The following is a 72,089-nucleotide window of genomic DNA, read 5'->3' on the forward strand; positions in this document are numbered from 1 at the left end:
ACCCAATCACTACAAACATACAGGCTTCATTCCTAACTCAGTTGCTGGAGAGGAAGGAAACTGCTCAAGGATTTCACCATGAGGCCAATGGTGATTTTAAACCAGTTACAGAGTTTAATGGTTGTCATATAAGAAAATTGAGGAAGGATCAACAACTTTGTAGTTTCTCTACAATACTAACCTAAATGACAGAGTGAATAGAAGGAAGCCTGTACAGAATACAAATATTCCAAAACAGGCATCCTGTTTGCAACAAGGAACTAAAGTAATACTGCAAAAACAAATTGCAAAGAAATTCATATTTTTGTACTGAATAAAGTGTTATGTTTGGGGTAAATGCAACTCAACACGTCAGTACCACTCTTCATATTTTCAAGCATGTTATGGGTAAGCTTGTCAATGGCAAGGGAGTTTTTTAGGATAAACATTTACAGAATAGAGCTCAGCACAGGCAAAATCCTAAAGGAAAACCTGGTTCAGTCTTATTTCCAACAGACACTAGGAGATAAATTTACCTTTCAGCAGGACAATAATTTAAAACAAGGCCAAATCTACACCGGAGTTGCTTACCAAGATGACATTGAATGTTCCTGAGTGGCCTAGTTACAGCTATGACTTAAATCGGCTTGAAAATCTATGGCAGGACTTGAAAATGGCTGTCTAACAATGATCAACAATCAACTTGACAGAGCTTGACACATTTTTTAATATTGTACAATCCAGGTGTGCAAAAACCTTAGACTTACCCAAAAAGACTCACAGTTGTAATCGCTGTCGAAGGTGATTCTAACATGTATTGACTCAGGGGTGTGAATACTTACAGTATCAGTCAAAAGTTTAGACACCTACTCAGGGGTTTTCTTTATTTTTACTATTTTATACAATGTAGAATAATAGACGACATCACAACTATGGAATCATATAGTAACCAACAAAAAAAAGTGTTAAATGCAAATAGATTTTATATTTGAGATTCTTCAAAGTAGCCAACCTTTGCCTTGATGACAGCTTTGCATACTCTTGGCATTCCCTCAACCAGCTTCATCTGAAAGGCTTTTCCAACAGTCTTGAAGGAGTTCCCACATATACTGAGCACTTGTTGGCTGCTTTTCCTTCACTCTGCGGTCCAACTCATCCCAAACCATCTCAATTGGGTTGAGGTCGGGTGATTGTGGAGGCCAGGTTATCTAATGAAGCACATCACTCTCCTTCCTGGTCAAATAGCACTTACACAGCCTGGAGGTCTGTTGGGTCATTGTCCTGTTCAAAAACAAATGATAGTCCCACTAAGCGCAAACCAGATGGGATGGAGTATCGCTGCAGAATGCTGTGGTAGCGCCATGCTGGTTAAGTGTGCCTTGAGTTCTATATAAAATCACTAACAGAGTCACCAGCAAAGCACCCCCACACCTCCTCCTCCATGCTTCCATGGTGGGAACCACACATGCGGAGATCATCCGTTCACCTAATCTGAGTCTCACAAAGACACAGCGATTGGAACGAAAAATCACACATTTGGACTCATCAGACCAAAGCACAGATTTTCACCGGTCTAATGTCAATCAATCAATCAAATGTATTAATAAAGCCCTTCTTACATCAGCTGATGTCACAAAGTGATGTACAGAAACCCAGCCTAAAACCACAAAAAGCAAGAAATGCAGGTGTAGAAGCACGGTGGCTAGGAAAAACTCCATAGAAAGGCCGGAACCTAGGAAGAAACCTAGAGAGGAACCAGGCTATGAGGGGTGGCCAGTCCTCTTCTGGCTGTGCCGGGTGGAGATTATAACAGAACATGGACAAGATGTTCAAATGTTCATAGATGACCAGCATGGTCAAATAATAATAATAACAGTGGTTGTAGAGGGCGCAACAGGTCAGCACCTCAGGAGTAAATGTCAGTTGGCTTTTCAAAGCTGATCATTCAGAGTATCTCAACCGCTCCTGCTGTCTCTAAAGAGTTGAAAACAGCAGGTCTGGGACAGGTAGGACGTCTGGTGAACAGGTCAGAGTTCCATAGCCACACGCAGAAGTTGAAACTGGAGCAGCAGCACGACCAGGTGGACTGGGGACAGCAAGGAGTCATCAGGCCAAGTAGTCCTGAGGCATGGTCCTAGGGCTCAGGTCCTCAGAGAGAGAATTAGAGCGAGCATACTTAAATTCACACAGGACACCGGATAAGCCAGGAGAAATACTCCAGATAAATACAGACTGACCCTAGCCCCCCGACACACAAACTACTGCAGCATAAATACTGGAGGCTGAGACAGGAGGGGGTCGGGAGACACAATGGCCCTGTCCGACGATACCCCCAGACAGGGCCAAACAGCCATTGCTTGTGTTCCTTGGCCCAAGCAAGTCTCTTATCGGTGTCCTTAGTAGTGGTTTCTTTGCAGCAATTTGACCATGAAGGCCTGATTCACAGTCTCTGAACAGTAGATGTTGAGATGTGTCTGTTACTTGAACTCTGTGAAGCATTTATTTGTGCTGCAATTTCTGAGGCTGGTTAAGCTAATGAACTTATCCTCTGCAGCAAAGGTAACTCTGGGTCTTCCTTCCTGTGGCGGTCCTCATGAACGCCAGTTTCATCATAGCGCTTGGTCTTTGCGATTGCACTTGAAGAAACTTTCAAAATTCTTGAAATGTTCCGTATTGACTGACCATGTCTTAAAGTAATGGACGGTCCTTACTCTTTGCTTATTTGAGCCGTTCTTGACATTATATGGACTTGGTCTTTTACCAAATAGGGGTGGTATACAGAATATAGCCCTATCTTGTCACAACATAACGGCTTGGCTCAAACGCATTAAGGAAGAAAGAAATTCCACAAATTAACTTAAAGCACACCTGTTAATTGAAATGCATTCCAGGTGACTACCTCATGAAGCTGGTTGAGAGAATGCCAAGTGTGCAAAACTATCAAAGCAAAGGGTTGCTAGTTTGAAGAATAGCAAATATATATTGATTTATTTAACACTTTTTTGGTTACTACATGTTTCCATTTGTGTTATTTCATAGTTCTGATGTCTTTACTATTAATCTACAATGTAGAAAATAGTACAAAATAAAGAAAACCCTTGAATGGCGCGGTGTCCGAACTTTTGACTGGTACTGTATGCAATGAGATATCTGTATTTCATTTTCAAGAAATTCACAAAAATGTCTAAAAACATATTTTCATTTGTCATTATGGATGGGGTATTGTGTGTAGACGGGTGAGAGAAAAAAAACATTTAATCAATTTTGAATTCAGGCTGCAATACAAAATGGGGGTATGAAAACATTTAAGGCACATTGCCATAACTAACTTTTCTGTATGGGTCTCCCTTGTGTGGCAACTTTCGTTCAATGATTTATGCACGTCTAGGACTATACTGGGGGTGATACTGAGTACAACTTTGTTTTTTTCAATTGGTTTAGTACTTACCATCAATCCTCCATGGTCTTCGGTGTCTATAAATTATAGAGCAAGATGAATGAAAAATATTACATTTGCTGCTTTAAACCTGACAATGCATAAATATGCCGAATACCACCCCCTTGTGCTAGACAGGAATCATTGGGGGGGGTATACAAGAGGGGACAAACAGTGTAAATGATAATCATAACAAAACAACCCAAGGGTCATTTATTGCTGAGAGAATTTCCTCAATTACAAAAGCGCCATTTCACCAACCTTGGCTGCAACACAGAGCTAAGTACTCTAGATGTTGGTTCAATTATCCGTTAATAAATCTCAGAATCAGAATGGAGAACCTTAATGCCACGACAAAACAGACTTCACATGAAGGATAAGACAGAGCGATGAATGGTGTGTTCAAGACAACTGGAAAGTTCGAGCTCCAGAAAGTTGGTTGACCGTTCATTATTTTTCTTCTTCCCTCAGTCCAAATGTTTCTTATTTCCCAGTTGTCTTGAACACAGCAGAAGCCATCCATTCTAAACTGTTTCTGGCAACTATGACGGTGGAAGAGGGAACTGTGAGGCATTGGAAGAGATGAGGTTGGTGGGAGGTTAATGTAGCAGACAAATGACCCTATAAAATTTGGATTGAGATGAACAGCACCAACCAAAGACCAAATTAGATAAGACCAAGTATAAAACCCACATGCCCACCCATAGCAAAACAAACCACTCTCTATGCTTACACTGACATCTGAAGTAGGACTATACCTAGTGTTGATAAAAAAAAATACATTTTAATCGTCAGTTTAAACATCATGAAAGAGGACATCCAAAGCCATATGGAGATTCTGGACAGATAGAAAGCAAGAGTACCCATCCATTTCAAAGGACTTCCTGTGATCTGAAAAAACCCCCACATATTTTGGTGTAAACATTTATTGGTTTCAAAATGAAATAAAAATGACTTGCACCAGCATTGAACAGCCTTTCAGAATCCACACATTTGTTTTATCTTTGAGAGAAATTAAAGGAAAAATAGATCATTTTTATATATTCAGTTGTATAAATGTGCAAACTGTTTTTTCTTCCAGTGACCCAGTAAGTATATCATTTAAAAAGACCTAATGAAAGATTTGACACTGTAGGCCTTGTAGAAGAGGAGAGGGAGGACAGTGTGGTGGAGAGAGAGGAGGCCATCCAAGCAGATGATTGCTAAAATATGCCGTTGCGGTGGAGGAGTGTCATTTTAAATGAAGTTAAAAACCAGGGGTTTCAAACAAGCCTTTTTCCCCCGCTGCTCTCATCTGTGCCTGCCTGTGAACAACACACATACAGAACGTTCACTGTGAAAAAGAGAACTGATTGAATTATTTAGCTACTATATAAATTATTTACAAGGTGCAGGTCTTTTCATTTAACAATAGACTCTGACTGGGGTGTCTTCATTTTGAGTTTCTTGGAGAATAAAGCAGTAGACTTGAGAGAAAGGCACAACTAGAGACCATTGTGTAGCCGAGGGCAACTTCATCATGTACCGGCCACAATATGGGGCAAGTGGGTGGTGGCAGGCTGGCCGATAGTAAGCTACCCTGGGGTTTGGTTGAGTTAAACTGAACCAGGCCAGACACTGCAACTGGGCTGGGTGAGTAATAATGGAGAGCTGAGCTTTGGGTCTGACTCAAGATTTCAACAACTATAAAACAAATGAACAAATAAAATAAAAACACAGGCTTTTGATATGTTCCGGCCTGTTCTCAAAACAGAGAGCAGACAGGTTATTAATATTTGGAACTTCAATAATTGTGGTTTTTGGATGTTCAGTTACATTTTGTTCTTTTTCGTCAAACCGCTAGTAAGAACATAACAAAGTACAACACATTCCCCCCAAACAAGTCTCTACAAATCAAGTGGAAAAACAACCCTTTACATCAAGCCAACTTAGTGAGTGAAGAGGGAGGGGGAAAGGAGGGGCTGGGGGGAGTGATGGCAACAGGAAGTGACTGGCGGTGCTGGTGAGGGGTCAGGGTTTAAAAGGCGAGCCAGGGGTCCTTAACGCCCTCTACTGTGAGCTGGCCCTCTCGGGGAGTGTCTGTGGCCGTAACCTCGGGCCGTGGCACCTGTTCGTGGTAAGTCTGATGGAGGCTCGTGGGCCATTGTGGCAGAGGAGGGCATCTGCACAGCGTATCTGAAGGGGAACGTGGCCAGGATGGTTTAGGTGGAGGCTGGGTTGACAGGGGTTTGACCGTGGGGGTGGGTGGGGGGGTTTGGCATGGTGGTGGTGGTCACCGTTAGCCATTGACTGCCAGACCCCGCGGCTGTGATGGTAGTGGTGCTCTCGGAGCCATCAGACCACGGCCCTGGCTCTGGAGAGCTCACCTAGCAGAGAGTCCGCCTCGGTCCGGCTGATCCCCTCCGGCAGCTCAGTCACCTCCAGGACCCGCCCACTCACTGCCTCCGAGAGAGGAGAGAGAGAACTGTCAGACCCAACTTGAAGACAGCCTTTAGCCTATGACCTCATTAGTTAAAGCAGTACAGACTAACCCTATGCTTCCTTTGTCATAATCCTACTAAATACCTACCCGGACTATCTACTGTCTAGTATCCATCCTGTTGTGTAGTCACTTTACCCCTACCTACAGTATAGTGCTGCTACTGTCTAGTATCTATCCTGTTGTGCAGTCACTTTACCCCTACCTACAGTATAGTGCTGCTACTGTCTAGTATCTATCCTGTTGTGCAGTCACTTTACCCCTACCCTCAGTATACTGCTGCTACTGTCTAGTATCTATCCTGTTGTGCAGTCACTTTACCCCTACCTACAGTATACTGCTGCTACTGTCTATTATCTATCCTGTTGTCTAGTCACTTTACCCCTACCTACAGTATAGTGCTGCTACTGTCTAGTATCTATCCTGTTGTGCAGTCACTTTACCCCTATCTATATGTACATATCCATCTCAATTACCTCATACCCATGCACAGACTTGGTACCAGTACCCCATGGCCAAGTTATCGTTAGTCATTGTGGATTTATTCATCGTGTTATACTTGTTTCTAAATTTTAATTTCTAAATTATTAGGAAGGGTCCATAAGTAAGCATTTCACTGTTGTTTACGAAGCATGTGAAAATAAGATATTGATCTAAAAACAAAATATATCATGGATAAATGTTGTATTTAAGATATATCTAAGAGTAAGATATTTATTGATTAGAGGTCCACATCTCTGTCTACTAACAGACGGAGGTGTTCTCTACCATTACCTGGTTGACCTACACTGAGATCTGTAGACAGAGCTTTCCTCGGCTGCTTCCTCCCTCTGCCTACTCCACCGCTGTGCCGTATCCCCATAGGTACCTGGGAGCAGAAAGGAGGACGAGAGAACATTCCGTTTACCAGCTCGTAGTCTGCTGTTGCACTTTGTGGACTCCAGCTCAAGGTATCTCAATGCTTGATATGGATTACATTGGAAGAGAAATGAGGAACAGAAGAAGAAGCGGGGACCATTGTTTGACTTGATCTTTTGTTTTATTTGCACAGTACTAAAGAGAAGATGTCGCTAAGCATTTCTAAATGGTACATAGATATCCACACAGATATTTCCTCCTCTGTCTTGTGTAGACTCACCTGATGGTTGGGGGCCATGGGGGGAAAGTGGAGGAGAGGAGGACGGCTCTGGGGGTTGTACTGGAGGGATTGCCCTAGCAACGGGTACCGAGCATCTCCTGGGAAACACAAATGATGAGACACTAAATTGGGCTACATTTCTTTAGGGTTACCATTTGCCATAAAGATGGAGCAGCTGAGTAGCCTCAGGGACCCTCAGCATTCCACATATTTCTTTGAATTTAGTATTAGCACACCTAATTCAACTAATCAGCAAGCTATTGGAATATCATATATATAATTGGAATAGATTAAGTATGTGAAATGGCTGGTTGAAGTTCCCCCAGGACTGGGTAAAGGAACACTGGGTGTCTCCCTCACCTTGCCCTGGCACGAAGGGTCTGGAGAACTGTGGCATCATGGGTACGGGGGTGAGGCCAGGACGGTTGCTCTTCACATTGGTCAGGTGGGAGGGGGTTGGCGACTGGGCGGGGGAGGTGGAGGGACTGCCCAGCTGGGGACTGCTCTGTATGGACAGATAGAGGACAGGGTTAGATAGAGGACAGGGGAGGGTTAGTGGGTGAACACACCCGACACCAGGAAAACCACTGGTTCAAAAAAAAAAAAAAAAAAGTATATTCTCAAGGCTACTCTCTTACAACATTACAGACCACAACACCAAACCCAAATACGATATTTACACCAAGTGTGATACTTTAGAAATACTTGCAAAACATTTTTTCTTCAAATCTGTATGTTCTCTTTAGGCTGTATGGGGAGCGGAGCAAGGGACTCTCACCTGTGAGGTGTCTATAACTGAGAGCTCTGTGGACTTCTGTCCTCTGGTGTGATCCAGACTGTAGTACTTGCTGTGTTTCCACTGCGAGGGCGTGTGAGGCCTCGGCTGCTGGCCAGGGGACAACATCAGCTGCATCATCACCATTCCACCACCTGGAGGAGGGGCACAGAGGCAACAAGGACAGACATTACAATATTACATCAAATTCAATGAGAGTTTATATGCATCTCTTCAGGGGCAATGAAAGATGTGTAAAGATTTAGTCTTACATTTCAGATGCTAGAACCTGTTCCAATTAAGAATCACAGTATGTTTATTGTGTGTGTGAGAGACATTTGCCTTTTAAAAATATATGAATCACGTTTAATAGGATAAGTATGTCAGTTTGACTGTTTCGCATTTCATTAGTGTATTATGTAGGAAAACTAAATCATGTTCACTGACTTGCCGTTAAAATCCTTTGCCATCTAATTACATGTGATGTTAACCTCCACTTATTTGATATGTAATATGTTATTAGTAATTTAAAGTTCATTTTATTCTAGTCTAGTTGGGACCTTCTTCCAAGACAGCTCAGATCATTAATACTTTTAATTGTATCATCTCAAATGTTTTGCCGTCAAACATCCAATTAAATGTGTTTGCCCAACAAAGGGTTCGAGAACTTTCTGGGCCTGAACTTGACCTTATTAAAAGAAGACTTCTGACTGCCCTTAGCCTGTCTGTAATTATTTCTGCTGAGGAAGACTTCTGACTGCCCTTAGCCTGTCTGTAATTATTTCTGCTGAGGAAGACTTCTGACTGCCCTTAGCCTGTCTGTAATTATTTCTGCTGGGGGAGACTTCTGACTGCCCTTAGCCTGTCTGTAATTATTTCTGCTGGGGGAGACTTCTGACTGCCCTTAGCCTGTCTGTAATTATTTCTGCTGGGGGAGACTTCTGACTGCCCTTAGCCTGTCTGTAATTATTTCTGCTGAGGAAGACTTCTGACTGCCCTTAGCCTGTCTGTAATTATTTCTGCTGAGGAAGACTTCTGACTGCCCTTAGCCTGTCTGTAATTATTTCTGCTGGGGGAGACTTCTGACTGCCCTTAGCCTGTCTGTAATTATTTCTGCTGGGGGAGACTTCTGACTGCCCTTAGCCTGTCTGTAATTATTTCTGCTGGGGGAGACTTCTGACTGCCCTTAGCCTGTCTGTAATTATTTCTGCTGGGGGAGACTTCTGACTGCCCTTAGCCTGTCTGTAATTATTTCTGCTGAGGAAGACTTCTGACTGCCCTTAGCCTGTCTGTAATTATTTCTGCTGGGTGAGACTTCTGACTGCCCTTAGCCTGTCTGTAATTATTTCTGCTGAGGAAGACTTCTGACTGCCCTTAGCCTGTCTGTAATTATTTCTGCTGGGGGAGACTTCTGACTGCCCTTAGCCTGTCTGTAATTATTTCTGCTGAGGAAGACTTCTGACTGCCCTTAGCCTGTCTGTAATTATTTATTCTGGGTGAGACTTCTGACTGCCCTTAGCCTGTCTGTAATTATTTATTCTGGGGATAAAAGTAACGAGCATCTATAACGCTCTTATCCTGACAGCCACATAATTCCCACCCTATCTCAAGGATGAAAACCTCCATTTATATTTTGTTTTCCATCTATTTTATTGTGACAATAAAAGGGAGGTCTACAAACAAAAGATAACCTGGACTCTATAGTACTACCAACCTTGGATTAAATCCATCACTAGCCTTGTCTTGGTGTAATACGCAGCAGTCTATTTGTATTTCATTGTGAATTAAAAAAGGTCACACAGAAAGGAAGTTGACCAAAGAACAGCATAATAACCAAAACACATTTCCCCCCCCAAAAAAAAATATTTACATTTGTTTTCATTTGCTACAAAAGTGGTTTAAATGAAGGGAATGTATTTTTTTTACGTGGTAATCCTTGCATGAAATGAAAACATTTCAACCACCTCAGTTCTGAAGAGAGAGAGAGAGAAATCTAATTTCAGGATTTGAAATAAGATTACCTTTTCCTCTAATTAGTTATTTAAAGAGAAAATAAAAGATGAGAGCGAGCGCGACAGAGAGACAAAGAACTTCTGTGAGTGTAATGTTTACTGAAAATGTTTCACTTTTGCTTATTATCTACTTCACTTGTTAACATATGATTCCCATGCCAATACAGCCCTTAAATTGAAATGTAATTGTAAATTGAGAGACCGACCGAGATACGGGGAGACCGACGGCGGCTATACTGATCAAAGGAGCTTCACCACAGAGGAAAATCACATTAACTAAAGCCACCTAAAACGTTTCAAATTAGAATTAGATTGCCCATAAAGGCACTTTTTTAATAAGATGACCATAACCGGGAACAAAGCAGCAGAGGAATTACTTCTTAATTACCAGTCCATATCTGTTCAATAATGACATCGTTAAGACTTGGAGTGCAATTTCAATTAGCACCTTAAAGCCTCAAAGCTAACTGAATAGAGGAGGAGATGGGGGGTGTCAGGAGAAAGACGTTAAGGCGTCTACATCACATTTATTTTGTTGTTGCCACGTTGTATTATTATAGCTTTGGACCTGGGAGATCGGGAGATGAGAATGCTGCCTGTCTGCGCCCCCTCCCCAAGAAGACCCTTTAGAATCGATTCAATCCATTTTGATTTGCCGGAGAATTCGGTTGGAAGTCATTTTTCCTGATGACGCCTTTGTTTAGTTGGGCTCTAATTAAAATGTTCTTACGGCTCTTCCACTCCAGTGTTCAGAACAGAGGGGATTGGGCTGTCTACATTGTGACGGTTGGATTAGAGAGCGTGTTAAAGAACTAAAAAAGGTAGAGGTAGGAGAAAAAAGGAGAAAAAAAAGGTGGTACAGCGAAGCTCACATCTGTGGGTTTTGTTCCAGAGACAACCCATACAGCAGCTCATTTGAAGAACTAACTCATTAGCAGCAACATTTTATATTTCACATTTACAGTTGAAAAGAGAAAATGTGCTCTTGCTCTTTCAGCGATCCAACAGAAAGTGATAAAGCAGTCTTGTAGCCAGCTACTGATGACCAGCTGGTTGCCAGACTACTTTATTTATAAATAGTGATTTATACTTTCTAGTTGAGACCTGGTTATAATGCATACTGTGGCTCAGACTGGCTCTCTGCTGTATACCTGAGCACTGCAGTGTGTCGGACTGTGTGTGTGTTTCTGTGTGTACCTGAGCACTGATGTGTCTGATGGAGGGGCTGCTGGGAGCTGCAGGGGGAGGACGGTCGAGGGAACAACATCTGCTCTGATCCGGAGGGAGGCAGGAACTCTACAGAGGAGCTGCAGTGAGAGAAACACAACACACACTAAAGCCGAGTAGCAGAGAGGCCAAGCTCTGGCACAGATTCATTCATGTAATCAGAATTCGGCACATCGGTTTTAAAAATGGGCTAAATTACTGAAGTGGAACACTGTATACACAGGAGATCAATAACCCTGTATTGCATTAGAACTACCATAAATATCCTCAATCTGAAACTGGTGACGGCTGGGAGTAGGCTAGAAATCTCTACAGGCTCATTTTCTACCAAATCAAAACAAATCAAGGGAAAACAGCATAAATCACTGCGTCTCCGTTACTGAATTGCGGTTGCGGAGTGCCGCTGGGGTTTCTTCTTTCCAGGCTCCTCTTTCACTCGCCTGCATTTTGATTTTATAACAATATAAGCAAAAAGAAGACAGGCAGGGTTACGCGTCAGCCCAAAGCAGAGGCAGGCAGCTGCTGCAGCAGACATTCGGCTCTCTGCGCCACTCGCCACCCTGAAGAATAATGTGCGTCTGCACAGTGGACCAGAGGGCTGGCATGAAGGATGGTGTAGAGAGCAGCTCGCCACACCGGACCAGCGCTGTTATATTAAGACTCAGTAGATATCCGGCCTTATAAATCATCTTGAACATGGCCTATTAAAGAAGAGGACCCAGGAGGAGGGGTTTCCACAGCTCAGTGTGAAGCATCAGAGAAGGGCTAGTTATATGTTCAACCTAAAAACTGCTTACTGTAAAACTGGGAATAATACAGTATTACTGTTCTGTAGTAATGTTATTGGTCTATAATCGGAGTATGTCCACATTAAAACTGTGCGATGTCCTACCACATGCTGTTCAACTGGGAATGCATTTATATGTACTCAACAATTTATTGGTATTATAATGGGTCTACACTAAGTGGAATGGGTCCACACTAAGTATAGGTATTTTTATGTTAAAACTGTGTGGTGATGTCCTACCTCTGTTGATTGGGTGTGATAACACTGTAGTAAACCTGGACACCAGAGCCAGGCATGTGCCCCTGGTTGGACTGGTTGTGGATGACGATAGGCTGCTGATACGTTTGCTGTGGTACAACCTGGGAGCCTTGGGGCTGCATGGATACCTGCCATGGATGACATGGGATGCCAAAAAATATTCACGGTTACATAAGACTTTATGGAAAAAGAGAATGGTTCTGAATGACTTAGCTAAACAAAGGTTTAAATAAATATGCTTTACATTTCTTAATGTTCATCATTGTTAATTGTGTGTTTTTACATTATAAAGTGACATTGAGTTATTAGATATTGAAATGCTGAGTACCCACCTGATAAGATGACATAGAGGGATACTGGACCATCATGCCTTGCATCTGATGTCCCATATTGCTATGCTGGCCACTGACCGTGTTCTGCTGGCCACTGACCGGGTTCTGCTGGCCACTGACCGGGTTTTGACTCTGTGGCTGTTGCACTACTATCATACTCTGATAGCTCTGTGGATGATTGAGCATCACAGTTTGGTAACCTGGAGAAATAGAGAGGGAGGGAGGGGGAGCGAGTAAGAAATGAGTGAGGGGGGAGCGAGAGAGAAACAGACAGAGCAAGATAAAGAGATGGGAGCGAGAGATGAAGTTGATTTAATCAAAAAGTGGATACAAATATCTTGATTCTTAGAATTCAGCACTTGTATGGAAATTAAAACTTTCAGAATTCCCTGATAAATTGGTCCACAGGGAAAGCTAAAGGCATAGAAACCGTAAATTACATTTATTTATGACATTTATTTATTAATAAATGTATTTCCATGACAGAATTCAAAAGCAATTTTGGACTGACCAATGTAGACTACCCTGAATTTCTTCAAATACATGCAACTTAAAAATTTCAAGAAATTTCAATTTTTAATTATTTTGGACATCAGAGTAATCTTGAGGTAATCCTAGTTGAGTCAGAAAAGGATGTTCATATGATGGGTAAGATATACAAAACCTGGCAGAGAGCCTATCCAACGGGCAATCTATCCAACGGGCAATCTATCCAACGGGCAATCTATCCAACGGGCAATCTATCCAACGGGCAATCTATCCAACGGGCAATCTATCCAACGGGCAATCTCAGTTGGATAGATTAACTAGTGGAACTAAGACGTAAATATAACTGATATTGGCACAAGATGAAGGGAATGTTGGAACATAACTAATGCAATTAGTTAGTGAAAATGTACACTTAATCCAGCATAAACGAAAGTATAGAATTTATTACACAAGAGACAAAATTCACAAATTCAACAGCAGAGTCAAGTCTTAAGTGTAAAATGAACAATGACTCAATAATCAATGCCTTCTGAGAAGGCTATAAAGTCCAAAAGTTATGAGCAGAGCTAGAAAGTTGGCAGAAGTATTACAAAGTAAATTTACTATTAATCCATCTGTCTGCATATTTCAAGACATGACATATGGAGGGTGCAGTGAGATACCCGATGGATTGGACGATCCTTTCTCGTCAAATCATCTTGTCAAAAACGTATACTTAACTGGAAATCAACCAATCCTCCATCGTTAACACAATGGAAAGGTCAAATGCTTTATTATCTAAATGTTGAAAGTGCATGGGCGATGAAGAGAAACAAAATGGTGCAGTTTGAGGCCATGTGGCAGAGACTAATACATCACCCCTAGAGATGGGGGTGTGAACAGGTGGTTCTGGGCAGGGGGGGTGTGAACAGGTGGTCCTGGGCAGGGGTGGTGTGAACAGGTGGGTCTGCATGTTGTTGTTTGTATGCTTTGTAAGAATATTATAATATATATATTTTTACAACAAAAACTAAACACTTTGCCACAGAACAGGCTGTGTGCTTATTTCACTGGAAGCGATCAATGATTCAGGGTAGTCAACATTAAAATGGCTCAGTAAATAAACAACCTTTCAACGCCAAAGTCGTTTCAATAGGATTTCTCCTCCACTGGTAAGATTATGGGAGACGAGATTTAAAAAAAAGAAGGAACATTTATTTTAAAAAGCTTTTTCTTTTGCTGGGTAAAATACACAAGCATCAAGGTTACCAGAGAGTGCTTATAGTGGAGAATGTTATTGAAAGCCCCTCTTAAGCAGGCGCCCTGAGTAGAAGGATCGAGGGGGGGGGGGGGGGAGTTAAGAGAAAACAGCAGGAGGTAAAACGAGAAGGGTGGGAGTTAAGGGAGGAGGGCTGCCTGGGCAATTTTCAATTTCTCCTGGCTTTTGGCCAGAGCGACAGCAATCAATTTAGCCCAGATGAGAAGAGAAGTGGGACAAAAGGAATGGATGCTCCCGGCACGTGAGAGGAGAGTCAGGCAACAAGAGAGGCTGGTTGCTATTTTTAGTACCATTCTCTCACCTCCACTTACAAACCGAGCATGAAGCGAATATAATATTAAACACTCTGTGCTTCAGAGGAAGAGAGAAAAGAGAGGAAGGAGAATACAAGGGAGATGCTTTGCTTCATCATACCACCCAGACCCTGGACCTCAGGACTCAAAAGGCTTGAATTGCTTGCCTTGCTGCTGGCAGACTGTCTTGCATGCCTGGTTAAAAGGAGCCATTGACTGTCAGGCAGCTTTAGGAGATAAGATGAAAAAGGCACGCCACCCTTCTCCTTATTACACCAGATATACTGGGGCTTCTGCTGCCTTTATCACATTCAAAAGCTTCGTCTATTTTTACAAGAATAAGGGAATAGGACTAGGCTTTCTCAGCCGCCTGGGGAAAGGAGGAGTTCAGTTTGTAATGGTGTCCTTCAATTCAGATCTACCACATTTCTCATCCTCCTTTTCATAAAAAAACAGTGTTTCCTTAGGCTTTATTTGAGCATATCTGGAGAAGTACAGAACATTTATACAGAAAACGTATAAAAGTTTGACATTTGACAGCAGAGAATTCTGCTGATATTTTATGATTACGATAATTACACACATTATGAATCTATAATTAAATCTATCTTCAGACTGATATGAACTGCAGTTGAGACTTTTGCACGACATTTATAGCTAACAATAATCAGTATAATATCTCATTCAAAATGTCGGCAGAATGTGAATGTTTTGTATAATTGTGCAAGAGGAGCCCTAAAAAGTTCACGTCCGATGTTGAAGTAAAAACCAAAATGAAGACTCTTCTGGCAGGAACAGCAGGTATAAAAACTAAAAATACCAGGCCTTCACAAATATTCATGGAGAGAAAAATGAAATGTCTCAGTCAAGTCAGATAGAAGGCTGATAGTTGGTTGGTTGATGGATGGTTGATGGTTAATCCTCAAGTACGCCCAGTAGACAGAAGGCTTTAAAATGGCTGACTTTTACAGCAGTTTGATTGAGTGCTTAGCTGTGGAGGGTTGTTGGCTAACAGTTCTGTCTGAAGAGGTGAAAGTGAGGGGCTGGAAAAGAGACCGGTTCACTGTGAGAATTATAGGCCTCTCAGACAGCACCCCGGCCCCGTATCCAGGACCTTTGCTTCTTCTGTGGACGGTCAACTTCCACCCGTATCCAGAATAGGCACTTTGGTTGTTACCCCCACCTGGAGGGCTGATATCCAGGTAAGAAACCCCTCTAAACACCTGACTTAAAACGTAACAATATTTATACGCCTGTGGGTCCTGACATTTTCAACTCCAGATAATTTCCCCATCCTGTTCTCCACTGCCAATCTGCATGACCGATGCATGTACAAAGGCTGCCAGGTAATTAAAACAAAATTCCCCATTCCCATTAAGAGATCCGATTGACTTTGTATTTCAATGGTGCAGCGGAGCATCCGTTTCTCTAGACAGGCCAATGAATGATGCTTCAGCGATACGCAGTGGAGACGAAGGAGACAATGCTAACGGTGTTTTTGATTGGAATTTGTTATTGTGTGGGCTTAAAGGCCAAGGCAACACAACGGCCAAACCTGCAGAGAAAAGCGTTCTAACACAGTAGTCAGCTTTTCGCACTGCTCCTCTGCCCCAGGGGCACCGTCTACTTTCCCTGCCACAGTTTATTGAGATGAGCCTATTGTGTACCTGCCATAAGTGCAGATAACCAGAAACAACAAAGTGCTTAGAGCAATAGAAAATAAAGAGTGTGAATAGAGCGGTAACAACCATGCTCACACTGCAGTAAGATAGAACATGTAAAAAACATACCACACAGGGAGAAAGACATGGATTTAACCCCCCATGTAAATAAATGTCATGCACACCACTCCACTGATGGTATTCCAGATATTACGCCAGAAAACCCCCCCCCCAAAAAAAAACACCTGATGTGACACCTGTTTTTAATAGAGGAACTAGGCAGCTGAGATGAATGGTTGAGTTACTGGTTCAGCCTGTGTTAGATATTTACCTGTCTGTTGTGTGGGCGGGGGCATTGGCTGGCTCTGCAGGGCACTATACTGCACTGTGCCCACAGGCCTGTACCCCTGGTTGGACAGGGGGTACTGGCCTGGCCCACAGTAACACGCTGGCATCTGTAGGCAGAGATGAAGCAGTCCAAAATGAGATACCACTACTGCTATGCAGCTCTCGGAGGTCTCTAAACCTAGAGTACAGTCCCTCAGCTGCAGTGGCATAGTTAACAAGTCCAATTTAAATGCTATTTTAAGTTGAGAGAAAGTATCTATGAACAAATGTACTGTATATGTATCTCTCAGATACTAATGATGAAACATTACAACCATGTAGACGAAGGACTAAAGAGACCGGCCAAGCATTGATCAAGATAGTCAGATGGAAATAACGTATAATAGTACTAATAAAACGGAGTACATTGTATAACCTAATAGGAATAAACCAGGTAAGGGTCGGATGTACAGTAACATACCTGCTGCATGTAACCTTGTTGCTGCATGAGTGGCTGGTTGACAGGCGGAGGGGCGGGGGTGTTGTAGGCCTGGGGGGCAGGGACAGGCTGGCCTTGGGGGGGCACCATGAAGCCCTGCTGCGGGGGGGCCTGGAGCACCACGGAGGGGCCCTCCCCAGAGGCCTGCCGGGACAGACTCATGTGGCTGAACTGGGCTCCCAGGTTCTCTTGCTGTGGGATGGAACACACAGAAACATGTTATATGCATAGATTATATATTTATTATTAACAGTCCGGTCGTGGCTCTAGTTGAACTACTACAGGACCTTGTATGTAATAAATAATACATAGTACTTTTATATGGCACTTTTTTGAAACCCCAAAGACTTTTATACTGCTGGCTCCTAGTGTAGTCACTGAACTTTGAACTACTGTACTAGCCTACAGCAATAGAACTGGATACAGCCACCCATGCAAAGAACAAACCTGAAGGCCCTAAAACATTAAACTGAAGTCATCCTGACTTGCTTAAGTGTGGTGTGGTTTACTTTACTAGGCGGTAGGTGGTTGAGTGGTTAGGAACTTTAAGCATTGCTATTTATAGAATATCATATTCAGATTAGACGGTAAAATTGATGTAATTAGTCATTAAGGGATGTTGATTCGTAGAGGGATGTCAGGAAAGAGGCCAGTAGAACACATGATTTGCGTCAATGGAGGGAGTGGGGTAGCAAAACTGATTCAATTCATCATTAATTGGCATTTATTGAAGTCTAATTAACATGCTGACCAAAACGCCTCCGTACGTACGTCAGTCCACGTGAGATTTTGTCCATCACCACCAGATGCGAAAATTATCAAAACCAACTAACTATATTAATTTATGGACAGGTCGAAACACACATGAAACATTCATGGACATTTAACTAGCTTGCAGTTGCTAGCTAATTTGTCCTGGAAAATAAACATTGGATTATTATTTTACCTGAAATGCATATGATCCTTTTTTGTTGCTGGAACTTTGACCCCTTTTGATTCACAAAAAATTGTGTGTTCTCTACTCCGACAATTAATCCACAGATAAGAGGAAACGTAGCTGTTTTTTTTTGTTTTCTTTGGTTAATCTCTCATCGTTTTCTGTGGACTTTACATGGCAGTTGGCAACCAACTGAGGTGCATTACCGCTTCCAACTGGACTGGAGTGTGGACCTCTTTCATATTTCAATAACCCATGTGGATTAGTATGCTCCTAGCCTGGCTAGACTGACGCCCGTCGACGCGCACCCGAAGATTAGATAAAATTATTGAATAACGTGAACATTTATTTTGCAACGCTCGCAACACAGGCGGTTTGGTCAGCAATTACAAGGGGGACATTGACATTGACTAGCCTTGAGAAGTAATGCCTGAGACTAGTGAATATAACTTCAGGAACTTTTGCTAAATTCCATCCTTGTGTGTATTCTTTCAGTAGCATAAGTTCACTACTCATTTACAAAAGTTTAATCCACAGCTTTTTTTAAACCTAGCCCGAAGATGGCATAGAATGACAAAAAGACTGGGGGGGAAGGAGGGAAGAGGAGAAAAGAAGAGTGAAGAGAAGAAGAGTAAAGTACCACAGTGTATAGTTGGTCAGGGGAGACGGAGAGGAGCTGAGATGGGTAAGAGACAGACGAGTACTGGACAGGCTGAGCAGAGGGCTGGAGGGGCCGGACCGGCTGAGGAAGGGACAGAACAGACAGAGGTGAGGAAAAACAGTAGAGGAGAAGAGGTAGATGAGAGAAGTAGAGGTAGAGAAGTAGAGAAGAAGTAGAGGGCATCGGGTTTAGTCAGACATTAGGCAGAGATTGCAAACGTCACAAGCGGAGAAAGTATCATCATCTCAAACAATAGAGGAACAGTATATTAGTTAACGGAGTGAATCAGCGCTAGCTCAGGGGGGAATCCAACTACACATGGGGGAATCCAACTACACATGGGGGAATCCAACAGTAATGAAGTTAATTAACCTCAGTCAATAGATGGCCATGGATATCCTCCATTCTCTACCAAGGCCGACTGGTGAAAATCTATTGATATGAAAGCAATGGGACAGCTCTTTGTTCAAAAATAAATATCCTCTCATCAGGCCCCGCCCCCCCCGGTTTGGAATGATGTCTTTATTAGGAAGGGGCGTTGCTTCTTCACTATGGGGAGGGAGGGGAGGCATCCTTGCCCGACCCCTGGGTAGTGCACCCACACTATCAGAGGTCAAGTCAATTTCCTGCCCTTCCATTTTCACTAATGAATGTCAAGCCTTCCGGCTGTTAAAAAAAAAAGATTTTTTTTAATAATGTTTTTTAAAGGGGCTCTCCATGACAGGTTGTGTTGAGGATCTTGCCATTAGAGATCGCTATTCCTACCACTCAGGGCCTGTATAAACGCTAATGATTACCATTTGGGCTGTGTGCTGCACCAGTGGTCACAGGGTTTAGCTGACACTCTGAACTCAATTCATTTCCCCTGACAGGGGTGGCGACTAAGGAGAAAGGTTGCAAAGTTTCCTCAATGAATAACACCGTAGGCATGACAACCACCCCCATGAGCTGTCATGGTAATGTTTTGAAAAATGAGGGCCATGTCAATCTTCAGGATGGTTTAGGATGTCTGTGTAAGAACTGAGCATGTGCATCAGTTCACTTCCTACTTTCCCCTGCCCTCTCAGACTGTACAAGCACTGTGTTTGTAATGTGAATGTGGGTGTATAGTAGATGTTATGAGTAAGCCTGTGACATATACATTTACTCCTAGGGGTTCTATTTCATTTAATTCAAATTCAATTCCGTGGCCTGCTGAAGGGTGTTAGCGGACCTGTGCGAGGACGTGGTTGTGATTGGTGGGCTGGTGCTGGCCAGGCAAGTGCGGAGGAGTGGGAATGGGCTGCTGGGTCCTGCCCTGCTGATTATGATGCTGAGGAGCCATGCCGTGGTTGGGGTTGTACACCACAGCACTTCCATCCGGGTTCACAAACGGCTGTCCTGCAGCGAGAGAGAAGGGCAGGGCTGAAAACACACTGGAAAAAACACCAAAACTAGCATCTCTATAAACACAATCATTTTTTTCAGCATTATCGTCAACACTATCAAGCAACACTTTCCATCTCTATAAATCATAATAATGAATATTTTCAACATTATCATCATCACTATCGACACTGGCCCCATTATCAACATTAAATAGATAACTTCAACGCTTTGATACAGTTTGCCAAATTGCTAGGTATCCAGAAATGTAATGGCTATCATTATCCTTACAGCAGCTGAAGACAGAGTATCCAGGGGGCTTCATTTACATAGCCTATTTATGAATTCACACAGCAAAGTGAGTCAATATTTATAATAAATGTTCCCCTTTGCATGAGCAGGAAAAATACTAAAAATGTTGTGGAGGAGGCACTTTACGTGGAGAATATGACACATCATTTTATCCAAGGGCTTATTTCAAAATCTCTGGTGAAAAATGCCTTGTGCTCCAGTGAATTTCCCTGAGCTGCTACTTGATGAAAGAATCAATGCATTACTCTGTGGTTCACTGAAATAGGCTGGCTCTGAAAGCTGAATATCGGTTTAAGAAGGTATTTTTGGTGCAGAAAAGAGGTTAGTGCCACGGAACAATCCTGAGACACCCAGTTCCAGTGTATGACTTCATCACAACAGGCTGGTTTTTCCTTTACATTTGTATTCTATACACGTCTACTGAAGCACCGGTTGGTTATAGACATTATCATAGGGACAAGGGTTCACACAGACAAACACGTTACACATACAGAGCCGTGGAAATGTATTTGCCCCCTTTGTTTTTTTTGTGTTTTTTTTTTATATTGAATGTTATCAGCTCTTCAACAAAAACCTATTATTAGATAAAGGGAACATGAATTTACAAATATTAATTTATTTAACAAAGTTATGCATCACCCAATTCCCCTGTGTGAAAAAGTAATTGCCCCCTTACACTCAATAACTGGTTGTGCCACTTTTAGCTACACTGACTGCAACCAAGTGCTTCCTGTAGTTGTTGATCAATCTCTCACATTGCTGTGGAGAAATTTCGGCCCACTCTTCCATGCAGAACTGGTTTAACTCAGCGACATTTGTTGGTTTTCAAGCATGAACTGCTTGTTTTAAGTCCTGCCTCAACATCTCAAATTGGGATTAGGTCTGGACTTTGACAAGGCCATTTCAAAACTTCAAATTTGTTGACCATTTTCAAGTTGACTTGTTTGTGTGTTTTGGATCGTCTTGCTGCATGACTCAGCTGAGCTTCAGCTCACAGACAGATAGCCTGACATCCTGTATCCTGTAGAATTCTCTGATACAGAGCAGAATTCATGGTTCCTTCTATTAAGGCAAGTTGTCCAGGTCCTGAGGCAGCAAAGCATCCCCAAACCATCACACTACCACCACCATGATTCAGAGTTGGTATGAGGTTCTTCATGTGGAATACGGTGTTTTGTTTTCGCCAGACATAAAATGGAATCCATCTCGTTCCGGATGCACCTGGATGATCATCAAGCCTCTTGGAAGAACGTTCTATAGACAGATGAGTCAAAAGTACACCTTTTTGGATGACATGGGTCACCTGGCAAAAACAAACAGTGCATTCCACAGTAAGAACCTCATACCAACGGTCAAGCATAGTGGTGGTAGTGTGATGGTTTGGGGATGCTTCGCTGCCTCAGGACGTTGGACGACTTGTGGAGAGAGGGTGGGTTTCCTACATTTCCCCCCCCACGTTCAATGCCCAAATGACCGTTTGATGACCCTGAAAATAACTCAGAGTTAACTATCAGGTGGCAAAATTAATTCTCTGGGTTCTACACAAGAATTTCCCATTTTCCAACTCCTTAGGAAAGGTCAATAAGCAATTGCACAGCCCTGGCTGGCTCTCGAAAATCATATTAGTGCCAGCGCCATATACCCGGGCTTATCAGACAGTCCCATGCATATTTAAGAAGCAACATTCTCTAGGATGTCCATTGAACCAGCAGAGTGAAGAGGAATACATTATACATCAAAGCTTCGACTCGCCCACTATCCATTTTCTCTATATCCAATAACACTGTACAGTGTGGCTTCATTATCCCGTGTCTCAGCAACACTTTGGGGAATTTGTTTTGACCAAAGTCAGGGTATATTGATCTTACGAGACAGCCATCGTTTTTCAAAGTGCTTCCGTTCCCTCCTCATTTGTGGAAGGCAGAGACACAGATTCTCATTTGCATGCAAGCCGCGTCATTAGACAGTGACTCCTGTGTCAATTCGGAATAATTTGAGGAAAAGAGATACGCAATCTGTCGGTTGGGTTTACTTTTTAAAGGGCAGTTAAAGCAACTTGTAATTATCACCTCCTCCAAAAGACTCAGCAGCATCACAACTCAAATACATCAGAAATAATGAATGAAGGACGCCTGGTGTTCTGTGTTCTACTGTGGTGTTCCAACACTTTGCTGCTTGCAAGAAGACAACACACGCTACCATCAGAAGCTATAGTTCCCTCTCTCCCTCAACACCACAAGAAGAAAGCATTGGGGGAATAAGCAGCAAGTTATGCGAGTCGTGTTAGTTTGAAAGAGAAGTTATCAGTTTGTGAAAGAAACCCAATGACAGGATACAAACACAAGACACATTTTGCATCCCCCATGGCATGCCCCTGTACTTCAACTAAACCTGGTAGGTAGGGTTAGGTTACCAACCTGTGTGTGGGTTGACCAGGACACTCCCTGGCGGTATCCCTGTGGCTTCCAGAGGAAGCAAATAGTAGCTAGTGTTAGCTGTGTTCACTGGCGGTGCCACGCTCCTGCCTCCCGCCTCATAGACCACAGTACTACTAGCGCAGACAGCTGGGTAGGCCGCTGGGCAGGGAAGCGCAGAGTGGTTGTGGGGGTAGCCAGCCTTGGTTAGAGCCGGGACAGGGTGGGTTGGCTGGGAGCGAGAGAGCGAACCCGTGGAGGACCCTACACTACCCGAAGACTCAGAACCTAGGGAAGGAAGGAGTGAGAAGGAAAGCCTTAACCTACAGACACCATGCTCAGAGTGGTTATGTGGGGATGAATGGGGAGAGTCATAAGATGCTCTCCAAGGGTCACAGGAGCAAGGCAGTAAGGCCATATTACTGATGGTATCTACTGGAGACGACGCGGTTTGAATTCATTGGGTATTTATTGTAGTCTGGCCCACACAATCACATATTACTGTATCATACATAATTTGTTGAGGCCATAAATACCTTTATATATTTCTACTTAGGTCAACAAATTATTTTTTATTAAAAAAAGGTGTGCACTACTTCGAAAGGTCGGGTTTGAATCTCCAAACCTACATAGCCAATTATCTATTCTAATTACCTGTGGGAGTGATGCTGTCATAAAATAGAAAGAGGATAATGATATCAACAGCTCTAACTGGCCAGTTAATTAATTCCTTGATTAATGTCTTCATTTAGCTATTCACATTGTTTTGCTATTCACTTGACTGTCCGAGCACCACCACCATGTCCATGGTGTGCAGAAAACTAAGAAATGAATAGATTCTAGAACAGATAGATTATTAGTTCATTAAGACATTAAATAGAATAAAACAATTGACTAAGACGTTCTACTACAATTCTAAAAACAACACCAACCCACTGATAGAATATTACCATAACACGTGTGGTTTAAAGGAATGACAGGAAAATGTAGCACTATGGTTAAAAGGAATGACAGGAAAATGTAGAACTGCTTAAGTCCTGCTTTGTTGAAACAGTTAGCTACATCACCTATCAAACTGAAGATGTTTGAGATGGGGCTCTGAATGTAATAACCAATGAATTCACACTCGCGATACCAAATGATTTCTAATACAATGAGAGACGAGGAGTGGCCGATATAATTGGAGGGGAAAGCATGCTGAAAAGGCAAGCATTAGAAAGCACACTATGTAAAAAATAGACACCGTCTTGGGAACATGTGTGAGTGGTATGTTAAGTGCGAGCAAGGCGTGACAATGCACTAAGAAAAACCTGCATGAATCTCAGGTTGCTAAATAGCAAAGAAAAGTGCTCCGTCAATGTCTGATCTAATAAAATGAAACTAATAAATAAACATCCCGTTAATGCAGGCAGACGGGAGGAGATTAAGAATGGATGGCTTGGTTCTCCTCGTCTGTCGGCATCTGTTTGAGAATACAACCACAGTGAGACACCCATTTCACCTGGCAGAATAGCCATAGGGACTGGGTCTGTTCAAAGCCTTTGTCAAACGGCTCCTGATTGGACACTCCTCTAAATGGACAGGGCTTTGTGACCATAGAATTAGATCACTAGAATAGACAAGAATCTTATTATTATGAGACAAAGGTCAGCCATTTGTCAATCATGGTTTGCCAGTGCTGTGATCATTGTCTCATGTCAGATATCAGTGCAGACGGGCATCACGCTAACTAGCAAACACGCATCGGATGGTTAAAAGGAAGTTTGGTTACAATATGCTGTACTAACATTCAAAAATGTTACTACGGTGGTTGTATTACCAAGGTGACATTGTTCACTGAACCCCCTTTCATCCTCAAAAGAGAGGTAATCTTACCAACAAACCTGTAATATACTTCCCCCCCCCCCGAGGAAGTCTGCACTACCTAATTCTACATCTAGCTAAGGTGTTTTGTGGTGGTAGGATCAGTATTTATGAAATTCGAAAATGTGCACGAAAATTTGCTAGCTAATATTTGCTTGCTGGCAGAACTAGTCTCAAATCAATCCATATGAAATGAAAGGCAAGGATGCTAACAACGCCAGTTCACACACTCCATGCTGAATACTCCCTCTAGCTAGCTAGCGCAGTGAAGTTCTAGCTAATGCACAAATTAGTTGTCATGACATCTGTTCTGCTGTGATTAGTGCGCCGAGTTGTACAGCACAACTGACTGCTCTCTGCAATGTCATCACGTTGGCCAAATGTTACAAACTAGCTAAGCACAGTGCCAGCTGTCAGTGTCAGATACATGCCGATTTCTGAGAACAGTCCCATAATTTTAGTGCCGTATAACTTTATCAGCAAGCTGGCAAACTAGCTACGGTATGGCGATCCAAACAAGCTTGCACGAGGCTGCTAGCTGCAGCAAGTTTGCTCAACCGATTGAGCATGGTTTGCCGTAGTAGCCAGTGCTTCATTGCTACCGAGAGCCAAGTGATTTTCTGAATTAGGAACTAGCGTTAGGCGGATGAGTAAAATCAAAACATGTTGAGATGAGTTCCACGCCCTACAAGACAGATCGGCTGAGGGACAAGCGTGACGTTAGGAGTGACCATCTGACGTGAGACATTGGTGCTGTGATAAGATAATGTAAAATAATGACTTAAGAATTTTTCTACACTGTATGGTTTTGCTAGCTAGACTGACAGTTTTAGTGCAATGATTGCACGAATTGTTCAAATTAACTGCAAATATGCCAACATTCCAATCCACTGCCATACACTGGCTGAGATCAGTTGATAGGGCTTAGAGAAGTTGCAAATTCAACAAGTACAGATATTGTATCATAAAATAGCACTCTGTGGAACTCCGCTTCCCAAGAAAATCAACATTGACATTTATGGTCCGTTGACATATTTTAGAGGATATTTATACCGTACATTTTAAAACCTTCATAAACTATTTATAATGACAATATCTTTTGTTGACAATACTACACAATTTCTAATATATCACATCTTACTTTTAATTCCCTGCATAAGTAAAATTTGCATTATGCCTCTACTACCATTCATTCCAATTAGAATTGTTTGTAATTCTCCCTGATCATTATGGCTGCCATTTTTACCTCATTCTGGAACTTTGTGGGTTTATGACATAGACCCTCCAGTAATTTAATAGGATGTCCATGGTTGTACCATAGATATCCTATTAAGGGTACGCTCGTAAATTGCCTCGACTGTGTCAGAGTGCTCACTGGGCCGTTCGTAAATTTGGAGCGTTACGCTCTCGGAGTGTTCACAGTGCAACACTGGATGCTCTGGCTGAGAAGTAGGGTTGATCCGAGCGTTCTGACCTCACAACGGCAGCCCAAGCTAGCTGGCTAAAGTTGGCTAGCTTGCTACCTACTTCCAGACACAAACGAGAGAACACGTCACTGAGACCATTTTACGTGCCCTAGCAGTGCTGGTTACTGTTGTCATGTTATCTATCGTGTTAGTGACTGTGCTGCTAGCAACAATTTAATTCCGTTTTTGCCTAACTTTACTGACACCTGTCCCATTCAGCGAGTTTTTCTGCGCTCTGGCATACTCAAACGAGTGTGCTCTGAAATAGGAGTAGATAGCTAAAATTAAATTTAGGAACACACTCTAACTAAATTGCTAATTCTATGGTTGTGACCATATAAATAGACTGAATAGAACAGGCTTGGAAGCTCTGACCCTGGCAATTTGACTGGTTAACTCATTGATACACTCACAATGTCTGCCTGGTATTGTGATGCAATAATTGCCATGGTATTTTGGAATGTTCTATCAACTGATGCTGGATTGCCATGGTAATGTAGAATGTTCATTCAAATGATGCTAACTGATGGGTTAGGGTTGTATTTTTTGTAGTGTCAGTTAAGTTGACTAAACAAGTCACAGATTTAAGCGTACACTTTCTGATTTTACTTCCTGGCATGGGTACACTTAAAATGGCTGCCAGTCCACCCATTATGACACCCTTTCTATTCAATCTATTTTTATGGCTGTGACAGGTGCTGCACTGCTGATTGTCAGAGTCCGAATATATGGGTGGAGACTTGAACTGTGGTGAAGTGAACTGTAGTTGGTGGTTGATGGTTAGCTTAGTTAAACCAGACTGAACACCATGGAATGTGGCATTCAGTCTGGTTTAACCAGGCTAGTTGATGGTGGAAGTGGAGGTTATTTACCAGTCTTAGAGAGGCGACCCATGCTCTTGCTGCTGCCTGAGCTGTCTCCCCTGATGAGGACAGAGATGCCGCTGAAGCTGCTTGCTTTGGTCATGGCTGGCCTCAGGTTACGGTTTGAGCTGTCAGAGTCAGTGCTGCTCCACGGCCGGGGTTCAGCGTTCTTGGGCTCGTTCTCAGAGCTGCTCTGGCAACTGTTGGCCGAGCGGCCATCTTTTAACCTGAGGAAGGATCCATTTTAAACCATGATGGGATTATACATGTATTAGCTATTATAAGAAACAGGAACATTCTATGCTATTAAGGACCTTCATAGCAGAGAGTACGAGATGGGGAAAGTGTCATGGCTATGTTACGTTGAGAGATAATGACCTAAAGATTTGCCGTCTTTGCTGTGTGCTGTTACAGGCATCATCCTCCTGTATTCTTTTTTCAAGAGGAAAGCCATCTGGATCCTGTAATAAAATAATTTATGTTATCTACTTGTTTATATTGAATCAAACTCTCAATCTGCATTTAAAAGCTATTCAATTAATATTAAAGGAGGGTTCTTACATCTTGAGCGAATATCCTGTCTCTGGCCCTCTGGTAATCCTCCTCTCGTTCCTCTATAGACTTACTCCTCCTGTCTTCCTTCAGTCTCATCCGCATCTAGACACATCAGCACCCAGCTTAACATCTAGACCCATCAGCACCCAGCTTAGCGTCTAGACCCATCAGCACCCAGCTTAGCGACTAGACCCATCAGCACCCAGCTTAGCGACTAGACCCATCAGCACCCAGCTTAGCGTCTAGACCCATCAGCACCCAGCTTAGCGTCTAGACCCATCAGCACCCAGCTTAGCGACTAGACCCATCAGCACCCAGCTTAGCGTCTAGACCCATCAGCACCCAGCTTAGCGTCTAGACCCATCAGCACCCAGCTTAGCGTCTAGACCCATCAGCACCCAGTTTAGCGTCTAGACCCATCAGCACCCAGCTTAGCGTCTAGACCCATCAGCACCCAGCTTAGCGACTAGACCCATCAGCACCCAGCTTAGCGTCTAGACCCATCAGCACCCAGCTTAGCGTCTAGACCCATCAGCACCCAGCTTAGCGACTAGACCCATCAGCACCCAGCTTAGCGTCTAGACCCATCAGCACCCAGCTTAGCGTCTAGACCCATCAGCACCCAGCTTAGCGTCTAGACCCATCAGCACCCAGCTTAGCGTCTAGACCCATCAGCACCCAGCTTAGCGTCTAGACCCATCAGCACCCAGCTTAGCGTCTAGACCCATCAGCACCCAGCTTAGCGTCTAGACCCATCAGCACCCAGCTTAGCGTCTAGACCCATCAGCACCCAGCTTAGCGTCTAGACCCATCAGCACCCAGCTTAGCACTAGATTCATCAGCACCCAGCTTAGCACTAGATCCATCAGCACCCAGCTTAGCACTAGACCCATCAGCACCTTGCTTAGCACTAACATCTAGACATGTCAACACTATGATTTTGGACCAAAATCTAGACACATCAACACTCATTTAGCACTATGGTTTGTTAACACCAACAGGAGGCTTAGGGAATTTACTCTAGGAAACACTGAACTAAACACCAATACCATTTGGCCATTGACTACTGCTTTGTGCAGAGGAAAATACATTTTTCAGTGGGTTTATGTATTTTCAGAACTTTACTGGCTTTGGCTTTCATGGTGAAGATCTAATGATTTATTTTCAAATTCTAACTTTTTTCTTGGAAGTTAATTGATCATAATGCGGTCCAGTATAGATCTGGAGCGGCTCACATTAAACAACTCTTACCATATTGTCATCTTTGTCTGAGCCGGAGTTGTCCCTTTTGAGAATGTACCGCTTTTGGAAGTCGTCAGTTTTGTCATCTTTGATGTGTTCTGAAAACTTCTGATCAGGTCTACACAATTATATATAGAGAGAGTAGCAGCAGAAAGAGAGAGATGGAGAAAAGGGTAGGGAGAGCAGAGAAAATAACAATGAAAACGGGAGTTGTGGTAGGGCTTCTTTCTAAGAAACCTGACATGTTTACACCATCTCCCTTCCGCCCCTAACTCTCCTCCTCCCTACCTTCCTCACTGCAATATTGAAAAAGCAGATAATGAAGTTTCCCCAAAAACTAATTTCAGGGGTCGCAAAGAAAAATCTGTTTACCCTCGGCAGAAGATACGGAGCCAGTCATTTCTGCAGCCTAAGCAGTTTGAATTAGAGTAAGGCTGAGAAATTGAATTATTGGTTGTGGCAGAAAGGGAGATTACTCACATTCTCGTATTGCTAGTTTTGTTGATGATTACAGATTTCCCGGTTTGGTCGACGTTGTGGTCGAGGCCGAAGTAGGCTGCAACGCGGTGCAGCAGCATTCTGTGGTAGGAGGTCATCGGAGGGAACTTTCTCTTCTGGCTTCTGGGGTAGGAGAGGTTGTTGGAAGGGGAGGGAGAGAGGACCGAGGAGGTTGTAGGAGGGAGAGGAGAAAGAATGGGAGGAGAGGACAGTGGATCAAATCAATAATTCAAAGAGAGATTACAGAACAATTAGGAAGAGTCGTTCTGGGCAAAACGGTCCAACATAGCCCAGAGTGAAATCTCATTAGCAGAAAGTGACATCACACGAAATTATGCATGGGCTTAATAAATGACCAGAAACAGATTATTCTGTTGAAATTAAACCCCCCAAGAAATCAAGACATGAGACTCAACTCACTCAAATTCAGTTGAAATGCACCAACAACAAAAAAATTACTCAGCTGAACTACTCACTCGTTATTACTGATAAAGTCAAGAATGTCCTGTTCCAACTTCAGAAGCATCATTCTGTCCCTGTGAATATAATGGATTGAACATGGAGAGAATTAGTTTGGTGTCCGTTCAGTAATTTCAGCACTCATCTCATTACCTCAGGGTATGACAGAAACTGCAATTAGTAATCGACTAATGAAGAAGCCAAATGTTCAAAATGTAACCTTTAAGAGAAAGAGTGTTTGCTTAATCACCAGTGAAAGAACAACAGCTCAGCTTGGCTTGTGGATGCAGACAAAAGGTTTCTAAATGGCTGGCATGTCTACACACCTGGGGTTGTTTTTCAGCGTGTTTACTAAGAACTCATGGACATCGATCCCAGTAGAGTCTGTGTATTCCTGACTGGAATCTGGAGGGAGGAGAAAAAGGCATTGATTACTAACTATTCTATTGTGTCTCCTCATTTCACAGAAACTTTGCAAAAATGTATCGAGTACTTAATGAGAAACAAACACTTTGGGGGGAAAGAATGTATGCTAAGCTTGCAGGACATAGACCATCAATTGCGTTTTCACTTTTACAGAAGCATTGAAGGCTTATTGGGTCCTTGAGACCTCTTAATTTCTTAAATTTGAAGAAACTTCACAACCTCTGAGAAACCTCTGGTTACTGACCATAGTAGGTGCCTAGTGCCTACCCACACACGATGGATGTGTCCCAAATGGAAACCTATTCGGTATATAGTGCACTTGTTTTGACCAGGGGAGGCAGACGATGTCTACCTCTGGACAGCATCTTCCTGGGCATCCTTTCAGTCTTCTCCAGCAGCTTCTCCACTCCTTTATCTTGGTCCACTTCATTCTTGATGGGCGATGACGACGACTCCTCTTTGTCAAACGACTGGGTGAACTGGATCTCAATGTTCTCCTGTAAAATAAAGACACGACTGTTGTAGTCACCTTTTATGAAGCAGAAAACGGGATCAGGTGTTCCCTTTTCTCAGTAGCTTGCTATCCATCAGGACAATGAGAACCCCCACCGTCCCAAGTTTACAGATTCTGTAGCTGGTTGGAAAACCCATGGGTATTAGGGGTTGTCAGTTCAATGCTATGGGCTTGAGCATTCACACCCTACAGAGCATCTAGAAACCGAGCAGGTGTTTCCCTCCTCATTCACACCCTACAGAATATCCAGAAACCGAGCAGGTGTTTCCCCCCTCCTCATTCACACCCTATAGAGTATCTAGAAACCGAGCAGGTGTTTCCCTCCTCCTCATTCACACCCTACAGAGTATCTAGAAACCGAGCAGGTGTTTCCCCCCTCCTCATTCACACCCTATAGAGCATCTAGAAACCGAGCAGGTGTTTCCCTCCTCATTCACACCCTACAGAATATCTAGAAACCGAGCAGGTGTTTCCCCCCTCCTCATTCACACCCTATAGAGTATCTAGAAACCGAGCAGGTGTTTCCCCCCTCCTCATTCACACCCTATAGAGTATCTAGAAACCGAGCAGGTGTTTCCCTCCTCCTTATTCACACCCTACAGAGTATCTAGAAACCGAGCAGGTGTTTCCCCCCTCCTCATTCACACCCTACAGAGTATCTAGAAACCGAGCAGGTGTTTCCCTCCTCCTCATTCACACCCTACAGAGTATCTAGAAACCGAGCAGGTGTTTCCCCCCTCCTCATTCACACCCTACAGAGCATCTAGAAACCGAGCAGGTGTTTCCCTCCATCTCATTGATTAAGAATCTGAAGGAGAAAGAATGACTTCCCTTTCGTCTTTCAAAGTCAATACTAAAGTAGAACAAGTGTACAACATGACGCCCAGGGAAAGGAGAGGTATTTTTCTAAAATGGGGGAGGAAAGGAAAGCTGCAATGTTTAAAATGGAAGAATGGTGAATGTTTTGCTCCACCCCTGTGAAAAGTACTAGCCTGGAAGAGATGAAGTTTGCTAACAGGGCTTTGGTGCAGCACAGACTGAGTGAAAGCGAGGGATTGTGAATAGCGTGATAAAAGAAATCCCAGGAAAGGAAATCTCTATCGCTCAACAGTTCAAGAGTATGAATCTAGGTAGGTACTTCAATAGTACACTTTTATTTTGCTTGACAGAATTTATGTTATTAAAATAAATTATTCAGAAGTTTGTTGGAACACTACTGTTCTGGAGGCTGAAGATGAAGAAGAGTGGAGAGTGGCAACAAACCAGAGGAATTTCTTATGAACCTCTTGATATTTCTCTATTAGAAGAGATGCATTTGAAGGGTATACATATGCAATGAAATGATGGTTAAACACCAGATGAGGGTTCAGGGGGAGGAGGAGGGCTTGAGAATTGTCATGGGAGGGTGGTGGTTACCTGATGTTCTCGAGGCAGATCAGTAGCAATAGGAGGAGGAGAGGACTCTTCGCAAACAGCCAGGCTTCGAACTAACTTTAACTTTGAGTTAGACTGGGGATTGGAGAGTGGTGAGGGTTAAGAACAGAGTCAGGATGGGACAAAGAGATTGTGCAGGTAGAGTTTAAAAACAAACCACACGCGTCGAGGGAGGAAAAGGAACCCAGAACTCCCGTGCAAGCACAGCACACACTGGCATAGCAACCCACTTACGAGTAGAGTTTTCCAAGCTCGAGAAGAAACCATGCACACTGTCACCTACGTTAACCATAAACTGGTCAGATCACTCGTCCTGTTTCTGATGCATTCAAATTTAAAATTTGCACTTGAATAACTGAAAACTACACACACAAAAACAAGCAACAAAAATATAATTCACACAAGAAATGCGTTCCCTTCAAAATAACAAAACTTTTTTTTTTTAAATGGACATTTACAAAAATGCAGGCAGTGTGTAAATGAAAGGGAAACAATTCATTGTCAACTACTGGATGATGGGGTTCATCAAGCAAACATGCCTCCTGTACCTTGAGCCTTTTTCCTGTCTGTTCCGATGTCTGCTGCTGCACAGTAGGCAATGAGACAAAATAGACCATAAGACAGGGGTCTCATTGTCTGTAAGTCCTGGGATGATTCCCCTTAACAACAAACTGACTGAGGAGGACTAAGTGAAATGACAGACTAAAGAATACGGGAATCTGCTACTAAAACCATCCCTACACAAAGGGTTATAATTATTTAATTTTTTATAATCTTTTCTTTTGTCTAAATGTCCAACAGATTCTACCTTGTTTATTAATGGTTAATGCACAATAACATTTATATTTGTTAGCCCTAATGCATCAGGCTACATTACACCCAAGGCTAAATAAGTGACTGCAGTAGAGGATTTGGAAAGAGAGCGAGCCTTGGCCTCCATTCTACTGTGAATCCTAGATTCGGAGGGATGGCCACAGGGAACGGCAACATAACCGCTCTCTCCTGCAAACATCTAAAACAGCACCATGTGTTCAGTGAGGCGTCTAGATCTGCAAAGTGGAGGAGACAGATGGCGACAAAGACATTCGTTCCACCTCCCCTCCCCATCCTCCTAGGGGTGACACAGGAGACATTAGTGGATAAGCTGGGATTTGAGCTAAGAGATGATCAGCTTTTCCCATCTTGCCTAGCTCTCCTCAGCAGACTTCTGGGCTTTCCATTTCCTTACAGCTCTTCTCTCTCTGACTGCCTTTAGACCTGGACTCTCTGACTGCCTTTAGTAATGTTCAAGGGGGGCTAGCCAGGCTAAGAGACGACTGAAATGGCACCACATTCCCTATAAAGTGCACTACTTTTGACCAGAGTTCTATGTGGTGCCATTTCAGATGCAGCTCTCCTGACTGCTGCACCGTGACACCGCTCTCCTCTGACTGCTGCACCGTGACACCGCTCTCCTCTGACTGCTGCACCGTGACACCGCTCTCCTCTGACTGCTGCACCGTGACACCGCTCTCCTCTGACTGCTGCACCGTGACACCGCTCTCCTCTGACTGCTGCACCGTGACACCGCTCTCCTCTGACTGCTGCACCGTGACACCGCTCTCCTCTGACTGCTGCACCGTGACACCGCTCTCCTCTGACTGCTGCACCGTGACACCGCTCTCCTCTGACTGCTGCACCGTGACACCGCTCTCCTCTGACTGCTGCACCGTGACACCGCTCTCCTCTGACTGCTGCACCGTGACACCGCTCTCCTCTGACTGCTGCACCGTGACACCGCTCTCCTCTGACTGCTGCACCGTGACACAGCTCTCCTCTGACTGCTGCACCGTGACACCGCTCTCCTCTGACTGCTGCACCGTGACACCGCTCTCCTCTGACTGCTGTAATACTGTATAAACCACCTTTACAGATGCAGCCAGGTTGACAGTAAACTAGCGCTGCCGACTGATAAGAAAAAGAAAACGAGCCGACATAAGCAGGGTCAAGGCTCTTCAGAAAGGGAGAAAGCATGAGGGAAATGTCACAGCATCAAGGGAGACTAGCCTAGCTGTTCACAAGCTACATAGAGGGGGGGGGGTAATAACCTGCCCGCCATACAGAAACCGCCACAACCTTAACCTTGAAGCGTATAATAACTGAGTAGTGATTTTGAGGTATACCGCTTCTGCAGATTCTCATAACTCAATTATCTGACAATTGATTGGTTGTGCTTTGCCAGAGACTCCCCTGGGCCCCTGAGCCTGTGCTGTATCGGAAAGCAATTATTTCTCCCTGCTCTGCCCACCAATACACCAAACCCCCGCCTGTCTCAGTAGCCCCCTGTTTCTAGCTGAATATACCTTCAGTGGTGTGTAGTCCCCTGGTACATAACACAACCCCTTCAACTGACATGCCATACTTTCATACAGAAATTGTGTGGGTAGAAGGTTGATTGGGGGGGGGGGGGGGGAAGGGTTGAAAGCAGTGGGAAAAGGCTGACTGGTGGGGATGGTGTGGGACGCAGGGAAGAGATACAAACAACCCTGCTCTGTAATGAGAGGTTTACCTGAGTTTCCTTCTCTTGACAGCAGCTCTCATCTGACCTCTGTGGTTGGAGCTGGGTCTGAGGTTGGGCCTGTGGCTGGGTCTCTGCCGGCTCCCTGCAATCTGTCTTGGTCAGGCTTGGCTCTTCTCCCCCTGCTGGTGTCGGTGTGGCACTGGCATTGTGGCTCTCCTCAGTCTCCAGACCTCTCATAGTGGCACTAGTCTCCTTTACAGTGACAGTATCAGACGACATTCTCATTAGAGAAAGCTACTTGGAGCTTCGTCTACAAGAGCTCGAGACCTAGAGAGCAGAGGGATGGACAACACACGACACGGTTCCTTTGGTCAGCCTCAGCCACTGCCTGCCCTCCCCGAGGCTACCGTTTCAGCAGCAGCTATTTGTACCAAACAGATCAATGACGTTTCCTCAATGACAAAAATCTCCCAATTTTGTAATAAAGCATCACTGTAAACCCTTAACCTCTCCCCCTCCCTACATCCCACCCTTGTTCTAAACTGATGAAAACTGTGTCCCTGAGTGTGAGCAGCAACTGGCCCTTCAACCAAGCTCTGCCATGAACACACCAGTGGCCTCTAAAGCTCTGCCATTATCACGTCAGTGGGTGAGATATGCTCTACTCCTGTGTGTGTGTGTGTGAGACAGTCTTTCCTTACACCCAGGGACTGCCTGACGGTGTGTGTGTGTGTGTCTGGTTCTAAGGCAGACGTCAGCATGGCCAGATGGTGCAGCAAGCTGTAAGTGTTCTGTCTGCCAGGTTGCTTGCCTCAGAGAGGAGAGACGGTGGTGACACTCCCATACGTGACGCTGCAGCTAGCAGCACCTAGGCCTCCAGGGACTCATCTCCTCCTTATCGTGAAAACGGGAGAAGCAATCTCCCAGTGTTATCGCAAATCTGGTAATCTGTCAACACACTGCCATCCTATTCTCTATTCTTTCTGACTGGTCAGCACTTCCTCTGCAGTCTGCCAACTCTAGTCTGGACAGAGACATTAGCTGTGACAATCTATGACAGCATAAGCTGTAATGTCGTGACGTGAGCGATGTCGTTTGTTTGTGTGTATGTAATATATATATATATATATATATATATATATATATATATACACACACAGCTAAAAAAAATAAAGGGAACACTTAAACAACACAATTTAACTCCAAGTCAATCATACTTCTGTGAAATCAAACTGTCCACTTAGGAAGCAACACTGATTGACAATAAATTTCACATGCTGTTGTGCAAATGGAATAGACAACAGGTGGAAATTATAGGCAATTAGCAAGACACCCCCAATAAAGGAGTGGTTCTGCAGGTGGTGACCACAGACCACTTCTCAGTTCCTATGCTTCCTGGCTGATGTTTTGGTCACTTTTGAATGCTGGCGGTGCTTTCACTCTAGTGGTAGCATGAGACGGAGTCTACAACCCACACAAGTGGCTCAGGTAGTGCAGTTCATCCAGGATGGCACATCAATGCGAGCTGTGGCAAGAAGGTTTGCTGTGTCTGTCAGCGTAGTGTCCAGAGCATGGACGCGCTACCAGGAGACAGGCCAGTACATCAGGAGACGTGGAGGAGGCCGTAGGAGGGCAACAACCCAGCAGCAGGACCACTACCTCCGCCTTTGTGCAAGGAGGAGCACTGCCAGAGCCCTGCAAAATGACCTCCAGCAGGCAACAAATGTGCATGTGTCTGCTCAAACGGTCAGAAACAGACTCCATGAGGGTGGTATGAGGGCCCGACGTCCACAGGTGGGGGTTGTGCTTACAGCCCAACACCGTGCAGGACGTATGGCATTTGCCAGAGAACACCAAGATTGGCAAATTCGCCACTGGCGCCCTGTGCTCTTCACAGATGAAAGCAGGTTCACACTGAGCACGTGACAGACGTGACAGAGTCTGGAGATGCCGTGGAGAACGTTCTGCTGCCTGCAACATCCTCCAGCATGACCGGTTTGGCAGTGAGTCAGTCATGGTGTGGGGTGGCATTTCTTTGGGGGGGCCGCACAGCCCTCCATGTGCTCGCCAGAGGTAGCCTGACTGCCATTAGGTACCGAGATGAGATCCTCAGACCCCTTGTGAGACCATATGCTGGTGCGGTTGGCCCTGGGTTCCTCCTAATGAAAGACAATGCTAGACATCATGTGGCTGGAGTGTGTCAGCAGTTCCTGCAAGAGGAAGGCATTGATGCTATGGACTGGCCCGCCCGTTCCCCAGACCTGAATCCAATTGAGCACATCATGTCTCGCTCCATCCACCAACGCCACGTTGCACCACAGACTGTCCAGGAGTTGGCGGATGCTTTAGTCCAGGTCTGGGAGGAGATCCCTCAGGAGACCATCCACCACCTCATCAGGAGCATGCCCAGGCGTTGTAGGGAGGTCATACAGGCACGTGGAGGCCACACACACTACTGAGCCTCATTTTGACTTGTTTTAAGGACATTACATCAAAGTTGGATACGCCTGTAGTGTTGTTTTCCACTTTAATTTGGAGTGTGACTCCAAATCCAGACCTCCATGGGTTGATACATTTGATTTCCATTGATCATTTGTGTGATTTTGTTGTCAGCACATTCAACTATGTAAAGAAAAAAGTATTTAATAAGAATATTTCATTCATTCAGATCTAGGATGTGTTATTTTAGCGTTCCCTTTATTTTTTTGAGCAGTGTGTGTGTGTGTGTGTGTGTGTGTGTGTGTGTACCGGCTGCGGTGCTGGGTGCTGGGCCTGCCGTGGGGTGGTGTCGCCGGAGAGAAGGGTGAAGCCCTCTGAGGCAGGGTCACTCGAGGTGCTGCTGCTGCCGTGGGTGTCTGGATGGTGCTGGACCAGCTGGTGGCTGAGGCTCTGGCTTGTGTTGAGCTGGGTCGTGCTGGAAGCCCTAAGGAAGAGGCCCATGTCCCCGTCACCAGCACTGGGTCCGGCAAGCAACGGCACTGGCCTCGGACAAGGCTCTCATGCCCCTCCGTGACCTGGAGAGAGGGGGAGAGAGAGAATGGTTTGTTAGTATATGTGTTCACTTAAATCCATAATGACCAATGTAAACTACTCAACAACACTTTTGTAGAACAGAGTCAGATGTCAGCTAGGTCAAGTGGATTTCCAGCTCGCTCCACCTCACCTCTCGGCCCTACGGAGCCCTGGGTAAACGGGCGCTGTGCCACCTCAGACGTTGCCATGAGTACCAAGAAGCATGGTAGCTAGTTCAGAACAGTTGTCTGATCAGTTCTACACTGGCCAGGATAACTCACAGGCAAGTTGCCTATGCCAAATTCCTATTATCGAAACCAATTTGTTAGCGCTTCCAGAATTGAGTGGTGTAAACACACATTCACACCAGTCCAGACAGTCGCTAAAACAAGCCATGCCTTTGCTGGAGGCCTGAGATCGCCGGGACGTGTTGAGAATGGCAGGGCACAGCTAAGCCAACACTTGCCGGGTTACTGACTCTGACAATGTAGCTCGTTTATCAGGCTAATGGAGGTGGCGCGGGGCTGAAGCAGGGACTGCTTGCATTATTTATGGTTCCGATGACCTCGCCTGATTGGGATTCATGAGATCTGGAGCCCGGGGCTGGTGGGGGCCATCAGTGGAGAGCACAGGTGTGTGTGTGGGTGGCTCCTGTCCTTGCGCTTAAACACACAAAGAGACGTCTGTCGGTTTGCTGCAACCACCTGTCCGTCAACAGGACGTGTGGTATCTGTTAGAGTCCCTCTGCTTGGACTCTTTCCCAAGGCCTCCGGCCATCTGGTCTGCCTGCCTTGTGCTGTGTGGGAGTGAGCCTGCCAAAAGCCCTCCACATCCCTCACACTATGTGGATCACAGAGACCAGCCGTCGGCAAGGGGCCTGAACAAGACGCTAAAGCATATTTTTCCGCCTCTTCTCTAAATGCACCCACTCAAGGACAATGATGCTTTTAATGCGACCGGAGAAGAGCCATTTCTTTCTCCCCTCGCTTTCTGCGGCACAGCCGGCGCCAGGCGAGCTAGGACGCCCACGCATGGCCGGCCACAGATGGAGGCTCTCCAGGGGGGAGAGAAGGAGAGCAGGGCTGGGTGGTGGCGTTGGTAGAGGAGAGGGGGAGCAGGGCTGGGTGGTGGCGTTGGTAGAGGAGAGGGGAGCAGGGCTGGGTGGTGGTGGTAGTGGGAGGACCAGTGCTGCCTGACTCAGTCCCCATGAGGATCAACCTCCACAGGGTTGTGGTGCGATGAGCATCTTACAGCAGCAGGAGGCCACCCTGGACACATGACTCTTCAGGGGCTACTCGTTTCAGCTAGAGCACCGATTGGACGTTCAGTCTAATATTCCATGCCTGTACATATGCTCCTTTGTGTTTTCTGATGACATCATGAGTGCATAATTTCTACGACAGATGCTCGTTCTCTTCACAAAGTCACTTGGTTCACACAAATGCATTTGTGGAGGACAGAGGGAAGATTTTACAGAGGCAAAGAAAATGTCATTTTTATTTTCCTTTGAGAAAGAAGAAGCCTCTCCCTTCTTCCTCCTCCTCTTCCTCCTTCACACTTATTCAATTAAAAAAGGGCAGAGCTGCTGTTTCTTTTTGGCTGGAGCCTGATCAGCTGCAGGCAGCACTGAACAGAACAGGCGAGGAGGATCCCGAGTCCAAATTTACCACTAATTGGCCAGTGTGTTTTAGCTGAGCGGCTAGCCAGATAAGAGACGGCAGTCTCCTCACAGTTGACTTGGGAAATTGTTGAGGTATTTACAACTGTGGCCGACCGAAACAGAGTAAAAACACGGGTGGATGTGCCAAGTTTGTGAGTGACCCTGGTGGATGTAACGGACTGTGTGTGTGCGCGTCTCTCGCGCTCATCTAAATATCGGCAAATGGATCTAGGGAGATACACATGAAATATCTGTGTTGGTGTCAACGAGTGACAGCTTAGCGTGAAGGTACTAATTTTGTCAGGCTGGATAAATAAACTGTTGGCTGCTTTCTCTTCCTGCCGTGTTGTGTGCAAAACGAGAGGCAGGGTTGCTTCCCAAATGGTACCCTATGGACTCTGGTCAAAAGTAGTGCACTATATATGGAATAGGGTGCCATTTGGGACACAGACAGGGAGGTGTCTCATATACAAAAATAGTGAGGGAGCATGGCACTAACCTGCTGAAGAGAGGAGAGCGGGGAAAGCCAGCTACTGTGTCTGCAACTTGACATCGTAATAAACCACAGAGTCAAATAGACTGATCTGTCCGTGACAGTTCAATCATGTGTTAACTAACCATGAACATATAATATGACATTTTCCTGAAAATAAACTGGGTAAACAGTATTTCCTGCAAATGCAATTACAGTATGTGATTCAAAAAAAACTAATTTATTTTTACCCGTGGGGAAAGCATTTATTCTGGAGGACGACTTACAATTGTAAAAAAACAAAAAGTGACTTATTACATTGTCCAGAATAACGAAAAAGTGCATTTCATTCCGCAAGATTAGAATCCTTTGAACTGAGGGAGAGGACTACTAATTAAATGCCTTTCTATTTGTTACCACACAAACACATGTCATTTAGCAGACACTTTTATCCAAAGCGACTTACAGTATTGAGTGCATAAATGTTGAGTGTTTATTCACTGGTCCCCCGTGGGAATTGAACTCACAACCCTGGCGTTGCAAGCGCCATGCTCTCCCAACTGAGCCACACGGGACCAAACACACAAAAATAAATGAAAAGACCAGCAACAAAAAAAACACAAAAACACCCCCGAAGGGATACTCCGTAAGTGCCCATTTCTGCACCCACCATGGCCCCTTCCATCACCATCTGAAATATTCTCTGGCTTCAGTTTGGAAGTACGCCAAGACCACTCGCGGTTCCATTCAAACACTAAGTTTCTGCTGCATTCAACACGCTGAAATCCACCTCCAGCCCCCAGGGTGCTTTCTTTAATGACGATCTGAATTAGGGGTGGGAGGTTTAACTCCCAGACCCCGCTGCCGCTGTCCATTTCCATCTGCTTAAACACAAAGCCGTGAACATAAGTAAAAAATAAAAAAGTGCCGGCCGCAGCCAAGTGGTTATATTAAATGCAGGAATATATTAGTCTGTCAGTAGATCGAGCTACACTAATGACTTCAATAGCAATCATCATATCCACATAACCTATCATCCCATTCAGCGGAAAGACTCGCACAGCAGAGTGAGACATTCAGTAACGGAGAAGGGCCAGCTGACCTCAGGGCTGCTGCCAGAGACGAGGCTACGGCTGCTGCCAGAGACGAGGCTACGGCTGCTGCCAGAGACGAGGCTACGGCTGCTGCCAGAGACGAGGCTACGGCTGCTGCCAGAGACGAGGCTACGGCTGCTGCCAGAGACGAGGCTACCTCTAGCTTCCTTTCAATTACCAACGGTGGAGAAAAGGGAGAACGAATGAATGAAACCTATAAAGGGGGGATGAGAATCAAGGGCATGGTGCAGTTTCTTTCCTTTGCTGGACGGCAGCAGCCGCCAGTCAGCACACAAAGGAGCACTAGGTTCTGCTAATGAGGACTTCCTGAGGTTAGAGAACAGCGCGCCAGGCTCCACTCCCATCACGGCTAAATCCATATAGCAATTACACCACTTAATTGCCTTTTTGAGACATACATTCCCTTTCCGCTTAATGTTAATGCAATTACGCTGGGGTTCCTGGGTAATGTTAAATGCTATCTCTGGAGTGCATCTCTAGAGCATTGTGGCATGCAGTAGCACTGGGTCCCTTTATGTCATTCATTTTAAACCCCTCTTAAGAGCGAGGCTGGAGGAGACTGAGCTGAATCATTAACCAGACTCTGCGAAAATGTCCCTTGTCGTCGTCGTCGCCCCCCCCCACCACCACCACCCATCCCTCTCCACTCCAACCATCTGGGATTGTGATGGGAGCCAACGCTCACCGACGGCAAGAGACATTTCAGATAGGCATCAAATTAGAATGATTAATTTGGCCCCCTTCATTAGGTGTACAATTAATAAATAGACATCAAAGAATATGAGACCAGGATTGTGGGGGATTTGATGAGGACGGCTGATGGCCAACAGATGCAAAGTAGCCGTTAGGTCTGTGGTGCCAGCAGCAGTCCGACAGACTTCATTCCCATCGTAACCTTGTACCACTTTACCAGGACTTTGTTTGCCCCATTTAACAGAAATGAGATGCACAGTATTAAGGGCAACTAAATATAAGCAGCCCGCTCTACCAATTACAATACGCTTCACGAGGACGTAGCATTTTTTTGTGTGTTTTATTTTGGCTAATGGTCCCACAAGGTACGATCATACGGGGAAATGGACCAGTGAAGTATTAGCAAATAACGCCAAGCTAGTAATGCTACAGTACGATCAGGGATAATAAGCAATTCATCAGCCAGAGGAGGGCTGAGCAAATACAAAAACGTACCTGGAAACAGAAACGAGCGTGAAAACGCTGACAGAGGCACCAGAGGATAAACAGCAAATTACAACATTTCTGAAAAGCTTTTGAGCAGATTGGGCACTTACTAGGTAAATTGGAACAATTACGGTTGAATAAGAAGAAGCTTACTCCTACCAGACAGTGTAATAATATTCAGAGTTGAAAAGATCTGCAAAATCCGCGCCCCATTAGACACAACAACCTTTCCAGTGCAAAAAAAAAAAAAGGCTACCGTGTCACAAATTGACAATGCAAGTGAACGATGGTGCACAATTTGAATAGACATTGAAGGAGAGAGATGGAACCTGTCTTACTGTTGTATGCATTTCACTCCTGGTCCAAGCATGGCACTGCAAGTAAGGATTCAGCGCCAGGGACTGAGCAGCTTGGGTCGAGCACCGTGGTGCTATTCAGGACACATCAAAAGATTGAGTAGGGGGCCAAGCGCACCACTTTCTTCCCCTGCCTCTCTCCCACTCTCCCTCTCACCTAGGGAAATAAGCCCTTTGGCGGCAAAGAAACATCGCAGCAGCACAAATAAAATGTTAAACTGAAAAGTTAAAATGTTACTACGGCTAAAGACAACCTCGGGGCCGAAAATAACAAAGATCCAGACTGCCAATCGTATCCCTCCTTTGTAAACACTAAGCTTGTGAACTTCTAGAAAAGCTGCAGCATATCTCCGGGAAACTTTGCTCTCATTACGCGAATCGCTGAACACTACAGCAACGTTCACCAACAGTCTCACGTTCATTTCTCCATGTATAAGACAAGAGAAACAGAGGCAAAACCCACTTACACAGAGAGTGCTCATTCATTGGACATTGTTCTGGTAGGTACTTACATCCCTTGAGCGGAGTGTGGAGACAACATAACACTCACCTGCCACATTGTAGCCTCCATTATTTCCATTGGTCAGGGGTTTAGTTTCCATAGTACCAGAGGCTGCATTGGCTGTGAATGTTGCCGGTCGGAGAAAGGTCCCCGAGACAGCCCCCTCTCTTTCTTCCCTGCTCTCACACACACACACTCGCTCTGTCTCTCTCTGCAGAGCTAGCTCACTATGTCTGCCTGTGTCTGCCTTGCTCTCTGCTCTGCAGCGCTCTCTGTCTGCGCCAGGCTGTCTAAGTGCCAGAACCCATGGTTGGATTGTGGCTCTCGCTCCGAGGCCTCGGAGACAGCGCCAAATCAACGGCTGGGCTGTGTGACGTCAGAGCCGGGCTCAGCCACTCGGGTGCCTTGGCTGTGCTCGCGGCACGTCACTGGCTATATTGCACTCTTCATTAGCTATACAGCCGGATGCCGCAACGTCAAGTGGAGCCGTGGGAGGTTTACATACCTCACCCATCCCTCCCATCAATAACCAACACTCTCCCCCCAAAATCACACCCCACCCCGAGTGTGTGTGGGAGTTTGTGTAAGGGTGAGTGTGGGAAAGGTGGGGATATGTTGGGCCACAGCAGCCGAATACTGTGGAGATAGAGGTAAAGAAAGCTGAGATAATTCTGCCTTATAGGTGTATTTGAATGATTGACTGTAGTAATCAATCAACCAAGAGCAACTGAACATCTCATCTGAAAGGTTTTGTGCCGTCTCTTCCTTTCTCCAAGTCTCTTAGCGAACAAAAACATTTATAATTCCACAGAGATTGTTACTGCAAGACAAACACAAAAAGAGTTGATTATTCATCAAGGACTGCTTGGCCTAATCAACTCTATAGGACAAGATACAGATGCTCAGTGATCTTAATATGTAAACAAGAAAAGGACTGAGCACTGCTTATGCACACCATTCCTCATATATTTCATGGTATGAAAACCAACAATGTCATAATCTTACTACTGTTCTCCACAAACAGGCTTCTTAAGAGTGAGAAAAACACAACCCAACAATAGCTTCTCCTTCCTAAACAGCTCATTAAAATCTGGGTGGTATTAAAATAAACAGCATTTCTCTCAGGGATCGGGAACATGAAACAAAGCTAAATCCTTTCTCCCTCTGCCATTGATCTTTGTGGGGTCCTCACAAGCCCCTCGAGCAAACGAACAGACAAAAAAAATAAAAAATAATAACATCCGACAATTACAGCAGACGTGTGCAGCACCCTGCCTCTGCTGTAAACAAATGTGATTCTCACACCTTGATAATTCTAGTTTTAAACATGGAATTAATGAGTCCTTCCTCCATCCTCCCTCAATCTATAAACAGATCCCTGACAAGAAACCATCAGGAGTCAGTGTGTTCATTACATTTGTTTACATTATTTTGCAACGACATGGGGAGTTGAGCACAAAGAGATGGTGTTTGGCAATAACACGGGCTTTGAATGCCTCAGTAATAACCAGATGATTGGAGGGAGAGAGGGAAGAGACCAAAATAAAATATATAACCAGGCGTTTGTTTTTGCAAGCCTTTCCCCTGAAACCGTATTGTTGAATTAGCCCTGGTATGCTCGAGTCTTAGATTAAAACCTATCCCTGGGCTTCCCTGGTGATATTAATAGTTGATGATAGCTCCTTAAACGACTTCAATTTCAAGATCACAAACCTTCCCTATGCTGCAGGGGGGAAAAGTATTTGGCTATGGCTTAAAACGATCATCCTGAAAGTTAAGAGGCAGCTCTTACTGTATATCATTAGACTTTACTCTATAATGCCTGAAACTTGTATGGACAAACCTAAATTCTTTGAGAGAAATAATGACATAAGTTCCGACTCCGATTGAATTGGTCGTAGAGCATCACACCATTGAGGTGCAAAGTCTCACTGTCACCTCTGCGTGTGCATGTGGAGGTGTGACAGAGGTGATGGGAGGTGGGGCTGAGTGATAGGTCTGGTGGGGAGACCGACAACACACACACACACCATGTTGTGTTGGTGAAGCAAACAACTAGGCAGAAAGGTGCTGGTGCCCTCTTTCTCAGCATTCCACACCTGACTAGATCTGTCATCAAAATACCTCTGGAAGATTAAACCCACCCGGTGCACTACACACCCCTGGCGAATAAGGCTTTTGGTGTTGCCGTCGTAACTGGGGAATATTCACTCATACTAATTAATTTTATGCATTGCAAAGCAAGCTGGGGAGGAAATGGATTCAGATTAGCACTGATTTAGTTCAAACTCCCAAGCGTGGTAGTGGAGACGCGGCATTTACAAGGAGCACCCAAACCACGCGTCACTAACGCTAGTAGTGCAACACATCCCGCTTTCAATTTAACAGGAGGAACATACGTGTATATGAGCCAAATACGGCCTTCACTTGGGTTGTGTCTGACAACGTTACTAGAAGTCAAATCTTTGCTCTCAATGTTCTTGTTTCCTCAATTCCTCTCAAACCTCCTTGTGGGAGGGAAAACAGGTTTGAGAAAGCAAGGATTTGATGCCGGGCGGCAAATAACCGTTTTCAGACAGCCCTGGAGAGAGAAATCAACAATGCATCATGCTGATGGTGACAGTAAGTGGAGGAGAAGACAAATGCCATAATCCCAACCCGCCATCTAATTGCTCTGGACTGCGTCAGTCCCCAAAGAAAATGATCCACCTCTCGGTTATTAAATTAGAACTAACATATGTCACGGCAACTCTGTGTTGGAAAATTATAACCCTATAAACCGACCATTAATCATAAGTCACTGCACTGCTAATTCCAGACATTCCTGAGGCTCGGAGAGTCGATCGCAACATTCCAAGATACCCCCTCAAACAGTGGTTCATCAACATTCTAGAATCACAAGGAACTAACTGGCTGGAAAAATGTGAGTCTTTTTTGACACTGGGTCGCTGATAATGGCCAATCACGACGCTTCCTGCAACCGACCTGTCAACTCTATTCCCCAAGATCAGCTCTATTCCCCAATAATATTATCAGATGTCAGGCACAATTCAATGATTGGACCTTGAACAACAACTTGAAGCATCAAACACTTCAAAGGGTTATCGAGTCACGTTCTTTCTTAGACGGCCGTTCCAAGGCAAAATAGCTTGCATTGCTCTGCAATGATTTACAATGCTAAAAGGAGCATGCCTTTCCTCAGTCAGACAAGAGTCAGATGCCAACGGCACGGCTTTAAACAACTCGTGGGTCCAATCCTGAATGCTGATTGGTTAAAACTCCATTAAATATATTAGATCTGCTATATTACATTGTGCCCCACAGAGATGCTGGCCATTATTCTGTATACCATAACAGTGAAAATTCCAATCAGAAACAGCGGAAGGATCCCATTGCAGAGCCTGGATCAAAATCACACAGAGGGGGGGGGGGGGGGGGGGTCTTCAACATCAAGCCATATTAAAAAGTATGAGTTCTGGAAATGGGTAGGTTCTTCTAAGCAATAACTACACTAAGTGCCTTGGCAGGGCCAAATGCGCTGGCTCAGCTTGGGAAAGAGAGAAATGGAGAGGCAGATCTAACCATGTTGTCACACCCACTATTCCCTCGGTCTCCTTTCAGAGATTGAGCCATTAACAGATGGTATAATTCTCGATACAAAGCTGTGAAATCAAAACAGTTTATCATTCGACTCCATCCAAAAACATTTAAAATGAGGACTGAGACTACCAGCAAACTATATTCCTGCGTGCCTTCTGTAATTTTATAGGCAGTTTTCAGGTTTATTCTGCCCACGCAATCAAATTAAATTATATTTGTCATATGCTTCGTAAACAGGTGTAGACTAAGAGTGAAATGCTTACAGGCCCTTCCCAACAACACAGAGGGAAAGAATTAGAAAATAATATGGAATAAATACACAAATCAGTAATGATAACTTGGCTATATTCACGGGGTACGAGTACCGAGTTGATGTGCAAGGGTACGAGGTAATTGAGGTAGACATGTACATATAGGTAGGGATAAAGTGACTAGGCCACAGGGTAGATAATAAATAGTAGCAGCAGCATATGTGAGGAGTCAAGAGTTAGTGCAAAAGGGATCAATGAAGATGGTTAACTATTGAACTAACAGCTACCCGGACTAACTATTTAGCATTCTTACAGCTTGGGGGTAGAAGCTGTTCAGGGTCCTGTTTGTTACAGACTTGGTGCATCGGTACCGCTTGCAGTGTAGTAACAGAGAGAACAGTCTACAACTTATGGTCTTCCTCCGACACTGCCTGGTATAGAGGTCCTGGATGGCAGGGAGCTTGCTCCGCCCCCGCGCCCTACCCTCTGTAAGCAGTTGCCATACCAAGCGGTGATGCAGCCAGTCAAGATGATCTCAATGGTGCAGGTGTAGAACTTTGAGGATTTGAGTGCCCATGCTGAATCATTTCAGCATCCTGACTGGAAAGAAGCGATGTCGTGCTTTCTTCACGACTGTGTTGGGGTGTATGGACCATTGTCGGGGGGTTCCAAATTTTCATATAGTCATACCGTTCTTCTCTCGTTCCAGGATTTATGGTATTACCGGCTTAGTACACCAGGGGGCGCAAGAAAACCCTAAAAGGACTATTGTGCATCTGTTACCAGAATGCTAACAAAATCTGCACATGTAATAGCAAATTTCCATGGAGGCTGCTATCTAAATATGCTAACGAGCTCAAACGAAAATAAATAAATGAACAAAGTTGACGCATACTTGTCTGCTCTGATGCAGCAAGTGTACACGGTCTGTCTGGAGTCACTAAGGCAACGGGCCTGCCTGCTCTGCTCAGAATGAAAAAGGAGAGGAGAAAGAAAAAAAAGGCAAGGAAATCAAAAGATCGTGGCAGCTGCACAAATAACTCATCCAAAGGGCTTTGACTTCTCAAGCACGGCAGAAAGTTTACACAATATGATGCCCTGTCACCTTAATCATTCTGTAACTTACTTAGATAACTAGCAAGTTAAACTTAGGGGCTGCGTTAATGCAGAATTCTTCATTTTCACACAGGAAAAACATATATATATATATATATATATCTTGCTGCGTTTTCTAAACGCAGAGATAAAAAGCTTCTTATTGTAATTTCTGCATCAGACTAATTTTGTGCTTCAGATGCACTTCTCCACTTGGATGACAATTCACAAATTGGTATTTATCCGCAGACAGAGCTCTGACTGGTGTAGCTTTTTCTCCTGTTCTTTTTTCTTGGTGTGGTAAGCCTATTTTCTCCGGTAAAATTCAAGATGAACTTTAAGCAAAACAAAGACATGTAGCCAGCTACATTCTTTCTATAATAAACATAACTATGGCCATGCATCGTTTTTTCGAGAAAGCTCGTTTACTTGTGTGGCTAACAGCCAAATAGTGTTGCAATTTTCTGTGAAGGAAAACCATAGTTGCATGTCCTTGATCACTCTATTGAGAAGAGAAAAAAATAAATTAAATAAATAAATAAATAAATACAAATCGCTTGGACTTTCAATATAAAACACGACCGCTGTCAATACACAGCTGGATTCACCTGCTCACGCTTTCACCCGTTGTGCCATTTACAAACAAACACTTGACTGGCTCAACTGTTCTGGGGAACTACGGTAAGCTTCATCATGCAAAATAATGTGACGGGTGAAATGAAGAACGTGATTCATTTTATCTCCTAACATACTGCACAAGTTAACTGCAGGCATTTACTTAGAAAGTAGCTACAAATTGAAAAAAGACCATCCAGTTGCCATTTCCAAACACCCCAGTGTACGGTATACCAACCAAACCTAGTGTGGACCATTCTAATTCCTTAGTGATGTGGACACCGAGGAACTTGATGCTCTCAACCCGCTCCACTACACTCCGTCGATGTGGATTGGGGCCCTCCGTTTCCTGTGGTCCACGATCAGCTCCTTTGTCTTGCGGACGTTGAGGAAAAGGTTGTTGTCCTGGCACCACACTGCCAGGTCACTGACCTCCTGCCTATAGGCTGTCTCATCGTCGTCAGTGATAAGGCCAACCGCTGTCGTATCGTTAGTGAACTTAGTGTTGGAGTTGTGGCAGCCATGCAGTCGTGGGTGAACAGGGAGTACAAGAGGGGACTAAGCACGCACCCCTGAGGGGCCCTCAAGTTGAGGGTCAGCTTGGCGGATGTGTTGTTGCTTACCCTCACCACCAGGGGACAGTCCGTTAGGGAGTCCAGCATCCATTTGTAGGGGGAGGTGTTTAGTCCCAAGGTCCTTAGCTTAGTGATGAGCTTGCAGGACACTATGGTGTTGAACGCTGAGCTATAATAAATGAACAGCATTCTCACATAGGTGCTTCTCTTGTCCAGGTGGGAAAGGGCAGAGTGGAGTGCAATAGAGATTGCGTCATCTGTGGATCTGTTGGGGGGTTATGCGAATTGGAGGGGGTCCACAGTGTTTGGGATGGGATGATGTTGATGTGAGCCATGACCAGCCTTTCAACAACAACAAAATCTAAGCATTAAATGGCTACAGATGTGAGTGCTATGGGGCAATAGTCATTTATACAGGTTACCTTGGTGTTCTTGGGCACAGGGTCTATGGTGGTATGCTTGAAACATGAAGGTATTACAAACTGGGTAAGGGAGAGGTTGAAAATATCAGTGTAGACACTTGCCATGGTCAGCGCTAGTGATGACAAATTTTCTTAATGTTTAAACTGCCGTTTTTTAAAATAAATTTTCTGTTAAAACAATAACAAAATGTTATAAAATTCCACATCAAATCGTTTTGCATGCTATGGCCGCTAGGGGGCAATGAAGTTCTACCTCAGTCATACAGCAGGCGGCACCTGAAATCCGCTTGAGGCAGGTGACATTATGTCCAGAAGACTACTGCTAATTCACGTTGACTTATGTTTCTTTCATTTGTTATGTGCATTAGCGACTCACAATAAAAATGTACCTAGCCAAGTGATAGCAGTTCTCCCTATATTCTATTTTCCCTTTGTTGTGGCTCACTCAATTTCGATGCGACCACTCCCCACACACACGCTGCGCACCCAAGCTCACCCCAAGCTCACCGCTCCCTACACACACACAAAGCTCCCATTAGGCCTCAAGACATGATTGCCTATAAAACATAACAAAATCAAAAACTTTAATCAACCAGTCCATTTTGAATTTGTTATAAAGTAGGGAAATATGTTCCTACTACAAGCTGCAGTTTTGGAATAAAGGAGTCGTCTTTTTTAGTATTTTTTTCTAACTGCTACAGTGTGCCATTTAAAATGAGGTTACAACCCCCCCAAACCTAGGCAAGTTCCAGAATGAAATACACACCAAAAAATGTATTAAGCCAAATTGCGTATTCATTAGTCTCTGGGCCTACTTTGTTTCATGTATAACAAAAGCCTGCCCACCAAGTTTAAGCTCACAAATCAAAACACAGGGCAAAAGAAAGCACATGAGGGTATCTACTGGTTAAAAAGGGAAGATTTTTGCTTTCTAATGCCGTTTACTGTAGGTCTCACCTCCAGTTGTAAAGGGAATAACATCCTGTTGAAATGGGAGTAAACAGTGATATTGACGAGAAAGACGCATCTGTTTCAGTAGTGCGAGTCATGACTCAAAATGGCGCTTGCGAAACTTCATTTAGCAAATTACCTTAACTCAAGTAGGCCATTGACAATGGCTGCATATCAACTGCAATCATTTCTGTAATCAACGTTTTTCCCCAACTTAACGACAATGACTTGGAGCGCTTTATATCCGTGGATTTAAAAATTAAAAATAAATTATATCCCCTCTTCCTAACATTACAGCATTGTCGCATTAGGTAGGCCTATTTGTAAAAAAATAAAATAAAAAATAAAAATGTCATCCCTTTATGATGGATGATGATCGGGACCTGTTAGTGGTAGTTTTGTGATAATTGCACAGATGTTATTTTGTGGAGACAAATATATCAGGTTAGGGATTTTTTCTTAATGTTAAGGATTACATTTATTTGAAATGTTAACATTCACACCCCTAGTCAGCGCATGGTCTGAGTACAAGTCCTGGTTATCCATCTGACCATGTGAATGTTAACCTATTTAAAAAGGTCTCGCTCTCCATAGCCGACGTGTGTGAGATCAGTCATCCAGAGAGCTGGTGCTCTCATGCATGGTTCAGTTTTGTTTGCCTCAAACCTCCCTCAGATGTGGAGGTTTAGGAGTTCATGAAAAGGAAGCCAGGAACTGCAGAAGGGGACAGACAGGGTGCCCTAATCTTCCTATAAAAAGAAGCCTTGAACACAGAATCTGAAGGGACAACTTATCGACTAATAACACAGGCAGGCTTTTCAGCGCCACAGTTGTCAGGCACACACTCTGGATTTCTGAGTATCAATTTCCACATTTGGCAAATACGGTTTCCCAGGAAAAAAAAGAGTGAGATCCTGAATAAGTGGCAGTGAGTCCCAATTCACACTCAGCCACCACATTCTGCAAACCCCCACATTCTGTAACCCCACCCCCACATTCTGTAACCCCCCCCTCACACACAAAGCTGTAACAAAGGATATCAAAGTGGCACCGTCACTCATGTCATTCCAACACTATAGCTGGGAAAAGAGAAAAATCTGTCAAATAATTATAGCTTGTCCTACGATTTCACTCTGCTGTTGTCTTTTTTGTTCTTTCACATGCAAAAACAAAGTCCCCGGCATTCAGCTTGGAAACACCTGGCACAGGGCTTGTGAGACAACACTTCCAAAGCGCTCGACCAATTCATTAGCATAATAAAAAAAGCGTAATGGCAGCGATTACTAATTAAGACTCGAATTGCAATTTGCTCTCAGGAAAGAGGGAGGAAGAAAGAGAAAGAGAGGTGACAATTGCATTTATTTACATTTTCCCCCAAGGACATACTGATTCATGCACATTCTAGGAAGGCAAAAAAAAAGTCCTAATGAGGTCCCTTGGGGTGTAGGGAGAGCCTTCTCTCTTTCTCTCCCCCTCGTTCTCTCTTTTCCCTCTGTGTTGGGGAACGTGTTCCATCCTCATTAGAGCAGAGGCAGGAAACAGGGCTGCACAGACTCTGGGTTCGGCATGTGTCACTGAGATGGGAGGACAAGTGGGTGGGGGTTTAACGTTAGCTAGCGCTAGTCGGCTGTACCTGCGCCAGAACTCAGATATTTATCCTCCTATAGCTAGTTCTCAATCTTTTTTAAAAATGCTTTAAAATGGTGAGCCAACATGTTTTACCTCAAACTCATTTTCTCATGGCTTTATCATGTCCCTCTGCAGCAGACATACGGTGAGCAATATATCTGTTACATCAAAACGCAATATCGAATCACAATACATACACTGAACAATATAAAACGCAATATGCAACAATTTCAAAGATTTTACTGAGTTACAGTTCCTTATAAGGAAATCGATCAATTGAATTAAATGTATTAGGCCCTAATCTATGGATTTCACAGCTGGGAAACTGTTGGTCACAGATACTACCACCCCTCCCAAAAGGATCAGAAACAAGTCAGTATCTAGTGTGACCACCATTTGCCTCTTGCATCTCGACACATCTCCTTCGCATAGAGTTGGTCAGGCTGTTGATTGTGGCCCCAATCCATGGCGGGAACTGGAACCCGTAGTCTTACACTTGATGCAGATCAACCCACACATGCTCTATGGGTGACATGGCTGATGAATATGCAAGCCATGTAAGAACTGGGACATTTTCAGCTTCCAGGAATTGTGTACAGATAATTGAGACATGGGGCCATTCATAATGCTGAAACACGAGGTGATGGCAGCGGATGAATGGCACAACAATGGGCCTCAGGATCTCACCACAGTATCTCTGTGCATTCAAATTGCCATCAATAACACCTGACAGGTGTGATTAATCAAGAAGCCGATTAAACAGCATGATCATTACACAGGTGCACCTTGTGCGGGGGACAATGAAAGGCCACTCTAAAATGTGCCGTTTTGTCACACAACACCATGCCACAGATGTCTCAAGCTTTGAGGGAGATTGCAATTGACATGCTGACTGCAGGAATGTCCACCAGAGCTGTTGCCAGAATTTAATGTTAATTTCTCTATCATAAGCTGCCTCCAGTGTCGTTTTTAAAGAATTTGGCAGTACTTCCAACCGGCTTCACAACTGCTGACCACGTGTAACCAAGCCAGCCCAGGACCTCCACATCTGGCTTCTTCACCTGTGGGATCGTCTGAGACCAGCCACCCGGACAGCTGATAAAACTGTGGGTTTGCACAACAACAAAAAAGTCTGCTGTCAGAAACCGTCTCAGGGAAGCTCATCTGCGTGCTCGTCATCCTCACCAGGGTCTTGACCTGATGGCAGTTCGGCGTCGTAACCGACATCAGTGGGCAAATGCTCACCTTCGATGGCCACTGACACGCTGGAGAAGTGTGCTCTTCACTGTTTCAACTGTACCGTGCAGATGGCAAATGGTGTGTATGGCATCGTATCGGCAAGCGGTTTGCTGATGTCATTGTTGGGAATCAAGTGCTCCATGGTGGCAGTGAGGTTATAGCATAAGCTACGGACAACGAACACAATTGCACGGAAGGATTATCTTGGCAGAGAAACGCTCCCTAACAGGGATATCAACAAATGTATGCACAAAATGAGAGAAATAAGCTTTTTGTGCATATAGAACATTTCTGGGATCTTATATTTCAGCTCGTGAAACATGGGACTTACAATTTATATGTTAAGTTCATATTTTGTTCAGTATAGAGTCGCAACACAATATCGTATTGGCACCTAAGTATCGTGACAATGTCGTATTATGAGGTCCATGGCAATTTTCAGCCCTATCAACAACGGCAACTGCAAAGTTGTAGATTGCATTAAAACAATGAAAATTATGTGTTTGCAGAACATAGATCTGTGGTGGCTTCCGATGGCAAACAACCGTGAACCTCAAATGACCCCCGGTTAACTATATCTATTGATCTGAAGATCACCGTTTCCCCCGGGCTTTTTATAGGACACCGTGTTTCTTAGCAACCGATAACATTACATTGTTGGTGTTTTTTCTTCCCCCAAGCCGGAGTAACAAAATGAATATGCGACTCCAGACAGTTTCCCCAGCCCAGACTTCATAAACAAACACGGCATAGTAATGCTGGAAGTGACAGGTCACTGCTCACATTTATTGATTCCCAGAGCGGCAGGCAGGCGTACGATGCAGCACACACCCAGACTGGCATCTTCCCACACACGCCCCACCATGGCGCAGAGTATCGTCAGCCTCCTCTTCAGTTGTTTAAGGTGATAGTCTCCGTGCAACCCCCCCCCCCAAGTGATTGACCTTTTCTATTGCACAGGTATATGCAGAGCAGCTTAGTATCCACTACAGGGAAAGGGCAACAGTGTTTGTAGAGCGATATTAAACCCCTATAGGGACCAGAGACAGCGTTTCCCTCGCTCTCCCTCGATCGGCAATCTCCAAATCTCTACGAGAAAAATTGCTAGGGGAGAAGAAACTAATTAGAAGCACATGGGAGAGATCGGTAGCAATTAGAGGAGAGCTCGTCAGCTGTGAACCCCTACCTGCAACAGTGGCTCTGCGCTGCACAGGAGCACAGATGACAGGGTGAGCGTTCTGCACAATTGCCGCTCTGTCTGCCCCCCCACCCCGCTCTCCCTCTTGGTGTGAAAAATATGCAGGAGTAGGGGCTGCCGCAGAAAATATCTGTGGGGGGTCTGGGAGAGAGAGAGCAGGGTTTCGCCAGGCATATATTCTAATTAGGTCAATCCTCATCCTAATGGTCGACCTCTACCTTGATTTGACAGAGCCTGGTGCTGGTGGACCCCCCACCTGGATGGCAGACTGCAGGGAGGGAGGGAAGGAACATTGGAGGGAAAGGTATCATTGAAGCCCAGGCGAAGGACAGACCAGACGGCAACCCTGAACACTCAGTTCTCTTATGTTATCGGTTGTACTCGCTTTCAGGGAACTGAATGTAATAGAAATAACTAACACAGATGCCCTCATGCTGTGGAGAATGATTTAAACCCCCAGCCAGCCATCCTAGGTTATTCCTTAATATTGTGGAAATTTAATTGGCTCTGTGACCCTTTTCTGATGACGGATGACTCAGGATTCAGAGCGCATTCATACGACGTAAAAGACTGATGGGGGTGAGGGTGTAATGGTTTTAAAGCCAGCACTTGGGTCACTGTATAGGCGAATAGATAAAACTGCTGTCTGCCTGCCTCAAAAGGAAAAACTCCCAACAAATCTTGTGTCAGGTATTTCACATTGGGACAACAAAGTTCTGATGGAAGCCACATGAAAAGGGCGAAGGTAAAACAGGGATATGTTGCTTTAACTTTTACACAAGATGTTGAGGATTCAGGATTCTGCCGTTCACAATTCCACAGCAAAAATAGAGGAAGAGAGAGGAGCAAGCGAGAGTGATAGAGTAGAGATCAACAACAAAACATTGTCAGCAATGGGCCTCCCGAGTGGCGCAGTGGTCTAAGGCTCTGTCACTAGAGATCCTGGTTCGAGTCCAGGCTCTGTTGGAGCCGGCCGTGACCGGGAGACCCATGTGGCAGCGCAGTTGATGAAACCAATGTTGCATTCTCAAGCATTGGCTAGGATTTTTATCTATACAAAATTGGCCATGTAATACTGACAAAAATAAATAAAAAATCTAATATATTATTAGAATAGCCTAATTTACAAGTAACTCCTATGCTGTCAAGATCTCCTCTGAACACTTCCGATTTTTACCTTAGACAAACATCAGTTATCTACCTCGCCCACCTTAGCCAATTGATCCCTGGTTCATTGAAGGGGGGAATTATTTTATAAAGACATCAAAAGTATTTAGTTGTAATTGTAATGTTGCAGGGTGGCCAACCATCCTCCAGGAGAGATACTGGGTGTGCAGTTCTTACTTGAGCTTTCGGAAAAGTAAAAAAATTATATAAAAACAGTCCTACTTGTGACTAAAAAAGTTACTGTCAAGCCCTGCCTGTGGAGGGGAGATAGCATGGAGCCTGAAAGATTCATGTTTCAGACAATTCTCAGAGCACATTTCTTTTACAGATTTTATTTGCCACATTCATATTTCTTATGGCATTAATACATTTTTGTTCTCTTTTCTTGATACACACGTCACTCATTGCATGTTTTCTGGCAATCAGATGTTCCAAAACTGACTTAAAATTTGAATGTTGAAAGGAGATTTATCGAAAAGAAATCCCTCAGCTCTCTGCAATGCACCAGTTCCCCTAGGATCGAACAACTAGGAAGAGAAGCAATGCCAAGCAAATTTATTTATATTTGAGTCATTTAGCAGACGCTCTTATCCAGAGCAACTTACAATTAGCGGATTCATCTTAAGATAGCTAGGTGGGACAACCACATATCACAGGCATAGAAAGTAATAATGTAGCCATCAGTAGTCAGAGCTAGAAGAGGGGATTGGGTTGGGGTCAAGTGCCAGTGCTGGTTAAGTTGGGGGGGGCAGATGTTTTTGGAAGATGGGCAGGGACTCTGCTGTCCTAGTTTTAAGGGGGAAGTTGGTTCCACCATTTATCTGTCCTGGCACACCAGAGCTTGGACTGGGCTAAGCAGGAGCATGCCAACATTTTAGAGCCGTACCATTTCCATAAACCATATCAATAACGTGAAGGGACACAAATTAATAAACTATTCCCTTTGGATGATTAATGAATGACCAAAAATGAATCAATTAGCCAGTCAGTCATACAATGATGATAGGCTACACTAGACCTCAAAGGTTAGAAAGACCCCTATTCATCAGTCCCTCCCTGTCCTACAATCTTCACAAAGGAGTGTTGTCATCCTTCTAGAAGCTGGACCCCTGTCACCTGTGCTCCATTCTCATCACGATGAATTCTAATTGACCAGCAGCACCTTTGTGACTAACAGACAGCATCAAATGAACCCAAAGGGCAGCCACCAAGCACATAACTATTGACTAGCAGCATACCGCATGTGTCGCAGAAAAGAAAAAAAAATCCATTCATCACCACAAAACCTGTTTGCCTCGCTGTTCCAGTAATACCACTTATTTACGCATTTCAAAACAGGTTTAGGGTGTTTCACATATAGCCCTCTTTAAAAGAACCAATCTCAATACTCTTTAAAGTGAACTCTGGGGTAAAAACAAAGCAAAATAACGCTGTTATCTTTGTATTCACACTGCCCTTGCATTTGAATAAGGACTCAACTGTTTTGCCAGTTCACTTCACCTATTTTGTGGTCCGAGTCCTCTTTGCATTCACATTGCTATGTTTAGAAAGGAACCTAAATATTTTTCTAACATTCAATCAAAGTACTCTGGGTTTTTACAAAGTGCAGGATAAGCCATTCCATCAGAATTCGTTGTAAGACAGCTAGATATAGCTACTTTCATTTTGGAAGCTAATAGATGACAAATTCATATTTTAAATAAATGCAATCAGAAGATACCAATAATATCTACATGTTAGTAGTAACAAAAAAAAGAGAGAATAACTGCAGATTAAATAATGCTGTAATCGAAAGTTGTACAACCAATGCAGGCTACTGCCCCTTTAAGAGCGAGAATTGATTTTATACTCTGTTGTGGCATCTTCTCACACTATTCAAATCCTAGGGCTGGGCGGTATACCGTAATTTACTATACCAGTATTGATGCACACACCAGTTTGGGTTTTTACTTTACCTTCTATAACAGTACTTCAATGTTCGATTTGTTAAATGTGAAAAGCAACTCCGGCGCGTATAATGTCTTTATATTTATTTCATGTTTTTATAGTTTACTCATTTGCGTCGAGTCATCTCTCTCCCTCTCCTGCATGCCACTAACCACACCAAGCTCTGCCCCTCACTCAAGGACAGAGCAGTTGCTCGACCATGGAGTCAAGAGCACTTTCTTGCCGTCCACTCCACATAGTCAGATGGGTGCAACAATGTTGGCGGCATGCTGCTTTCCACAAGCATTCTCTAATTACACAAAGTATCTTACTGTCTGCAAATGACTGTTTGCTAGTTTGTCTTTTCTTAGCAAGGTGTTGCTAAAATAATTTGTGTTAGCCACTAATGCTAAATCGCTAGTTAGCTAGCTAGCTTGCTAAATGTACTAAGAGTCAGAGCAAAATGTAGCAAGTTAGCTAATACTGCCTGGTACCGGTGCCGGTATAGGCCTTGATAAGCATGTTTGTCCAACGGTATCTTATCAGAGAGGAATAAGTGAAGCATGAATATGTTAGCTAGCTAGCTACATGAAATATGAAAACATGTAATTAGATTACGGTCAATAAAAATGCAGGCTGTATAAAAAAAAAAAAATCAACCAAAAACAAATCAGGATACAGTATGGTAAACATTAGGGCCGGGACGATAACAGTGTCGCAATACTCGCTAGTACCATGGCAAGGAAACAAAACGGATTTAACTTCTATAGGAAAACAGCTGTAATGAATTCTATAGGAAAACAGCTCTAATGAATTCTATAGGAAAACAGCTGTAATGAATTCTATAGGAAAACAGCTCTAATGAATTCTATAGGAAAACAGCTCTAATGAATTCTATAGGAAAACAGCACTAATGAATTCTATAGGAAAACAGCTCTAATGAATTCTATAGGAAAACAGCTCTAATGAATTCTATAGGAAAACAGCTCTAATGAATTCTATAGGAAAACAGCTCTAATGAATTCTATAGGAAAACAGCTCTAATGAATTCTATAGGAAAACAGCTCTAATGTTAGAAAAAAACATGTTGTCATCCAGTCACATGTATTTATTTTCCAAGCTATAAAAGTATTTTATATACAGCAGGTTTTTAAAAGGACCTAAGAGTTGTCTGCTTCGTGTTTCCATTTTTGCCATGGGAAAAAATATGGTATATACACTGGTATCGTTACAGCCCTACTAAACATAGTGTGTGTGTGTGTGTGTATTTTAAGTGGGGCAACGATACATTATTGCTGTGTTTGCAAACGCGAGCTTCCTGGGCCTAATGAAGACTGACGTTTGTTTCTGTTTCTCCTTCCCCGGGAGCCCATATATACGGCACTATTCCCTATGGCACTCTATTCCCTATGTAGTGCACTACTTTTGACCAGGCACCATAGGGGTCTGGTCAAATCTAATCCACTTAATAGTGAGCCATTTGGGAAGCGAGCAACCCATGCATCACATCAGCTCCATTAATATCTCCCAGACAGATACAGACCAGAGAAGAAGAAAAAAAGAGACCATTGCCAAACAATACTGAGGCTGAGATTAGCTGTAATGCGATTAGACAGTCTGACAAACCTGGACTTGAGAACATTACAATCGGGGACGTAGCCTATCTGGAGAGAGAAACGAAAGATGAGACCGAGGCATGATACTAGACTCCATTCCGCGTTTATTTATTTTTTTATCCTGACGGATAATCGTATTTCTGTAGGAGCTATAAGGCAAGGCCAAGTCTGGACCTCATGGCACACAGCAGTGGCTGCTCAGTGCTGCTAAGTCACTTCAGTTGCAACCAGAGGACTGACCGACGATCGCACTTGTTTGAACGCCTTGTCTCAGCGGAGTACCTTGCAAATTGGCTTAATGTCCTTGAGTAAATGGGTGTCCTGATGCATTAGTGTATGTCCTAACCCTCAGACACAGGCAGAAACAGTTCAGGGCAATTCAACAGTATAACAGTGACAGTCAGATTTTTCACTTTCAAATGTATGTAAAACAAAAACCAATGATTGCAAAGTTAAACAAGCCATATAACTATTCACAAGGACTACTTTTAACAATTTCCACAGACATTTTTACAAAACACATTTACTTCAAGAACATTGCAGATTAGGGTGTGAACATTTAAACATAGGGATTCATTTCTAAACATTAACGATCCCAAACCAAATAGTTTTTCTTCACAGTGCAGTTATCACAAATCTACCACTAACAGACCAATGACTATTACCAAAAATGGTGTTATGGACAATATCACATCACCCAGCCCTATCAAACTTTGCAATCAAATAAACAGCTGATGAATCTATTAGCCTATAGAGGTTTTTTTCTGCAAACCTGCACATCATCATCTCTCTATTATGACACACAAAGTGAGAGGGTTTATGGTAGGGGAAACAGTGTTGAAGTAGTCTGTGACAAGCGAACCTGGGAGCTTTGTGTTCACATTGCCCTAAAAAGGCAACCGGACCGTGGAATTCAAGCGAACCAAACTCAGACCCTCTCGTTTAGTTCGTGGGCTCTTTTGAGGGGTCTGTAATCCTTTGGTGTTCACAAGCCACAAAACATTTTGCCAACCACATTGAGTCCACATATACCTAATGCAACAATGCTGTAACATTACAAGGAGATATGCATTTTTCTAATTATCTACCACAGATATAAAGCACTCCGCACATCATCGTCATTAACAGTTTGAAAAATGGCCAGAGTAAGAGCAGCAAAGTCCTGCATGACAATACTTTAATGAGCAAATGAGAAGGTGATTAAATGCTAACTTTGCGAGGTGGAATAGAGCTAGTGGCAACAGTGCAATAAGGGACAGAGTGAGTCACAGCGCTGATTACAAAAATGATTGCAGTTGATATACTGCAATTGTCAATGGTAGAGGATGTCGGCGTCAATAGCATATCTAAAACCAGAAGACTACAAGATGCCATGTCCAAAAAAAACATCACGACCCTGATGAAGCAATTGTACAATGATTGCTTGGCAAGTGCAAAGCCCGAGCTCTCAAACACCATACGTAGCTTGAACAGATTGTTGGACGTCTATGAACACATTGTCACAAATCACTGCAATGAGCCATCACATTGATGAGAAGTGGGACATGAAGTACGTACTGAGAACATGGAGGCACACAAGAGAACATAAAACGGCACTAATACCATCGTTGCTGAGTGGGGGATAGCATTAAGGTAAGCGCGGTTACCACAGTCAAAGTCAAAATTGTCTGTGTATTCATTAATTTAAGGTTAGACATAAGGTTAGCATTGTGGTTAAGGTTAGGATTAAGGACAAGGTTTGGTTTAAATCACATAAGAGAAATAGGCAGGGTTTATGACAATGTTGCTGTGGTACCTAGTGACAACCAGTATGTAGGTAGCCAGGACTGGGGCAGATTGAACTGCATTGCCCCATAGCGGTCATATGCAGAATCACATTGAATTCATGTCTTTTTTTAAATTTAAGTTTAAACGATAAAAGGCTGTTTAAATGTTGACAAATTTACATTTGTCACATTCCTAGGGCAGATGGAAAGTTTGGTAAAATAATTATCTTTTGTGCCGTAACTCGGTTACCAAACTTTGCATCGGCACAGTTCAAGTAAATGTGTTTTTGTCATTCACTCTGTTACAGTGGAATTGCCCTTCAGCAGTTTGACAGTCAGTGTAGCTACCATGACAAACCCCGCATGTAGCTATTATGAACCACTCAAAGGCAGACAGGTGTCTTAACATTGAGGTGCCGCTGGGCAACCCTAAAGAAAACTAGCCAATAATGTGGTTTTGAAATGTGCAGTAGTTGCAGGGCTGGGAGAAGAGGAAGATCTTCCCCCAGGTGATGAACTATTTATTGCTTTGGAGGATGTGCTGTTATCCATCTTGTGGGATATCAGTCAGTGAGGCACAATAGAGAAACCATTTTCTTCGCCATTACACCTCACCTCTTCCTTCACCATGTGAATTTCCACCACAATCTTTTAATAAAAGATGAAAATTGGGTAGAAGGTAGACCACATACAATATTGTGTGTAGACCTGTGACACAGGAAATAACCTGTCTCGCTGTCAATCTATGAGCAACTTCTGTTCATGGTAGCCTTATAAGGCATCCAAAATAAATTTTAAAAGACAAATACCATGGGTTTGGCCTAAATATAGAACATGACGTGCAAACCATTGAGCAGATAGTCCAACTAATGTTCACGTGTGGACATTGGAAATGTAGTGTATCCTGTTCCAAGAGGGGAAATCTAACAATTGTAAAAGTACTTAAATTACTCAGCAGCGCATCATAAATTTGGTAAACAATATAAACTAGGAAGAGGTCAATGATTATCGATGCCTGTGATTATGAACTCCTTTCCTGCCAAGGTATGATGATGTCATATTTGTTTTCCCATTGTAGAATTACCAGGTACCCTACATTGGTCAATCACCTACAATGAAATATTGATACAAAAAAATACTATGCTTGATTGTTTTGAAACGGGTGTTTAGTGCTAGGCTGGTACAAAATTCTGAATACCCACCAGTAACTATTTAGGGGGTACGTTTCAGGATGCGAGTCAGCCAGAAGTAGGCCTAAATATCTTCATTCTATTTCCAAAGTTGGAGGAACACCACAGAAGTTAAACGTCATTGTCACTTTACTGTAGTGACAAAGAGGTAACTAACTACTGCACATGGATATTGTTCGGCTAGCACTGCAAGCTCTCCAAACATGAAAGTTGACTTTCATCGCATTACAAAATCGAACATCACCGGTAACTTACGTAGTTAAGGTTACTTTCAAACAGCAATAACTTGTTCCATATGAACTAATGTCAGTTACCGGTTAGCAACTCGACCAGGTCACATAACTACCTCGACTGTCTTACTAATAGAGCGTAACGTTATATTATTACACGTAACTAGCTAGCTAACTTGTAGTTCGGACTTTGTGCATTGACACTAGCTACGAACGAAGCAAATTGGTGGCTAGCAAGTAATGGCAGGCCTCACATGGTACGTTAGCATATACTCGCTAACAAGACACTTCTGTAAAAAGACCTAACCAGCCGAGTCAGTTACAAATGTTAGTTACCAGTTTACGGTTGATTTAAAAAAGAACGACTAGCTAATTTGCTAGTTCTGTCAGCACGACACGTGATTACAAAAAGATTGTCAGGAAGAATCCCTTGTTTTTATGCGACTGGTTAGCTAGCTAGCTACTTTCAGTTAGGCCAAAGCTTCGTCAACACATTGCCTTCCTCGCCATTGGACGCCGTTTAGTTAGCTGCTAGCAAGCTAACTTAGCTGCGCAAATTATGTTCATAACAAAATAACATGTTACATTTATAAACCATTAAATTGTCCTTACCGGCTGCGATAACTTTTGAGTTATTGTTCAGCGGTGTGTATATTTTTCTATTTCCAGTCAGAATCGGCAACATGAGAGCTTGGCGAGGGGGAGGCAGCGCGTCTGCAACTGTCTGACAGATAGGTGGAAGGCAGAGTGGAGCCAATGAGTGACATCGACGGGTGCGTCCGTACATTCACTGTGGCTATCTACTTCAATTTCAGAGCACTCTCGTGTCTGCCAAAGCATAGGCTAACTGATGAATTTACGACGCGCAACACCCGTTGAATATGATATGACCGGTGTCAGTAAACGTTGGCAAAAAAACGTAATTAAATTGCTACCAGCAGCTTAGTTAATCACTAACGCTCAAGAAAACAGTCTAACTAGTTTTGCTAGGGCGAGTAAAATGGTCAGAGTGAAGTTCTCTCATTAATGTCTGGAAGTAGCTAGCCAACTTTAACCAGTTATCTTGACTGCTGATGTGAGGTCCGAACGCTCATATCAACCCAACGCCTCGGCCAGAGCTTCCAGCGTGCGCTCTGAACGCTTTCATAGCAAAACTCTCTGAATTTAGGAACACAATCTGACATACTTGAGGCAAGTCACAAACGCACCCCGAGTCTTGTCCCATCACTTACCTACTAGCTGTGAGAAGTCAATTATTGTACACTTTTTTTGTTGTTGAAAAAGTTGCTCTCTGACTGAGACGGGGGCATTCCTGCATATGCAGGAACCCCTCTTTAAACTTCTACAGAGTACCACAGTATGAGTCGTAATACCCATAAACCGAGGGGTCAAACAGGGAAATGGTTCCTATCTATCGTTTTTCCACCATTCATTTTTCCCATAAGGTATTTTAGAAACAAGTAAAATAAGGGCAGGGTTTCGTGTAGGCGTACCCTGGCGTGACGTTTTGATAATCGTGTAAATCTCTCTAGGACAAGGTGACTATGAATATATTCGCCTGTATTTACCGCCCAAAAATGAAATGCTAATGTGGCTATCATAAAGAACTACAAATGCCATGTTGATCTGGATGCGACTGCCGAATCGAGGCACAAGTAAGAATTAATTTTTATTTATTTAACCTTTATTTAACTAGGCAAGTCAGTTAAGAACAAATTCTTATTTACAATGACGGACTACCAAAAGGCCTCCTGTGGGGACGGGCCTGGGATTTTAAAAAACAATATAAATATAGACAAAACACACATCACAATAAGAGAAACAACACACCACTTTATAAAGAGAGACCTAAGACAACAACATAGCAAGGCAGCAACACATGACAACACAGCATGGTAGCAACACAAAACATGGTACAAACATTATTGGGCACAGACAACAGCACATAGGGCAAGAAGGTAGAGACAACAATACATCACACAAAGCAGCCACAACTGTCAGTAAGAGTGTCCATGATTGAGTCTTTGAATGAAGAGATTGAGATAAAACTGTCCAGTTTGAGTGTTTGTTGCAGCTTGTTCCAGTCGCTAGCTGCAGCGAACTGAAAAGAGGAGCGACCCAGGGATGTGTGTGCTTTGGGGAACTTTAACAGAATATGACTGGCAGAATGGGTGTTGTATGTGGAGGATGAGGGCTGCAGTAGATATCTCAGATAGAGGGGAGTGAAGCCTAAGAGGGTTGTATAAATAAGCATCAACCAGTGGGTTTTTAGACGGGTATACTGAGATTAACAGTTTACAGAGGATTATAGAGTGCAGTGTTGTGTTCTATAAGGAGCATTGGTGGCAAATCTGATGGCTGAATGGTAAAGAACCTCTAGCCGCTCGAAAGCACCCTTACCTGCCGATCTATAAATGATGTCCCCGTAATCTAGCATGGATCGGATGGTCATCTGAATCAGGGCTAGTTTGGCAGCTGGGGTGAAAGAGGGGCGATTACGGTAGAGGAAACCAAGTCTAGATTTAACTTTTGCCTGCAGCTTTGATGTGTGCTGACAGAAGGACAGTGCATCGTCTAGCCATACTCCCAAGTACTTGTATGAGGTCACTACCTCAAGCTCTAAACCCTCAGAGGTAGTAATAACACCTGTGGGAGGAGGGGCATTCTTCTTACCAAACCACATGACCTTTGTTTTGGAGGTGTTCAGAACAAAGTTAAGGATAGAGAAAGCTTTGTTGTAGAGCATTTAACACAAAATCCGGGGAGGGACCCGCTGAGTATAAGACTGTACCATCTGCATATAAATGGATGAGAGAGCTTCCTACTGCATGATCTATTTTGTTCATGTAAATTGAGAAGAGCGTGGGGCCTAGGATCGTGCCTTGGGGTACTCCCTTGGTGACAGGCAGTGGCTGAGACAGCAGATTTTCAAACTTTCTTCACTTCACTCTTTGAGAGAGGTAGTTAGCTAACCAGCCCAAAGACCCCTCAGAGACACCAATACTCCTTAGCCGGCCCACAAGAATGGAATGGTCTACCACATCAAAAGCTTTGGCCAAGTCAATAAAAATAGCAGCACAATATTGCTTAGTATCAAGGGCAATGGTGACATCATTGAGGACCTTTATGGTTGCAGTGACACATCCATAACCTGAGCGGGAACCAGATTGCATAACAGAGAGAATACTGTAGACATCAAGAAACCCAGTCAGTTGATTATTGACAAGTTTTTCCAACACTTTTGATAAACAGGGCAAAATAGAAATAGGCCTATAACAGTTAGGATCAGCTTGATCTCCCCCTTTAAATAAAGGACGAACCGTGGTTGCCTTCAAAGCAATGGAAACCTCCCCAGATAGGAGAGACAGGCTTGGCGATGATAGGGGCAGCAACCTTAAAGAAGAAAGGGTCTAAACCATCTGACCCAGATGTTTTTTGGGGGTCAAGTTTAAGGAGCTCCTTTAGCACCTCGGACTCAGTGACTGCCTGCAGGGAGAAACTTTGTAGCGGGGCAGGGGGAAAAGAGGGAGAAGCATCAGGGATAGTCGCATTAGAATGGTAGGAGATGAGGAAATGTTGGACGGGCAAGGAGGCATGGCTGAGTCAAATAGGAATCCTAACTTAATGAAGTGGTGATTAAAGAGCTCAGCCATTTGCTTCTTGTCAGTAACAACCACATCAACATTAAGGGACATGGGCAGCTGTGAGGAGGAGGGTTTATTCTCCAGGTCTTTAACCGTTTTCCAGAACTTCTTGGGGTTAGACCCAGAGAGAGAACTGCTCCTTAAAGTAACTAACAGAGGGGATCAAGCTGATTCTATACCATTTTACAGAGGCCAGTTCATGAAGGAAGGCTTACTCATTAAAGTTTTTTAGCAAGCGCCTATGACAAATCAGGACAGGTCGTTTCACTGAGCAGCCAATACGAACACAGGCTGTAAAACAGTGATCACAAAGGTCATTACAGAAAACACCAGACTTGGTGGAGACAACCAAGCACTGAAGGTGATCCTTGGTAAAGATTGCCACTCCCCCACCTTTGGAAGATCTGTCTTGCCGAAAAAGGTTATAACATGAAAGGTTAACATCGGTATTCAAAACCCTCTTCCTTAACCACGTCTCAGTAATGACCAACACCTCTGGATTGGAGCTGTGAACCCACACTTTCAATTGATCCATTTTAGGTAAAAAGCTTCTTGTGTTAATGTGCAGAAAACCCAGGCTTTTGCGAGAGCAGAAATCAGTGGGGCAGATATCAGAGCACAAGTCAGAATTAGGGCTAGCAACAGTAGATGGGCCAGAGTGTACATGCATATTTCCAGGTATTATCAACAGTAATACAATCAAGGCATGGCATAGAACATTGAGATATGTCAGTGTGGGAACACTAACGCTATCAAGGTGTGTATCAATTTAACCGTTTTGTTTTTTGAAAATTATTTCTCGCTAATATGAAAGATAAGGTCCTTATGTTTACAAAAATGTAACGCAAGTGATGCATGTAATGTTCAGACCGAGCGTCGGGAATCTTAACAAAACTCCCGCTTACAGAAGACACCTTCGTCAATTGACTCTTATGTGTACTGTAATGGAACTGATAGTTATGATCAAGGGCTAATGTTTTGCATACACATAATGTGTAGTAGAAAGCAGTATTTTGACAGGATAGGTGGTTGGCAGGCCTTTTTTGACAATTTGAGAGGAGTACTTTTTCCGTATTGTAATGTCACATTCTCATACATGTTTATCACCATCCTCATTTTCCTTTCTTTGCAAAAACCTCTGGATATGGTGCTATTTCAAATTTGACAACTTTTGAAAAACTTTCTAAGATGCTCTAGCCAGGGCTGTCTTCAGGGCTACAGAAAATTCTGATTTCCCTGGGGTTGAAGGTCGTGAGGGAAGTCTGCCCAGGGACACAGTATGCTATGGGGGGTTTCTCGTTTGGGGAAAAGACTGTCCTCTCCACTGAGGTTATAATAAGAATCCTAAAGATCCTCAAGAATCATAAGGTCCTCTCCTCCGTGTAGAAGCTGGGCTAACTCAGACAGTGCCCTGTCTTACAGCCAATCTATTTGAGGGTGGGATAATATTATATTATTATTTTGGATAATATTATATCAATACTTTGACTCCCAGTATCGATTTGTAACACTAGGTAGCGTTAACTAGCGCTAGTCAGCTGTACCTGTAGCTTGTTCTCTATGTTCTTTATAAAGAGTGAGACAACATCTTTTTCAACACTTTTATTTCCATGACTGATAAAAACTAATTTTCTCAAGGCTCTCTCCTTTCTCTCTGCAGCAGACATATAGTGAGCAATATGTTTGGAACATCAAATTGCAAAACAATCGCAGTATCGAATTGCAATACATATCAAATCGTGAGCAACGCAATACATATCGTATTGGCACCTACATTTCGCAATAAAAATTGTATCATGAGGTCCCTGGCAATTTCCAGCCCTACAATCTATTCTCTCTGACTTTACCTTCTGAGCCATTTAAATTGTCCACAGTTTTTTTTGGGATACAGTCTGGATACTAGTGATCTTAAAATGTACAGTATATTCATGATAAACAAGAGCGAATGCAAAAATTACCCCGCTTTAGAGCACTACTCATTTCCCTTGGCCGTGATCATTTTCAACCTAAAATGTTCCTCTTCAGACAATGGCAAAAGCTCTTAAAACTATATAGAGGGAGGGGTTTGCTTTACCAGAACCTTTATTTCTATGCTTCAAACCTCAACATCCCCCCCACACAAAGCAATACAACTTTAAAACACCTCGTTATGTGCTGAGTATGCTATTATTCAATCTACCAGTTTTCCACCTTTCTCTCTCTCTCTCTCTTGCTCTCATTCTCATTCTCTCTCCACATGTCTTTCTCTGCCTGCATAATATCTCTCTTTCTGTCTCTTTCTGATTCATTTATGTGGGGGATTGCTTGTAAACCTCAATGGCGTCAATGCAGCAGAGAGAATAGCCAGGTTCAGGTAAAGACAACCGTCTCCCCGTGGCCCCAGACTGATTGATACTTTAGAGAAGCGAGTTACTGACGTGCATGGTGCATACTCCTGTGAAGAGACGGGTGATCTGATGCCCTGTTATCTTTACATAACGTCTGAGTGGGAGGACAGTGCCACAGCCCTGCATAAGAAGCTGAGAGAGGAAAGCTCTGTTTGGAGCTGTCGACGTGTAGGCAGGCGCCCTCAAACTGGAATCTGGTTCACTGAGGGGAGAACTAACAAATAGAATTATGCAAAACACTCCAATAAATTCATAAGGCAAACCCGGAAATGGAAATGGACTCTACGGCTTTGAATAAACAAAGTGGGTTTTGATTTGCAGTCAAAGAGGATATTAAAGAGTAGTTATGCATTTTGAATCACTGCTGTATGGTTCTTGAAGAGCTTTCCTGTCTGTAATATAGCCTGAGCGAACAATCCTATATTTAGGAAATTGATTTAGACTGAGAAAATGTATGAATTAAGATAATGAATGAAATAAACAGTGAGACATAGCCTAGACCTATAAAGATAAAACTGTTTACATTAATATCAGTGAATGACAATTCATATTTTCCCTTTGAAATGAAAGGACAGGATCAGAATTACAATTAAGGTATTGTTGCCTCAATTCAAGATAGCTGAAGATTGTATTCTACATCAGCCATTCAGTGAGAAATCCCTTTTGTGGCCAGAACAATACAGTCATCAACAGAACATTACATATTTGGTCTTATCTCCCTTGCCCATGTTGATGGCTTGACAGCTGCAGACCAATAGACTGACACCCTGGGTGCATGCGGTGGTTACTTCTTCCTGACAGCGCAAATCCAGATATGTCCCAAATGGCACCCCATTCCCTATATAGGGCACTACTTTTGACTAGATGCCTATGGGCCCTGGTGAAAAGTAGGGCACTACATAGGGAATAGGGTGCCATTTGGAACGCATACCCCATAGAGGCAGCAAGCAGTGTCCCTCAGATCCCACAACAAAACCAGACAGAGCGGATTTCAGATGCTGCATCTCCTTCTAATATGGCTTCTCCCTGGGGGGGGGTCAAAGTTTTTACTGCGGACAGAGTGTTACCTTCCTCACACCACTCTCCGTCCTGGTTATTTATCTGTAAATTGATCGCAAGCCCCCGTTTCCCTGGGAGGTGTCTGATGCTGACTCCCTGGTTGAAATTGGTAGTATAGGCTTTAGCCTTGCTCTTACTTAACCAACTTTAGCCTGGTATAATGGAGCAATCTGCTCCCCTCTGTATATCCACCACCAACCCCCAGATGGGCTCTTGCCGTAGTATTTATTGCTGTGTTTACCTATAGCGTATCAGCTCCCTGAGACTACACTTTACTGGCCAGTTGACCCGCCTCATTGATATACATCCTGTATTGTATGAGGGGTTTCCATTTTATTTTTATGCAGGGCAGATAGACCTCAACGTAAATATTTGTTTTTCCGAATTCAGGAAAAGAAGGTGTTTCATTGAAGTCTTGAGATTGCATTTATGCTGCGGTTGATGATCCATTTAGTCTGAATGATGCCTGTACATTTGTGTGGGTTTTCCGAGGTTTTGTTGCTCACACTAATCGGCATCACTCCCGCACATTTTAATCATCATCATTGGAACTAGTTGTATGACTGGTTGTATCTTAGAACACACAGTGGCATTGGTGGTAAACCGTGTTAAAAGGATTTGCTAGAAAATACATCAGATGACGACGCCAAGCTGTGTCGGTCCTTGGGCAAAGTCAAATCTGAACAATGCGTTAAGAGAAAAATAAATAATTTGAATAATATTTTTTTCAAGACCCCCCTTGGGCCATTGCATCAGGGCTAAGAAGAGTTAGGTGGCTTGTTTTGGGGTGAGTGAGTGGGAGTGAGGAAGTTGAGCAGTGGTGTGCGTAAACAGTATACGCTTTAAGTCTTCAAGCCCCACTCTGACTCACCCCAGTGGGCGAGGGCCAGGAGAACATCAGGACACCCACGCCCTCAGCCCACACTCCCCACAGCTCAGCTCTACAGCTACTGCCCTGGAGGCTGAACAACACCGAGGGACAGGGAGGACAGAAAATAAGAAATACATCTATTTTTTTTAAACTATTAATAGTCCACAGTCATCAACGTTATGTATGTTTTCCTCCGGATGCTGTAGGGAACATAAGTGTGTGGGTACAGTACCGGACCTAAACTACAGATATTTATTATTAGACACAGAGTGAAAGGACCAGTCTTTGAAATAGACATCAATGTCTGAAATAGACAAGGGTGTCCTGGCCATGAAAGAGCTTCAGCTGATAATGGAGGTCTTCCTGTTGTATCATCATACACCTGAAGGGAGAAGACAAACCATAGGCCTACAGGAAAAAGACAAAGACAAGTACATCATGGCTTTACGAGTGACCTCCACCTCCTACTCCAATCGCTTGCCAGTGCTTGTGCAAATAGTCTAAGGCACAAAAGTCACACAGATGAGATCCACCTTTGGTGATTTGCAATCTGTGTTTTAAAACTTGCTGGCTATCACCAGACTAACCACCCTATCCTTCCATTCTCCTCCAGTCACAGACGGATTACAATCTCAGCCCCAACTGGATGCGATTCAGCTGTGCTGGAGAAGCTGTGCCGGGGAATTGGATATGACATTTTCAGCAATACTGCCTTAGTGCCTTTCTTCAGCTCCCCTTTCAACCTACCAGCACACCAGGAACACAAGTGGACGGCTTTCTTGTGGTATTGATTTTGCTTTTCCAGAGATGTAGCAACCAGCTTCCCAGGAGGTCTGTATTGGATTGCCATTACAGTCCCCAATACTGTGTTATTTGGCCTTTTACCCTTCTGTGGGCTACCTGAATGAGACTATAGCTTGTCCAAGGCACAGATGTACAGAGGTGGTGGTGCTTGTTTCTGTGTATACAACTCCCATAAAAACAGTACAGAATCTACACATTTCTTACCTTTTGGCATTTAACCCTACCTGTATAAGGCTACCCTATTGTCCCAGGAACAAAGGCAAAGAGGCACACACTTGTTTTTACCACCTCCAACAACCTCTTCAGTAGCTACGGAGTAGTCTCCGACATCTTGCTCGACTCCCGACAAAGACTAACCAGCACAAAGAAAGTTGGTGATAAGACCTCTGTAATAAGCGTGATATGAGGCATCAGTGAACCTGAAAGGCACAGGGAAGGGGAGGTAAAGCGCAGCTGTGTTCACAGTAAAGATACAATTACATTTGTGGAGACTAAGCCAAGTGGAAACGGAGCCGCAGCAGCGCCGCAATTATGGAGGAGCAGTCTAGCTGCTGCTCATCACGCCACAAGGTGATGAAATACACAGTGAATGCAAATTGCCGTGGTTAGTATGGTAATGCACGTGGATCACGTACCCGGTAAAGGGGTGCAAAGGGAGGGAGGGTCAGTGACAATTAAGGCAGATAATTAGCCCAAGTCGTGAGCTGGAGTTACCATGGCATTGATGGCTATCTTTGTTATGAGAGCTAATGCATTGTAACGTTTTGCGTTAAGACATCACGACGGCGCCTCATCATACATCAGACAGGAAAATGTGTGCGTGTTGAATTGTGTGTTTGTCTTATTTCCACTGTCCTCGTTTCCTGTCAGGCCTGTCACCGTGGTGCACCTGATCCTGTGTAAAAGGCTAGTAAAGAAGCCGAGACTGGCACCAGGGGCGGACCACAGTTGATGCTAATGCCACTTTTCATTTAGCATCATTACTCGGCTGCCAACTACTAAAGCAATCTGTCTCTTACTGAGCTCTGTCTTAGAATGAATAAGAGATACAGTTTAACACCATAAATACTCCACTGGAATCTTCTCTTCTTGAAGAAGG

General features: G+C 43.8%; 1 protein-coding gene across 3 annotated transcripts; it reads right to left on the bottom strand.

Moving 5' to 3' along the window:
• Nucleotides 1-4,325: 4,325 nt before the first annotated feature.
• LOC139539027 (R3H domain-containing protein 1-like) lies at nt 4,326-43,092 on the bottom strand. Of its 3 annotated transcripts, none has more exons than XM_071341710.1 (26): nt 42,804-43,092; nt 37,208-37,473; nt 34,508-34,711; nt 32,508-32,543; nt 31,942-32,034; nt 30,364-30,508; nt 29,912-29,990; nt 29,603-29,662; nt 29,109-29,249; nt 28,638-28,746; nt 27,393-27,488; nt 27,210-27,292; nt 26,841-27,058; nt 22,643-22,927; nt 19,762-19,928; nt 18,528-18,629; nt 16,933-17,142; nt 16,456-16,579; nt 12,424-12,623; nt 12,074-12,219; nt 11,017-11,126; nt 7,811-7,962; nt 7,393-7,537; nt 7,033-7,130; nt 6,682-6,762; nt 4,326-5,853 (listed from the first exon to the last, which is right to left on the bottom strand). In XM_071341710.1, exons 2-26 carry the CDS (start codon nt 37,397-37,399, stop codon nt 5,851-5,853), a joined length of 3,279 nt encoding a protein of 1,092 aa, XP_071197811.1. In that variant the 5' UTR covers nt 37,400-37,473; nt 42,804-43,092; the 3' UTR covers nt 4,326-5,850. The 3 variants fall into 3 exon arrangements, with proteins under 3 accessions (XP_071197811.1, XP_071197809.1, XP_071197810.1); XM_071341708.1 differs by having other exon boundaries at nt 6,669-6,762; XM_071341709.1 differs by having other exon boundaries at nt 4,326-5,857; nt 6,669-6,762.
• Nucleotides 43,093-72,089: the final 28,997 nt, after the last annotated feature.

Source organism: Salvelinus alpinus, chromosome 14 (genome assembly GCF_045679555.1).
Source record: "Salvelinus alpinus chromosome 14, SLU_Salpinus.1, whole genome shotgun sequence".
In the NCBI taxonomy this organism is placed as follows: Eukaryota; Metazoa; Chordata; class Actinopteri; order Salmoniformes; family Salmonidae; genus Salvelinus; species Salvelinus alpinus.

What these genes read in the sequence shown, in the direction of transcription:
- LOC139539027 (XM_071341708.1), bottom strand. Translation starts at nt 37,399, where the DNA reads ATGGGCCTCTTCCTTAGGGCTTCCAGCACGACCCAGCTCAACACAAGC. An exon ending in AACAAGGTTACATGCAGCAG is followed by an intron (nt 16,580 to 16,932) that starts GTATGTTACTGT and finishes CTCTGCCTACAG; the next exon opens with ATGCCAGCGTGTTACTGTGG. An exon ending in TCTCAGTGTAGGTCAACCAG is followed by an intron (nt 5,854 to 6,668) that starts GTAATGGTAGAG and finishes TCTCGGAGGCAG; the next exon opens with TGAGTGGGCGGGTCCTGGAG.